Source organism: Pongo abelii, chromosome 7 (genome assembly GCF_028885655.2).
Source record: "Pongo abelii isolate AG06213 chromosome 7, NHGRI_mPonAbe1-v2.0_pri, whole genome shotgun sequence".
Lineage (NCBI taxonomy): Eukaryota > Metazoa > Chordata > Mammalia > Primates > Hominidae > Pongo > Pongo abelii.
The window spans coordinates 10,387,647-10,448,594 of NC_071992.2; the positions used below are offsets into that span (position 1 = coordinate 10,387,647).

The 60,948-nt window shown below is 45.1% G+C and overlaps 1 protein-coding gene and 1 pseudogene across 1 annotated transcript; both read right to left on the reverse strand.

Annotated features, from left to right (window-relative positions):
- Positions 1 to 38,451: 38,451 nt before the first annotated feature.
- On the reverse strand, positions 38,452 to 47,067 carry LOC134761906 (collagen alpha-1(XXII) chain-like; annotated as a pseudogene).
- Positions 47,068 to 48,966: 1,899 nt separating this feature from the next.
- Positions 48,967 to 59,747, reverse strand: LOC129060878 (zinc finger protein 705A). Its single transcript, XM_063726481.1, is given in 7 exon segments — positions 48,967 to 49,878; positions 49,880 to 49,917; positions 49,920 to 50,277; positions 51,329 to 51,411; positions 51,941 to 52,035; positions 52,783 to 52,937; positions 59,619 to 59,747. Coding segments are annotated over 7 exon segments (1,044 nt in total). The 3' UTR covers positions 48,967 to 49,692.
- Between the last annotated feature and the right edge of the window lie 1,201 nt (positions 59,748 to 60,948).

Sequence of the window (60,948 nt, forward strand, 5' to 3'; positions counted from 1 at the left end):
GTCTGAAACCGCTGACTGTAGCATGTCATGACTATTTCTCTTTTCTGGTAAACCTCAATTTGGGGAATGTCATCAATTAGTCTCTCGGTGATTGCGTGATTTCACGAAAGTCTTTCACATTCTACTTTGTGCACTGAGTATCTCTTCAAACTTCAGTGCATGTTTCTACCACTTGATGCTTTATTATATGGGAATCTAACTTTCACAAGAGCATTTCAGGCAAAGACTTGTCTTGTTCCCCACTGGCAGGCAATTTCACTCGGATACACAATCAACAGGCTGAGCATGGAAAGGTTATCGCTGGAAGGTCTGTTTGATTCCACGGATCTCTCCTTTCTTATTGAGGAAAAACAAATACGCTGTGCTAATTACTGTACTTCATTGACTATTCTCCAGTCAGAAAGCGCACTTCCGACTTCTTGTCCTTCAATCGCTGAAGGGATGATGGTATCTGCCAAAAGCACACACTTGAAAGTACATCCCAGCACAAACACACACACACACACACACACACACACACACAAACACGGACACAAACACACAAGCGCGCACACACACACGGCTTCATAGGTAAAGATTTCTTCCCTGACATTGTTTTACCTAAAATAAGGCAAGTGTGTGGCCACTGTCCCAACCCGGTTACACTCGTATTCTACGTGCCTATCAGCCTGAGGAGTAATTGGATTCAGGTGTTCTGGAAAGCATGATGTGGGCTGTGTCTGTTGAATTCCCAGCAATGCAAGGGGACACACCCTGTGACTCCTTCCTTAATTGAGTGCTGATATTTGATTGGTTTATCGCGCACCTGATGGGTGGGTGGGGTGTTCGCGGTTGGTGGGGGTGAGGTATATAAGGGCTGATGCGGCCAGACAGCTCCTCATTTGAACACCCTCTCGGCAGAGATAGCGTCTTTCTGCAACCCGCGGTCCCAGCAGAAAAACCTTGTGATCCTTGTTCCAGGCGACATGGAGGACGACTCACTCTGCTTGGGAGGGGAGTGGCAGTTGAACCGCTTTTCAAAACTCACATGTTCTGGGCCAGGTGCAGCTTTTGCTGAAATCCAGCGGACTTCTCTCCCTGAGAAGTCACCACTCTCATCTGAGACCCGTGTCGACCTCTGTGATGATTTGGCTCCTGTGGCAAGACAGCTTGCTCCCAGGGAGCAGCTTCCTCTGAGTAGCAGGAGACCTGCTGCGGTGGGGGCTGGGCTCCAGAATATGGGAAATACCTGCTACGTGAATGCTTCCCTGCAGTGCCTGACATACACACCGCCCCTTGCCAACTACATGCTGTCCCGGGAGCACTCTCAAACTTGTCATGGTCACAAGGGCTGCATGCTCTGTACTATGCAAGCTCACATCACACGGGCCCTCCACCGTCCTGGCCATGTCATCCAGCCCTCACGGGCATTGGCTGCTGGCTTCCATAGAGGCAAGCAGGAAGACGCCCATGAATTTCTGATGTTCACTGTGGATGCCATGAAAAAGGCATGCCTTCCCGGGCACAAGCTGGTAGATCATCACTCTAAGGACACCACCCTCATGCACCAAATATTTGGAGGGTACTGGAGATCTCAAATCAAGTGTCTCCACTGCCAGGGCATTTCAGACACCTTTGACCCTTACCTGGACATCGCCCTGGATATCCAGGCAGCTCAGAGTGTGAAGCAAGCTTTGGAACAGTTGGTGAAGCCCGAAGAACTCAATGGAGAGAATGCCTATCATTGTGGTCTTTGTCTCCAGAAGGCGCCGGCCTCCAAGACGTTAACTTTGCACACTTCTGCCAAGGTCCTCATCCTTGCATTGAAGAGATTCTCCCATGTCACAGGCAACAAACTTGCCAAGAGTGTGCAATATCCTGAGTGCCTTGACATGCAGCCATACATGTCTCAGCAGAACGCAGGACCTCTTGTCTATGTCCTCTATGCTGTGCTGGTCCACGCCGGGTGGAGCTGTCACAACGGACATTACTTCTCTTATGTCAAAGCTCAAGAAGGCCAGTGGTATAAAATGGATGATGCCGAGGTCACTGCCTCTGGCATCACTTCTGTCCTGAGTCAACAGGCCTATGTCCTCTTTTACATCCAGAAGAGTGAATGGGAAAGACACAGTGAGAGCGTGTCAAGAGGCAGGGAAGCAAGAGCCCTTGGCGCTGAAGACACAGACAGGCGAGCAACGCAAGGAGAGCTCAAGAGAGACCCCTGCCTCCAGGTACCCGAGTTGGACGAGCACTTGGTGGAAACGGCCACTCAGGAAAGCACCTTAGACCACTGGAAATTCCTCCAAGAGCAAAACAAAACCAAGCCTGACTTCAACGTCAGAAAAGTCGAAGGTACCCTGCCTCCCAACGTACTTGTGATTCATCAATCGAAATACAAGTGTGGGATGAAAAACCACCATCCTGAACAGCAAAGCTCCCTGCTAAACCTCTCCTCAACGAACCCGACAGATCACGAGTCCATGAACACTGGCACACTCGCTTCTCTGCAAGGGAGGACCAGGAGATCCAAAGGGAAGAACAAACACAGCAAGAGGGCTCTGCTTCTGTGCCAGTGAGCTCAGTGGATGTGCCGACCCACACATAGGGGTGCGCAAACACACACACACACACACACACCCACAAGCACGCACGCAAACACACACACACCCACACAAACACGAACACTGCCAATCCTAAGTAAAGTAATGAGGAGCCCAAGTTTCTGTCTGTACAACACGGACAACGCAGACAACCTCTGGAGGGACTGTCTGTGTGTTTGTGTTCACGGTAGATGACATTCAGTGTGTATTTCTGAATATGACCTGTTGACGTGTAGGTTTGCGTGTGAGGTTATTGCAGGGGACTGGGTTGACTATTTTCTCCTGGGGTGTGTTTCACTCGTCAGTTGTTGGTCGGCATGAGAAGGTGAAATTTTGTTAATGTGGGACATCCGTGGATCCTTCTCGCCACCTTGAGTCGTGGAAACTGGAATGCATTTGGAAGATAGGAACGGTGCTCTTCTTTCTTACCCTGACTCGCCGTTTTTACACTGGTTTTTGAATGGACCTCAGGCGCCCTAGGACTTGTGCACTTGGTGGAACCCACAGAACGCCGGAAACAGACAGACCGACTTGCCTGTTTCACGGTGTCCAATTCCAATGAGTAGAAACGGAAAATTTTCCCACTGGCATGTAAGTCATTAGGAAGTAAGTCGTATTGGTAGTCAAGGAAATCACACACAGGAGTGTGTGTCTTCAACGAAACTAAATTCAGAAAGCCCTGAAATCAATCTCATTTGGTGTGTTTACAGACGGCATCTGGGGAGATTCCGGGTCATTCGTCCAGCAGCGAAAGGTGCATCTCTGAAGCCCAGTCCCTGTCCTGCAATCAGACTTATTTATCCGACGTGGTGTTTCAGTGGAAATGATTGTGGGAAATGACCCCTTCCTTTTCTGTATTTGCTGATTAGGTTTCATGGTCCCTGTCTCGTTAGGTGCAGTGATCAGAATTGACCAACCCCTGAGGAAGGTTGTCCAGTGCACAACCCAGGGCTCGGTAGAACCGCAGAATCTTGGGTGCAACCCTGCTCAAGCACCCAAATGTGCACACGAACAGGGTTTCTGTGTGACGTGTGTGAAAACTACAGTGTGATGCGAATGACTCGCAGACAGTTTATCCATTGGGCTCCCCTCAAAATCAGTTATGAGCATGAAAGGACACCGATGCCCAGGTCCCGGCTCCAGGAATAAGACCCTCCAGGGTCTAGTGTGAAGCCACGGCATCTGGATTGCTCAGGCTTCTGGGGATCATTCTCCTGAGAATGGTGGCTCCTTTCTCCCTGTGGAGCATCTTTCAAAACAATGCTCCTTTCTTTCCCCAGGACACTCGACATCAGGCGCAGGAAGCCTTCTGATTGAGCACACCTGGCCCATGAAAAGACAAGGGAAAGAAACGGGGCCGAAGGTCACAGTCCTCTCATTCCACCATCCTTCTTTAAATCATCCTAATTTCATGGGCCCTGAGGCCAGGGCTGTTTCTTTACACCTCGAGGCCTTGGCGCCGGGACTCAATTCTGCCCTGTTGCTTACTGTCTGAGACATTTTGGGAAAATCCCTAGAGCCAGGATCTCCATTCCTGGTAAGCCAGAGAGCCTGAAGACACACCCAAATTCTGACCCTCTTAGCTCAGGGAACATGTCCACCTTCGTCAGCATTAAAATTTTTGCACCAGATGTGCTAACTGCAATTCCACCATACAATGCCTAACTGGAAATGGAGGCAACATCTCAGATCCTGAACAATTGATGCGAGAATCCGTGAGACACACGGCTTATTTGGGCCTTTTGCCACTGAAACAAGGGCCAGTATTAACAACGTTATACAATCCTCTGATTCACTCCCTGCTTTTCAATCTCTGCGATGCTTTCTTCTTGAGACAGGGCCTCACTCCCGTCACCCGGGCTTTTCTACGGTATAATTTTCCTTGTTTGCTTTTGTCAAATTGGGAACTTTTTATTTCATCTCTATCAAATGTTGATCCATTATCACATACGTATGAAAATATTACCAACCATACTGTGAGATATGTTGCTTTTATTTTCATCATTTCTTTCATAAACCAAAGGTTTTAGTTGGGATACCTTCTGATATCTCAAGACTTTTGTTTCATGTTTTCTTAAACTGCCGTCGGACGTCTGAAACCGCTGACTGTAGCATGTCATGACTATTTCTCTTTTCTGGTAAACCTCAATTTGGGGAATGTCATCAATTAGTCTCTCGGTGATTGCGTGATTTCACGAAAGTCTTTCACATTCTACTTTGTGCACTGAGTATCTCTTCAAACTTCAGTGCATGTTTCTACCACTTGATGCTTTATTATATGGGAATCTAACTTTCACAAGAGCATTTCAGGCAAAGACTTGTCTTGTTCCCCACTGGCAGGCAATTTCACTCGGATACACAATCAACAGGCTGAGCATGGAAAGGTTATCGCTGGAAGGTCTGTTTGATTCCACGGATCTCTCCTTTCTTATTGAGGAAAAACAAATACGCTGTGCTAATTACTGTACTTCATTGACTATTCTCCAGTCAGAAAGCGCACTTCCGACTTCTTGTCCTTCAATCGCTGAAGGGATGATGGTATCTGCCAAAAGCACACACTTGAAAGTACATCCCAGCACAAACACACACACAGACACACACACACACACACACAAACACGGACACACACACACAAGCGCGCACACACACACGGCTTCATAGGTAAAGATTTCTTCCCTGACATTGTTTTACCTAAAATAAGGCAAGTGTGTGGCCACTGTCCCAACCCGGTTACACTCGTATTCTACGTGCCTATCAGCCTGAGGAGTAATTGGATTCAGGTGTTCTGGAAAGCATGATGTAGGCTGTGTCTGTTGAATTCCCAGCAATGCAAGGGGACACACCCTGTGACTCCTTCCTTAATTGAGTGCTGATATTTGATTGGTTTATCGCGCACCTGATGGGTGGGTGGGGTGTTCGCGGTTGGTGGGGGTGAGGTATATAAGGGCTGATGCGGCCAGACAGCTCCTCATTTGAACACCCTCTCGGCAGAGATAGCGTCTTTCTGCAACCCGCGGTCCCAGCAGAAAAACCTTGTGATCCTTGTTCCAGGCGACATGGAGGACGACTCACTCTGCTTGGGAGGGGAGTGGCAGTTGAACCGCTTTTCAAAACTCACATGTTCTGGGCCAGGTGCAGCTTTTGCTGAAATCCAGCGGACTTCTCTCCCTGAGAAGTCACCACTCTCATCTGAGACCCGTGTCGACCTCTGTGATGATTTGGCTCCTGTGGCAAGACAGCTTGCTCCCAGGGAGCAGCTTCCTCTGAGTAGCAGGAGACCTGCTGCGGTGGGGGCTGGGCTCCAGAATATGGGAAATACCTGCTACGTGAATGCTTCCCTGCAGTGCCTGACATACACACCGCCCCTTGCCAACTACATGCTGTCCCGGGAGCACTCTCAAACTTGTCATGGTCACAAGGGCTGCATGCTCTGTACTATGCAAGCTCACATCACACGGGCCCTCCACCGTCCTGGCCATGTCATCCAGCCCTCACGGGCATTGGCTGCTGGCTTCCATAGAGGCAAGCAGGAAGACGCCCATGAATTTCTGATGTTCACTGTGGATGCCATGAAAAAGGCGTGCCTTCCCGGGCACAAGCTGGTAGATCATCACTCTAAGGACACCACCCTCATGCACCAAATATTTGGAGGGTACTGGAGATCTCAAATCAAGTGTCTCCACTGCCAGGGCATTTCAGACACCTTTGACCCTTACCTGGACATCGCCCTGGATATCCAGGCAGCTCAGAGTGTGAAGCAAGCTTTGGAACAGTTGGTGAAGCCCGAAGAACTCAATGGAGAGAATGCCTATCATTGTGGTCTTTGTCTCCAGAAGGCGCCGGCCTCCAAGACGTTAACTTTGCACACTTCTGCCAAGGTCCTCATCCTTGTATTGAAGAGATTCTCCCATGTCACAGGCAACAAACTTGCCAAGAGTGTGCAATATCCTGAGTGCCTTGACATGCAGCCATACATGTCTCAGCAGAACGCAGGACCTCTTGTCTATGTCCTCTATGCTGTGCTGGTCCACGCCGGGTGGAGCTGTCACAACGGACATTACTTCTCTTATGTCAAAGCTCAAGAAGGCCAGTGGTATAAAATGGATGATGCCGAGGTCACTGCCTCTGGCATCACTTCTGTCCTGAGTCAACAGGCCTATGTCCTCTTTTACATCCAGAAGAGTGAATGGGAAAGACACAGTGAGAGCGTGTCAAGAGGCAGGGAAGCAAGAGCCCTTGGCGCTGAAGACACAGACAGGCGAGCAACGCAAGGAGAGCTCAAGAGAGACCCCTGCCTCCAGGTACCCGAGTTGGACGAGCACTTGGTGGAAACGGCCACTCAGGAAAGCACCTTAGACCACTGGAAATTCCTCCAAGAGCAAAACAAAACCAAGCCTGACTTCAACGTCAGAAAAGTCGAAGGTACCCTGCCTCCCAACGTACTTGTGATTCATCAATCGAAATACAAGTGTGGGATGAAAAACCACCATCCTGAACAGCAAAGCTCCCTGCTAAACCTCTCCTCAACGAACCCGACAGATCACGAGTCCATGAACACTGGCACACTCGCTTCTCTGCAAGGGAGGACCAGGAGATCCAAAGGGAAGAACAAACACAGCAAGAGGGCTCTGCTTCTGTGCCAGTGAGCTCAGTGGATGTGCCGACCCACACATAGGGGTGCGCAAACACACACACACACACACACACCCACAAGCACGCACGCAAACACACACACACCCACACAAACACGAACACTGCCAATCCTAAGTAAAGTAATGAGGAGCCCAAGTTTCTGTCTGTACAACACGGACAACGCAGACAACCTCTGGAGGGACTGTCTGTGTGTTTGTGTTCACGGTAGATGACATTCAGTGTGTATTTCTGAATATGACCTGTTGACGTGTAGGTTTGCGTGTGAGGTTATTGCAGGGGACTGGGTTGACTATTTTCTCCTGGGGTGTGTTTCACTCGTCAGTTGTTGGTCGGCATGAGAAGGTGAAATTTTGTTAATGTGGGACATCCGTGGATCCTTCTCGCCACCTTGAGTCGTGGAAACTGGAATGCATTTGGAAGATAGGAACGGTGCTCTTCTTTCTTACCCTGACTCGCCGTTTTTACACTGGTTTTTGAATGGACCTCAGGCGCCCTAGGACTTGTGCACTTGGTGGAACCCACAGAACGCCGGAAACAGACAGACCGACTTGCCTGTTTCACGGTGTCCAATTCCAATGAGTAGAAACGGAAAATTTTCCCACTGGCATGTAAGTCATTAGGAAGTAAGTCGTATTGGTAGTCAAGGAAATCACACACAGGAGTGTGTGTCTTCAACGAAACTAAATTCAGAAAGCCCTGAAATCAATCTCATTTGGTGTGTTTACAGACGGCATCTGGGGAGATTCCGGGTCATTCGTCCAGCTGCGAAAGGTGCATCTCTGAAGCCCAGTCCCTGTCCTGCAATCAGACTTATTTATCCGACGTGGTGTTTCAGTGGAAATGATTGTGGGAAATGACCACTTCCTTTTCTGTATTTGCTGATTAGGTTTCATGGTCCCTGTCTCGTTAGGTGCAGTGATCAGAATTGACCAACCCCTGAGGAAGGTTGTCCAGTGCACAACCCAGGGCTCGGTAGAACCGCAGAATCTTGGGTGCAACCCTGCTCAAGCACCCAAATGTGCACACGAACAGGGTTTCTGTGTGACGTGTGTGAAAACTACAGTGTGATGCGAATGACTCGCAGACAGTTTATCCATTGGGCTCCCCTCAAAATCAGTTATGAGCATGAAAGGACACCGATGCCCAGGTCCCGGCTCCAGGAATAAGACCCTCCAGGGTCTAGTGTGAAGCCACGGCATCTGGATTGCTCAGGCTTCTGGGGATCATTCTCCTAAGAATGGTGGCTCCTTTCTCCCTGTGGAGCATCTTTCAAAACAGTGCTCCTTTCTTCCCCCAGGACACTCGACATCAGGCGCAGGAAGCCTTCTGATTGAGCACACCTGGCCCATGAAAAGACAAGGGAAAGAAACGGGGCCGAAGGTCACAGTCCTCTCATTCCACCATCCTTCTTTAAATCATCCTAATTTCATGGGCCCTGAGGCCAGGGCTGTTTCTTTACACCTCGAGGCCTTGGCGCCGGGACTCAATTCTGCCCTGTTGCTTACTGTCTGAGACATTTTGGGAAAATCCCTAGAGCCAGGATCTCCATTCCTGGTAAGCCAGAGAGCCTGAAGACACACCCAAATTCTGACCCTCTTAGCTCAGGGAACATGTCCACCTTCGTCAGCATTAAAATTTTTGCACCAGATGTGCTAACTGCAATTCCACCATACAATGCCTAACTGGAAATGGAGGCAACATCTCAGATCCTGAACAATTGATGCGAGAATCCGTGAGACACACGGCTTATTTGGGCCTTTTGCCACTGAAACAAGGGCCAGTATTAACAACGTTATACAATCCTCTGATTCACTCCCTGCTTTTCAATCTCTGCGATGCTTTCTTCTTGAGACAGGGCCTCACTCCCGTCACCCGGGCTTTTCTACGGTATAATTTTCCTTGCTTGCTTTTGTCAAATTGGGAACTTTTTATTTCATCTCTATCAAATGTTGATCCATTATCACATACGTATGAAAATATTACCAACCATACTGTGAGATATGTTGCTTTTATTTTCATCATTTCTTTCATAAACCAAAGGTTTTAGTTGGGATACCTTCTGATATCTCAAGACTTTTGTTTCATGTTTTCTTAAACTGCCGTCGGACGTCTGAAACCGCTGACTGTAGCATGTCATGACTATTTCTCTTTTCTGGTAAACCTCAATTTGGGGAATGTCATCAATTAGTCTCTCGGTGATTGCGTGATTTCACGAAAGTCTTTCACATTCTACTTTGTGCACTGAGTATCTCTTCAAACTTCAGTGCATGTTTCTACCACTTGATGCTTTATTATATGGGAATCTAACTTTCACAAGAGCATTTCAGGCAAAGACTTGTCTTGTTCCCCACTGGCAGGCAATTTCACTCGGATACACAATCAACAGGCTGAGCATGGAAAGGTTATCGCTGGAAGGTCTGTTTGATTCCACGGATCTCTCCTTTCTTATTGAGGAAAAACAAATACGCTGTGCTAATTACTGTACTTCATTGACTATTCTCCAGTCAGAAAGCGCACTTCCGACTTCTTGTCCTTCAATCGCTGAAGGGATGATGGTATCTGCCAAAAGCACACACTTGAAAGTACATCCCAGCACAAACACACACACAGACACACACACACACACACACAAACACGGACACAAACACACAAGCGCGCACACACACACGGCTTCATAGGTAAAGATTTCTTCCCTGACATTGTTTTACCTAAAATAAGGCAAGTGTGTGGCCACTGTCCCAACCCGGTTACACTCGTATTCTACGTGCCTATCAGCCTGAGGAGTAATTGGATTCAGGTGTTCTGGAAAGCATGATGTGGGCTGTGTCTGTTGAATTCCCAGCAATGCAAGGGGACACACCCTGTGACTCCTTCCTTAATTGAGTGCTGATATTTGATTGGTTTATCGCGCACCTGATGGGTGGGTGGGGTGTTCGCGGTTGGTGGGGGTGAGGTATATAAGGGCTGATGCGGCCAGACAGCTCCTCATTTGAACACCCTCTCGGCAGAGATAGCGTCTTTCTGCAACCCGCGGTCCCAGCAGAAAAACCTTGTGATCCTTGTTCCAGGCGACATGGAGGACGACTCACTCTGCTTGGGAGGGGAGTGGCAGTTGAACCGCTTTTCAAAACTCACATGTTCTGGGCCAGGTGCAGCTTTTGCTGAAATCCAGCGGACTTCTCTCCCTGAGAAGTCACCACTCTCATCTGAGACCCGTGTCGACCTCTGTGATGATTTGGCTCCTGTGGCAAGACAGCTTGCTCCCAGGGAGCAGCTTCCTCTGAGTAGCAGGAGACCTGCTGCGGTGGGGGCTGGGCTCCAGAATATGGGAAATACCTGCTACGTGAATGCTTCCCTGCAGTGCCTGACATACACACCGCCCCTTGCCAACTACATGCTGTCCCGGGAGCACTCTCAAACTTGTCATGGTCACAAGGGCTGCATGCTCTGTACTATGCAAGCTCACATCACACGGGCCCTCCACCGTCCTGGCCATGTCATCCAGCCCTCACGGGCATTGGCTGCTGGCTTCCATAGAGGCAAGCAGGAAGACGCCCATGAATTTCTGATGTTCACTGTGGATGCCATGAAAAAGGCATGCCTTCCCGGGCACAAGCTGGTAGATCATCACTCTAAGGACACCACCCTCATGCACCAAATATTTGGAGGGTACTGGAGATCTCAAATCAAGTGTCTCCACTGCCAGGGCATTTCAGACACCTTTGACCCTTACCTGGACATCGCCCTGGATATCCAGGCAGCTCAGAGTGTGAAGCAAGCTTTGGAACAGTTGGTGAAGCCCGAAGAACTCAATGGAGAGAATGCCTATCATTGTGGTCTTTGTCTCCAGAAGGCGCCGGCCTCCAAGACGTTAACTTTGCACACTTCTGCCAAGGTCCTCATCCTTGCATTGAAGAGATTCTCCCATGTCACAGGCAACAAACTTGCCAAGAGTGTGCAATATCCTGAGTGCCTTGACATGCAGCCATACATGTCTCAGCAGAACGCAGGACCTCTTGTCTATGTCCTCTATGCTGTGCTGGTCCACGCCGGGTGGAGCTGTCACAACGGACATTACTTCTCTTATGTCAAAGCTCAAGAAGGCCAGTGGTATAAAATGGATGATGCCGAGGTCACTGCCTCTGGCATCACTTCTGTCCTGAGTCAACAGGCCTATGTCCTCTTTTACATCCAGAAGAGTGAATGGGAAAGACACAGTGAGAGCGTGTCAAGAGGCAGGGAAGCAAGAGCCCTTGGCGCTGAAGACACAGACAGGCGAGCAACGCAAGGAGAGCTCAAGAGAGACCCCTGCCTCCAGGTACCCGAGTTGGACGAGCACTTGGTGGAAACGGCCACTCAGGAAAGCACCTTAGACCACTGGAAATTCCTCCAAGAGCAAAACAAAACCAAGCCTGACTTCAACGTCAGAAAAGTCGAAGGTACCCTGCCTCCCAACGTACTTGTGATTCATCAATCGAAATACAAGTGTGGGATGAAAAACCACCATCCTGAACAGCAAAGCTCCCTGCTAAACCTCTCCTCAACGAACCCGACAGATCACGAGTCCATGAACACTGGCACACTCGCTTCTCTGCAAGGGAGGACCAGGAGATCCAAAGGGAAGAACAAACACAGCAAGAGGGCTCTGCTTCTGTGCCAGTGAGCTCAGTGGATGTGCCGACCCACACATAGGGGTGCGCAAACACACACACACACACACACACCCACAAGCACGCACGCAAACACACACACACCCACACAAACACGAACACTGCCAATCCTAAGTAAAGTAATGAGGAGCCCAAGTTTCTGTCTGTACAACACGGACAACGCAGACAACCTCTGGAGGGACTGTCTGTGTGTTTGTGTTCACGGTAGATGACATTCAGTGTGTATTTCTGAATATGACCTGTTGACGTGTAGGTTTGCGTGTGAGGTTATTGCAGGGGACTGGGTTGACTATTTTCTCCTGGGGTGTGTTTCACTCGTCAGTTGTTGGTCGGCATGAGAAGGTGAAATTTTGTTAATGTGGGACATCCGTGGATCCTTCTCGCCACCTTGAGTCGTGGAAACTGGAATGCATTTGGAAGATAGGAACGGTGCTCTTCTTTCTTACCCTGACTCGCCGTTTTTACACTGGTTTTTGAATGGACCTCAGGCGCCCTAGGACTTGTGCACTTGGTGGAACCCACAGAACGCCGGAAACAGACAGACCGACTTGCCTGTTTCACGGTGTCCAATTCCAATGAGTAGAAACGGAAAATTTTCCCACTGGCATGTAAGTCATTAGGAAGTAAGTCGTATTGGTAGTCAAGGAAATCACACACAGGAGTGTGTGTCTTCAACGAAACTAAATTCAGAAAGCCCTGAAATCAATCTCATTTGGTGTGTTTACAGACGGCATCTGGGGAGATTCCGGGTCATTCGTCCAGCAGCGAAAGGTGCATCTCTGAAGCCCAGTCCCTGTCCTGCAATCAGACTTATTTATCCGACGTGGTGTTTCAGTGGAAATGATTGTGGGAAATGACCCCTTCCTTTTCTGTATTTGCTGATTAGGTTTCATGGTCCCTGTCTCGTTAGGTGCAGTGATCAGAATTGACCAACCCCTGAGGAAGGTTGTCCAGTGCACAACCCAGGGCTCGGTAGAACCGCAGAATCTTGGGTGCAACCCTGCTCAAGCACCCAAATGTGCACACGAACAGGGTTTCTGTGTGACGTGTGTGAAAACTACAGTGTGATGCGATTGACTCGCAGACAGTTTATCCATTGGGCTCCCCTCAAAATCAGTTATGAGCATGAAAGGACACCGATGCCCAGGTCCCGGCTCCAGGAATAAGACCCTCCAGGGTCTAGTGTGAAGCCACGGCATCTGGATTTCTCAGGCTTCTGGGGATCATTCTCCTGAGAATGGTGGCTCCTTTCTCCCTGTGGAGCATCTTTCAAAACAGTGCTCCTTTCTTCCCCCAGGACACTCGACATCAGGCGCAGGAAGCCTTCTGATTGAGCACACCTGGCCCATGAAAAGACAAGGGAAAGAAACGGGGCCGAAGGTCACAGTCCTCTCATTCCACCATCCTTCTTTAAATCATCCTAATTTCATGGGCCCTGAGGCCAGGGCTGTTTCTTTACACCTCGAGGCCTTGGCGCCGGGACTCAATTCTGCCCTGTTGCTTACTGTCTGAGACATTTTGGGAAAATCCCTAGAGCCAGGATCTCCATTCCTGGTAAGCCAGAGAGCCTGAAGACACACCCAAATTCTGACCCTCTTAGCTCAGGGAACATGTCCACCTTCGTCAGCATTAAAATTTTTGCACCAGATGTGCTAACTGCAATTCCACCATACAATGCCTAACTGGAAATGGAGGCAACATCTCAGATCCTGAACAATTGATGCGAGAATCCGTGAGACACACGGCTTATTTGGGCCTTTTGCCACTGAAACAAGGGCCAGTATTAACAACGTTATACAATCCTCTGATTCACTCCCTGCTTTTCAATCTCTGCGATGCTTTCTTCTTGAGACAGGGCCTCACTCCCGTCACCCGGGCTTTTCTACGGTATAATTTTCCTTGTTTGCTTTTGTCAAATTGGGAACTTTTTATTTCATCTCTATCAAATGTTGATCCATTATCACATACGTATGAAAATATTACCAACCATACTGTGAGATATGTTGCTTTTATTTTCATCATTTCTTTCATAAACCAAAGGTTTTAGTTGGGATACCTTCTGATATCTCAAGACTTTTGTTTCATGTTTTCTTAAACTGCCGTCGGACGTCTGAAACCGCTGACTGTAGCATGTCATGACTATTTCTCTTTTCTGGTAAACCTCAATTTGGGGAATGTCATCAATTAGTCTCTCGGTGATTGCGTGATTTCACGAAAGTCTTTCACATTCTACTTTGTGCACTGAGTATCTCTTCAAACTTCAGTGCATGTTTCTACCACTTGATGCTTTATTATATGGGAATCTAACTTTCACAAGAGCATTTCAGGCAAAGACTTGTCTTGTTCCCCACTGGCAGGCAATTTCACTCGGATACACAATCAACAGGCTGAGCATGGAAAGGTTATCGCTGGAAGGTCTGTTTGATTCCACGGATCTCTCCTTTCTTATTGAGGAAAAACAAATACGCTGTGCTAATTACTGTACTTCATTGACTATTCTCCAGTCAGAAAGCGCACTTCCGACTTCTTGTCCTTCAATCGCTGAAGGGATGATGGTATCTGCCAAAAGCACACACTTGAAAGTACATCCCAGCACAAACACACACACACACACACACACACACACACACAAACACGGACACAAACACACAAGCGCGCACACACACACGGCTTCATAGGTAAAGATTTCTTCCCTGACATTGTTTTACCTAAAATAAGGCAAGTGTGTGGCCACTGTCCCAACCCGGTTACACTCGTATTCTACGTGCCTATCAGCCTGAGGAGTAATTGGATTCAGGTGTTCTGGAAAGCATGATGTGGGCTGTGTCTGTTGAATTCCCAGCAATGCAAGGGGACACACCCTGTGACTCCTTCCTTAATTGAGTGCTGATATTTGATTGGTTTATCGCGCACCTGATGGGTGGGTGGGGTGTTCGCGGTTGGTGGGGGTGAGGTATATAAGGGCTGATGCGGCCAGACAGCTCCTCATTTGAACACCCTCTCGGCAGAGATAGCGTCTTTCTGCAACCCGCGGTCCCAGCAGAAAAACCTTGTGATCCTTGTTCCAGGCGACATGGAGGACGACTCACTCTGCTTGGGAGGGGAGTGGCAGTTGAACCGCTTTTCAAAACTCACATGTTCTGGGCCAGGTGCAGCTTTTGCTGAAATCCAGCGGACTTCTCTCCCTGAGAAGTCACCACTCTCATCTGAGACCCGTGTCGACCTCTGTGATGATTTGGCTCCTGTGGCAAGACAGCTTGCTCCCAGGGAGCAGCTTCCTCTGAGTAGCAGGAGACCTGCTGCGGTGGGGGCTGGGCTCCAGAATATGGGAAATACCTGCTACGTGAATGCTTCCCTGCAGTGCCTGACATACACACCGCCCCTTGCCAACTACATGCTGTCCCGGGAGCACTCTCAAACTTGTCATGGTCACAAGGGCTGCATGCTCTGTACTATGCAAGCTCACATCACACGGGCCCTCCACCGTCCTGGCCATGTCATCCAGCCCTCACGGGCATTGGCTGCTGGCTTCCATAGAGGCAAGCAGGAAGACGCCCATGAATTTCTGATGTTCACTGTGGATGCCATGAAAAAGGCATGCCTTCCCGGGCACAAGCTGGTAGATCATCACTCTAAGGACACCACCCTCATGCACCAAATATTTGGAGGGTACTGGAGATCTCAAATCAAGTGTCTCCACTGCCAGGGCATTTCAGACACCTTTGACCCTTACCTGGACATCGCCCTGGATATCCAGGCAGCTCAGAGTGTGAAGCAAGCTTTGGAACAGTTGGTGAAGCCCGAAGAACTCAATGGAGAGAATGCCTATCATTGTGGTCTTTGTCTCCAGAAGGCGCCGGCCTCCAAGACGTTAACTTTGCACACTTCTGCCAAGGTCCTCATCCTTGCATTGAAGAGATTCTCCCATGTCACAGGCAACAAACTTGCCAAGAGTGTGCAATATCCTGAGTGCCTTGACATGCAGCCATACATGTCTCAGCAGAACGCAGGACCTCTTGTCTATGTCCTCTATGCTGTGCTGGTCCACGCCGGGTGGAGCTGTCACAACGGACATTACTTCTCTTATGTCAAAGCTCAAGAAGGCCAGTGGTATAAAATGGATGATGCCGAGGTCACTGCCTCTGGCATCACTTCTGTCCTGAGTCAACAGGCCTATGTCCTCTTTTACATCCAGAAGAGTGAATGGGAAAGACACAGTGAGAGCGTGTCAAGAGGCAGGGAAGCAAGAGCCCTTGGCGCTGAAGACACAGACAGGCGAGCAACGCAAGGAGAGCTCAAGAGAGACCCCTGCCTCCAGGTACCCGAGTTGGACGAGCACTTGGTGGAAACGGCCACTCAGGAAAGCACCTTAGACCACTGGAAATTCCTCCAAGAGCAAAACAAAACCAAGCCTGACTTCAACGTCAGAAAAGTCGAAGGTACCCTGCCTCCCAACGTACTTGTGATTCATCAATCGAAATACAAGTGTGGGATGAAAAACCACCATCCTGAACAGCAAAGCTCCCTGCTAAACCTCTCCTCAACGAACCCGACAGATCACGAGTCCATGAACACTGGCACACTCGCTTCTCTGCAAGGGAGGACCAGGAGATCCAAAGGGAAGAACAAACACAGCAAGAGGGCTCTGCTTCTGTGCCAGTGAGCTCAGTGGATGTGCCGACCCACACATAGGGGTGCGCAAACACACACACACACACACACACCCACAAGCACGCACGCAAACACACACACACCCACACAAACACGAACACTGCCAATCCTAAGTAAAGTAATGAGGAGCCCAAGTTTCTGTCTGTACAACACGGACAACGCAGACAACCTCTGGAGGGACTGTCTGTGTGTTTGTGTTCACGGTAGATGACATTCAGTGTGTATTTCTGAATATGACCTGTTGACGTGTAGGTTTGCGTGTGAGGTTATTGCAGGGGACTGGGTTGACTATTTTCTCCTGGGGTGTGTTTCACTCGTCAGTTGTTGGTCGGCATGAGAAGGTGAAATTTTGTTAATGTGGGACATCCGTGGATCCTTCTCGCCACCTTGAGTCGTGGAAACTGGAATGCATTTGGAAGATAGGAACGGTGCTCTTCTTTCTTACCCTGACTCGCCGTTTTTACACTGGTTTTTGAATGGACCTCAGGCGCCCTAGGACTTGTGCACTTGGTGGAACCCACAGAACGCCGGAAACAGACAGACCGACTTGCCTGTTTCACGGTGTCCAATTCCAATGAGTAGAAACGGAAAATTTTCCCACTGGCATGTAAGTCATTAGGAAGTAAGTCGTATTGGTAGTCAAGGAAATCACACACAGGAGTGTGTGTCTTCAACGAAACTAAATTCAGAAAGCCCTGAAATCAATCTCATTTGGTGTGTTTACAGACGGCATCTGGGGAGATTCCGGGTCATTCGTCCAGCAGCGAAAGGTGCATCTCTGAAGCCCAGTCCCTGTCCTGCAATCAGACTTATTTATCCGACGTGGTGTTTCAGTGGAAATGATTGTGGGAAATGACCCCTTCCTTTTCTGTATTTGCTGATTAGGTTTCATGGTCCCTGTCTCGTTAGGTGCAGTGATCAGAATTGACCAACCCCTGAGGAAGGTTGTCCAGTGCACAACCCAGGGCTCGGTAGAACCGCAGAATCTTGGGTGCAACCCTGCTCAAGCACCCAAATGTGCACACGAACAGGGTTTCTGTGTGACGTGTGTGAAAACTACAGTGTGATGCGAATGACTCGCAGACAGTTTATCCATTGGGCTCCCCTCAAAATCAGTTATGAGCATGAAAGGACACCGATGCCCAGGTCCCGGCTCCAGGAATAAGACCCTCCAGGGTCTAGTGTGAAGCCACGGCATCTGGATTGCTCAGGCTTCTGGGGATCATTCTCCTGAGAATGGTGGCTCCTTTCTCCCTGTGGAGCATCTTTCAAAACAATGCTCCTTTCTTTCCCCAGGACACTCGACATCAGGCGCAGGAAGCCTTCTGATTGAGCACACCTGGCCCATGAAAAGACAAGGGAAAGAAACGGGGCCGAAGGTCACAGTCCTCTCATTCCACCATCCTTCTTTAAATCATCCTAATTTCATGGGCCCTGAGGCCAGGGCTGTTTCTTTACACCTCGAGGCCTTGGCGCCGGGACTCAATTCTGCCCTGTTGCTTACTGTCTGAGACATTTTGGGAAAATCCCTAGAGCCAGGATCTCCATTCCTGGTAAGCCAGAGAGCCTGAAGACACACCCAAATTCTGACCCTCTTAGCTCAGGGAACATGTCCACCTTCGTCAGCATTAAAATTTTTGCACCAGATGTGCTAACTGCAATTCCACCATACAATGCCTAACTGGAAATGGAGGCAACATCTCAGATCCTGAACAATTGATGCGAGAATCCGTGAGACACACGGCTTATTTGGGCCTTTTGCCACTGAAACAAGGGCCAGTATTAACAACGTTATACAATCCTCTGATTCACTCCCTGCTTTTCAATCTCTGCGATGCTTTCTTCTTGAGACAGGGCCTCACTCCCGTCACCCGGGCTTTTCTACGGTATAATTTTCCTTGTTTGCTTTTGTCAAATTGGGAACTTTTTATTTCATCTCTATCAAATGTTGATCCATTATCACATACGTATGAAAATATTACCAACCATACTGTGAGATATGTTGCTTTTATTTTCATCATTTCTTTCATAAACCAAAGGTTTTAGTTGGGATACCTTCTGATATCTCAAGACTTTTGTTTCATGTTTTCTTAAACTGCCGTCGGACGTCTGAAACCGCTGACTGTAGCATGTCATGACTATTTCTCTTTTCTGGTAAACCTCAATTTGGGGAATGTCATCAATTAGTCTCTCGGTGATTGCGTGATTTCACGAAAGTCTTTCACATTCTACTTTGTGCACTGAGTATCTCTTCAAACTTCAGTGCATGTTTCTACCACTTGATGCTTTATTATATGGGAATCTAACTTTCACAAGAGCATTTCAGGCAAAGACTTGTCTTGTTCCCCACTGGCAGGCAATTTCACTCGGATACACAATCAACAGGCTGAGCATGGAAAGGTTATCGCTGGAAGGTCTGTTTGATTCCACGGATCTCTCCTTTCTTATTGAGGAAAAACAAATACGCTGTGCTAATTACTGTACTTCATTGACTATTCTCCAGTCAGAAAGCGCACTTCCGACTTCTTGTCCTTCAATCGCTGAAGGGATGATGGTATCTGCCAAAAGCACACACTTGAAAGTACATCCCAGCACAAACACACACACAGACACACACACACACACACACAAACACGGACACACACACACAAGCGCGCACACACACACGGCTTCATAGGTAAAGATTTCTTCCCTGACATTGTTTTACCTAAAATAAGGCAAGTGTGTGGCCACTGTCCCAACCCGGTTACACTCGTATTCTACGTGCCTATCAGCCTGAGGAGTAATTGGATTCAGGTGTTCTGGAAAGCATGATGTAGGCTGTGTCTGTTGAATTCCCAGCAATGCAAGGGGACACACCCTGTGACTCCTTCCTTAATTGAGTGCTGATATTTGATTGGTTTATCGCGCACCTGATGGGTGGGTGGGGTGTTCGCGGTTGGTGGGGGTGAGGTATATAAGGGCTGATGCGGCCAGACAGCTCCTCATTTGAACACCCTCTCGGCAGAGATAGCGTCTTTCTGCAACCCGCGGTCCCAGCAGAAAAACCTTGTGATCCTTGTTCCAGGCGACATGGAGGACGACTCACTCTGCTTGGGAGGGGAGTGGCAGTTGAACCGCTTTTCAAAACTCACATGTTCTGGGCCAGGTGCAGCTTTTGCTGAAATCCAGCGGACTTCTCTCCCTGAGAAGTCACCACTCTCATCTGAGACCCGTGTCGACCTCTGTGATGATTTGGCTCCTGTGGCAAGACAGCTTGCTCCCAGGGAGCAGCTTCCTCTGAGTAGCAGGAGACCTGCTGCGGTGGGGGCTGGGCTCCAGAATATGGGAAATACCTGCTACGTGAATGCTTCCCTGCAGTGCCTGACATACACACCGCCCCTTGCCAACTACATGCTGTCCCGGGAGCACTCTCAAACTTGTCATGGTCACAAGGGCTGCATGCTCTGTACTATGCAAGCTCACATCACACGGGCCCTCCACCGTCCTGGCCATGTCATCCAGCCCTCACGGGCATTGGCTGCTGGCTTCCATAGAGGCAAGCAGGAAGACGCCCATGAATTTCTGATGTTCACTGTGGATGCCATGAAAAAGGCGTGCCTTCCCGGGCACAAGCTGGTAGATCATCACTCTAAGGACACCACCCTCATGCACCAAATATTTGGAGGGTACTGGAGATCTCAAATCAAGTGTCTCCACTGCCAGGGCATTTCAGACACCTTTGACCCTTACCTGGACATCGCCCTGGATATCCAGGCAGCTCAGAGTGTGAAGCAAGCTTTGGAACAGTTGGTGAAGCCCGAAGAACTCAATGGAGAGAATGCCTATCATTGTGGTCTTTGTCTCCAGAAGGCGCCGGCCTCCAAGACGTTAACTTTGCACACTTCTGCCAAGGTCCTCATCCTTGTATTGAAGAGATTCTCCCATGTCACAGGCAACAAACTTGCCAAGAGTGTGCAATATCCTGAGTGCCTTGACATGCAGCCATACATGTCTCAGCAGAACGCAGGACCTCTTGTCTATGTCCTCTATGCTGTGCTGGTCCACGCCGGGTGGAGCTGTCACAACGGACATTACTTCTCTTATGTCAAAGCTCAAGAAGGCCAGTGGTATAAAATGGATGATGCCGAGGTCACTGCCTCTGGCATCACTTCTGTCCTGAGTCAACAGGCCTATGTCCTCTTTTACATCCAGAAGAGTGAATGGGAAAGACACAGTGAGAGCGTGTCAAGAGGCAGGGAAGCAAGAGCCCTTGGCGCTGAAGACACAGACAGGCGAGCAACGCAAGGAGAGCTCAAGAGAGACCCCTGCCTCCAGGTACCCGAGTTGGACGAGCACTTGGTGGAAACGGCCACTCAGGAAAGCACCTTAGACCACTGGAAATTCCTCCAAGAGCAAAACAAAACCAAGCCTGACTTCAACGTCAGAAAAGTCGAAGGTACCCTGCCTCCCAACGTACTTGTGATTCATCAATCGAAATACAAGTGTGGGATGAAAAACCACCATCCTGAACAGCAAAGCTCCCTGCTAAACCTCTCCTCAACGAACCCGACAGATCACGAGTCCATGAACACTGGCACACTCGCTTCTCTGCAAGGGAGGACCAGGAGATCCAAAGGGAAGAACAAACACAGCAAGAGGGCTCTGCTTCTGTGCCAGTGAGCTCAGTGGATGTGCCGACCCACACATAGGGGTGCGTAAACACACACACACACACACACACCCACAAGCACGCACGCAAACACACACACACCCACACAAACACGAACACTGCCAATCCTAAGTAAAGTAATGAGGAGCCCAAGTTTCTGTCTGTACAACACGGACAACGCAGACAACCTCTGGAGGGACTGTCTGTGTGTTTGTGTTCACGGTAGATGACATTCAGTGTGTATTTCTGAATATGACCTGTTGACGTGTAGGTTTGCGTGTGAGGTTATTGCAGGGGACTGGGTTGACTATTTTCTCCTGGGGTGTGTTTCACTCGTCAGTTGTTGGTCGGCATGAGAAGGTGAAATTTTGTTAATGTGGGACATCCGTGGATCCTTCTCGCCACCTTGAGTCGTGGAAACTGGAATGCATTTGGAAGATAGGAACGGTGCTCTTCTTTCTTACCCTGACTCGCCGTTTTTACACTGGTTTTTGAATGGACCTCAGGCGCCCTAGGACTTGTGCACTTGGTGGAACCCACAGAACGCCGGAAACAGACAGACCGACTTGCCTGTTTCACGGTGTCCAATTCCAATGAGTAGAAACGGAAAATTTTCCCACTGGCATGTAAGTCATTAGGAAGTAAGTCGTATTGGTAGTCAAGGAAATCACACACAGGAGTGTGTGTCTTCAACGAAACTAAATTCAGAAAGCCCTGAAATCAATCTCATTTGGTGTGTTTACAGACGGCATCTGGGGAGATTCCGGGTCATTCGTCCAGCTGCGAAAGGTGCATCTCTGAAGCCCAGTCCCTGTCCTGCAATCAGACTTATTTATCCGACGTGGTGTTTCAGTGGAAATGATTGTGGGAAATGACCACTTCCTTTTCTGTATTTGCTGATTAGGTTTCATGGTCCCTGTCTCGTTAGGTGCAGTGATCAGAATTGACCAACCCCTGAGGAAGGTTGTCCAGTGCACAACCCAGGGCTCGGTAGAACCGCAGAATCTTGGGTGCAACCCTGCTCAAGCACCCAAATGTGCACACGAACAGGGTTTCTGTGTGACGTGTGTGAAAACTACAGTGTGATGCGAATGACTCGCAGACAGTTTATCCATTGGGCTCCCCTCAAAATCAGTTATGAGCATGAAAGGACACCGATGCCCAGGTCCCGGCTCCAGGAATAAGACCCTCCAGGGTCTAGTGTGAAGCCACGGCATCTGGATTGCTCAGGCTTCTGGGGATCATTCTCCTGAGAATGGTGGCTCCTTTCTCCCTGTGGAGCATCTTTCAAAACAGTGCTCCTTTCTTCCCCCAGGACACTCGACATCAGGCGCAGGAAGCCTTCTGATTGAGCACACCTGGCCCATGAAAAGACAAGGGAAAGAAACGGGGCCGAAGGTCACAGTCCTCTCATTCCACCATCCTTCTTTAAATCATCCTAATTTCATGGGCCCTGAGGCCAGGGCTGTTTCTTTACACCTCGAGGCCTTGGCGCCGGGACTCAATTCTGCCCTGTTGCTTACTGTCTGAGACATTTTGGGAAAATCCCTAGAGCCAGGATCTCCATTCCTGGTAAGCCAGAGAGCCTGAAGACACACCCAAATTCTGACCCTCTTAGCTCAGGGAACATGTCCACCTTCGTCAGCATTAAAATTTTTGCACCAGATGTGCTAACTGCAATTCCACCATACAATGCCTAACTGGAAATGGAGGCAACATCTCAGATCCTGAACAATTGATGCGAGAATCCGTGAGACACACGGCTTATTTGGGCCTTTTGCCACTGAAACAAGGGCCAGTATTAACAACGTTATACAATCCTCTGATTCACTCCCTGCTTTTCAATCTCTGCGATGCTTTCTTCTTGAGACAGGGCCTCACTCCCGTCACCCGGGCTTTTCTACGGTATAATTTTCCTTGCTTGCTTTTGTCAAATTGGGAACTTTTTATTTCATCTCTATCAAATGTTGATCCATTATCACATACGTATGAAAATATTACCAACCATACTGTGAGATATGTTGCTTTTATTTTCATCATTTCTTTCATAAACCAAAGGTTTTAGTTGGGATACCTTCTGATATCTCAAGACTTTTGTTTCATGTTTTCTTAAACTGCCGTCGGACGTCTGAAACCGCTGACTGTAGCATGTCATGACTATTTCTCTTTTCTGGTAAACCTCAATTTGGGGAATGTCATCAATTAGTCTCTCGGTGATTGCGTGATTTCACGAAAGTCTTTCACATTCTACTTTGTGCACTGAGTATCTCTTCAAACTTCAGTGCATGTTTCTACCACTTGATGCTTTATTATATGGGAATCTAACTTTCACAAGAGCATTTCAGGCAAAGACTTGTCTTGTTCCCCACTGGCAGGCAATTTCACTCGGATACACAATCAACAGGCTGAGCATGGAAAGGTTATCGCTGGAAGGTCTGTTTGATTCCACGGATCTCTCCTTTCTTATTGAGGAAAAACAAATACGCTGTGCTAATTACTGTACTTCATTGACTATTCTCCAGTCAGAAAGCGCACTTCCGACTTCTTGTCCTTCAATCGCTGAAGGGATGATGGTATCTGCCAAAAGCACACACTTGAAAGTACATCCCAGCACAAACACACACACAGACACACACACACACACACACAAACACGGACACAAACACACAAGCGCGCACACACACACGGCTTCATAGGTAAAGATTTCTTCCCTGACATTGTTTTACCTAAAATAAGGCAAGTGTGTGGCCACTGTCCCAACCCGGTTACACTCGTATTCTACGTGCCTATCAGCCTGAGGAGTAATTGGATTCAGGTGTTCTGGAAAGCATGATGTGGGCTGTGTCTGTTGAATTCCCAGCAATGCAAGGGGACACACCCTGTGACTCCTTCCTTAATTGAGTGCTGATATTTGATTGGTTTATCGCGCACCTGATGGGTGGGTGGGGTGTTCGCGGTTGGTGGGGGTGAGGTATATAAGGGCTGATGCGGCCAGACAGCTCCTCATTTGAACACCCTCTCGGCAGAGATAGCGTCTTTCTGCAACCCGCGGTCCCAGCAGAAAAACCTTGTGATCCTTGTTCCAGGCGACATGGAGGACGACTCACTCTGCTTGGGAGGGGAGTGGCAGTTGAACCGCTTTTCAAAACTCACATGTTCTGGGCCAGGTGCAGCTTTTGCTGAAATCCAGCGGACTTCTCTCCCTGAGAAGTCACCACTCTCATCTGAGACCCGTGTCGACCTCTGTGATGATTTGGCTCCTGTGGCAAGACAGCTTGCTCCCAGGGAGCAGCTTCCTCTGAGTAGCAGGAGACCTGCTGCGGTGGGGGCTGGGCTCCAGAATATGGGAAATACCTGCTACGTGAATGCTTCCCTGCAGTGCCTGACATACACACCGCCCCTTGCCAACTACATGCTGTCCCGGGAGCACTCTCAAACTTGTCATGGTCACAAGGGCTGCATGCTCTGTACTATGCAAGCTCACATCACACGGGCCCTCCACCGTCCTGGCCATGTCATCCAGCCCTCACGGGCATTGGCTGCTGGCTTCCATAGAGGCAAGCAGGAAGACGCCCATGAATTTCTGATGTTCACTGTGGATGCCATGAAAAAGGCATGCCTTCCCGGGCACAAGCTGGTAGATCATCACTCTAAGGACACCACCCTCATGCACCAAATATTTGGAGGGTACTGGAGATCTCAAATCAAGTGTCTCCACTGCCAGGGCATTTCAGACACCTTTGACCCTTACCTGGACATCGCCCTGGATATCCAGGCAGCTCAGAGTGTGAAGCAAGCTTTGGAACAGTTGGTGAAGCCCGAAGAACTCAATGGAGAGAATGCCTATCATTGTGGTCTTTGTCTCCAGAAGGCGCCGGCCTCCAAGACGTTAACTTTGCACACTTCTGCCAAGGTCCTCATCCTTGCATTGAAGAGATTCTCCCATGTCACAGGCAACAAACTTGCCAAGAGTGTGCAATATCCTGAGTGCCTTGACATGCAGCCATACATGTCTCAGCAGAACGCAGGACCTCTTGTCTATGTCCTCTATGCTGTGCTGGTCCACGCCGGGTGGAGCTGTCACAACGGACATTACTTCTCTTATGTCAAAGCTCAAGAAGGCCAGTGGTATAAAATGGATGATGCCGAGGTCACTGCCTCTGGCATCACTTCTGTCCTGAGTCAACAGGCCTATGTCCTCTTTTACATCCAGAAGAGTGAATGGGAAAGACACAGTGAGAGCGTGTCAAGAGGCAGGGAAGCAAGAGCCCTTGGCGCTGAAGACACAGACAGGCGAGCAACGCAAGGAGAGCTCAAGAAAGACCCCTGCCTCCAGGTACCCGAGTTGGACGAGCACTTGGTGGAAACGGCCACTCAGGAAAGCACCTTAGACCACTGGAAATTCCTCCAAGAGCAAAACAAAACCAAGCCTGACTTCAACGTCAGAAAAGTCGAAGGTACCCTGCCTCCCAACGTACTTGTGATTCATCAATCGAAATACAAGTGTGGGATGAAAAACCACCATCCTGAACAGCAAAGCTCCCTGCTAAACCTCTCCTCAACGAACCCGACAGATCACGAGTCCATGAACACTGGCACACTCGCTTCTCTGCAAGGGAGGACCAGGAGATCCAAAGGGAAGAACAAACACAGCAAGAGGGCTCTGCTTCTGTGCCAGTGAGCTCAGTGGATGTGCCGACCCACACATAGGGGTGCGCAAACACACACACACACACACACACACCCACAAGCACGCACGCAAACACACACACACCCACACAAACACGAACACCGCCAATCCTAAGTAAAGTAATGAGGAGCCCAAGTTTCTGTCTGTACAACACGGACAACGCAGACAACCTCTGGAGGGACTGTCTGTGTGTTTGTGTTCACGGTAGATGACATTCAGTGTGTATTTCTGAAAATGACCTGTTGACGTGTAGGTTTGCGTGTGAGGTTATTGCAGGGGACTGGGTTGACTATTTTCTCCTGGGGTGTGTTTCACTCGTCAGTTGTTGGTCGGCATGAGAAGGTGAAATTTTGTTAATGTGGGACATCCGTGGATCCTTCTCGCCACCTTGAGTCGTGGAAACTGGAATGCATTTGGAAGATAGGAACGGTGCTCTTCTTTCTTACCCTGACTCGCCGTTTTTACACTGGTTTTTGAATGGACCTCAGGCGCCCTAGGACTTGTGCACTTGGTGGAACCCACAGAACGCCGGAAACAGACAGACCGACTTGCCTGTTTCACGGTGTCCAATTCCAATGAGTAGAAACGGAAAATTTTCCCACTGGCATGTAAGTCATTAGGAAGTAAGTCGTATTGGTAGTCAAGGAAATCACACACAGGAGTGTGTGTCTTCAACGAAACTAAATTCAGAAAGCCCTGAAATCAATCTCATTTGGTGTGTTTACAGACGGCATCTGGGGAGATTCCGGGTCATTCGTCCAGCTGCGAAAGGTGCATCTCTGAAGCCCAGTCCCTGTCCTGCAATCAGACTTATTTATCCGACGTGGTGTTTCAGTGGAAATGATTGTGGGAAATGACCCCTTCCTTTTCTGTATTTGCTGATTAGGTTTCATGGTCCCTGTCTCGTTAGGTGCAGTGATCAGAATTGACCAACCCCTGAGGAAGGTTGTCCAGTGCACAACCCAGGGCTCGGTAGAACCGCAGAATCTTGGGTGCAACCCTGCTCAAGCACCCAAATGTGCACACGAACAGGGTTTCTGTGTGACGTGTGTGAAAACTACAGTGTGATGCGAATGCCTCGCAGACAGTTTATCCATTGGGCTCCCCTCAAAATCAGTTATGAGCATGAAAGGACACCGATGCCCAGGTCCCGGCTCCAGGAATAAGACCCTCCAGGGTCTAGTGTGAAGCCACGGCATCTGGATTGCTCAGGCTTCTGGGGATCATTCTCCTGAGAATGGTGGCTCCTTTCTCCCTGTGGAGCATCTTTCAAAACAGTGCTCCTTTCTTCCCCCAGGACACTCGACATCAGGCGCAGGAAGCCTTCTGATTGAGCACACCTGGCCCATGAAAAGACAAGGGAAAGAAACGGGGCCGAAGGTCACAGTCCTCTCATTCCACCATCCTTCTTTAAATCATCCTAATTTCATGGGCCCTGAGGCCAGGGCTGTTTCTTTACACCTCGAGGCCTTGGCGCCGGGACTCAATTCTGCCCTGTTGCTTACTGTCTGAGACATTTTGGGAAAATCCCTAGAGCCAGGATCTCCATTCCTGGTAAGCCAGAGAGCCTGAAGACACACCCAAATTCTGACCCTCTTAGCTCAGGGAACATGTCCACCTTCGTCAGCATTAAAATTTTTGCACCAGATGTGCTAACTGCAATTCCACCATACAATGCCTAACTGGAAATGGAGGCAACATCTCAGATCCTGAACAATTGATGCGAGAATCCGTGAGACACACGGCTTATTTGGGCCTTTTGCCACTGAAACAAGGGCCAGTATTAACAACGTTATACAATCCTCTGATTCACTCCCTGCTTTTCAATCTCTGCGATGCTTTCTTCTTGAGACAGGGCCTCACTCCCGTCACCCGGGCTTTTCTACGGTATAATTTTCCTTGTTTGCTTTTGTCAAATTGGGAACTTTTTATTTCATCTCTATCAAATGTTGATCCATTATCACATACGTATGAAAATATTACCACCCATACTGTGAGATATGTTGCTTTTATTTTCATCATTTCTTTCATAAACCAAAGGTTTTAGTTGGGATACCTTCTGATATCTCAAGACTTTTGTTTCATGTTTTCTTAAACTGCCGTCGGACGTCTGAAACCGCTGACTGTAGCATGTCATGACTATTTCTCTTTTCTGGTAAACCTCAATTTGGGGAATGTCATCAATTAGTCTCTCGGTGATTGCGTGATTTCACGAAAGTCTTTCACATTCTACTTTGTGCACTGAGTATCTCTTCAAACTTCAGTGCATGTTTCTACCACTTGATGCTTTATTATATGGGAATCTAACTTTCACAAGAGCATTTCAGGCAAAGACTTGTCTTGTTCCCCACTGGCAGGCAATTTCACTCGGATACACAATCAACAGGCTGAGCATGGAAAGGTTATCGCTGGAAGGTCTGTTTGATTCCACGGATCTCTCCTTTCTTATTGAGGAAAAACAAATACGCTGTGCTAATTACTGTACTTCATTGACTATTCTCCAGTCAGAAAGCGCACTTCCGACTTCTTGTCCTTCAATCGCTGAAGGGATGATGGTATCTGCCAAAAGCACACACTTGAAAGTACATCCCAGCACAAACACACACACACACACACACACACACACACAAACACGGACACACACACACAAGCGCGCACACACACACGGCTTCATAGGTAAAGATTTCTTCCCTGACATTGTTTTACCTAAAATAAGGCAAGTGTGTGGCCACTGTCCCAACCCGGTTACACTCGTATTCTACGTGCCTATCAGCCTGAGGAGTAATTGGATTCAGGTGTTCTGGAAAGCATGATGTGGGCTGTGTCTGTTGAATTCCCAGCAATGCAAGGGGACACACCCTGTGACTCCTTCCTTAATTGAGTGCTGATATTTGATTGGTTTATCGCGCACCTGATGGGTGGGTGGGGTGTTCGCGGTTGGTGGGGGTGAGGTATATAAGGGCTGATGCGGCCAGACAGCTCCTCATTTGAACACCCTCTCGGCAGAGATAGCGTCTTTCTGCAACCCGCGGTCCCAGCAGAAAAACCTTGTGATCCTTGTTCCAGGCGACATGGAGGACGACTCACTCTGCTTGGGAGGGGAGTGGCAGTTGAACCGCTTTTCAAAACTCACATGTTCTGGGCCAGGTGCAGCTTTTGCTGAAATCCAGCGGACTTCTCTCCCTGAGAAGTCACCACTCTCATCTGAGACCCGTGTCGACCTCTGTGATGATTTGGCTCCTGTGGCAAGACAGCTTGCTCCCAGGGAGCAGCTTCCTCTGAGTAGCAGGAGACCTGCTGCGGTGGGGGCTGGGCTCCAGAATATGGGAAATACCTGCTACGTGAATGCTTCCCTGCAGTGCCTGACATACACACCGCCCCTTGCCAACTACATGCTGTCCCGGGAGCACTCTCAAACTTGTCATGGTCACAAGGGCTGCATGCTCTGTACTATGCAAGCTCACATCACACGGGCCCTCCACCGTCCTGGCCATGTCATCCAGCCCTCACGGGCATTGGCTGCTGGCTTCCATAGAGGCAAGCAGGAAGACGCCCATGAATTTCTGATGTTCACTGTGGATGCCATGAAAAAGGCATGCCTTCCCGGGCACAAGCTGGTAGATCATCACTCTAAGGACACCACCCTCATGCACCAAATATTTGGAGGGTACTGGAGATCTCAAATCAAGTGTCTCCACTGCCAGGGCATTTCAGACACCTTTGACCCTTACCTGGACATCGCCCTGGATATCCAGGCAGCTCAGAGTGTGAAGCAAGCTTTGGAACAGTTGGTGAAGCCCGAAGAACTCAATGGAGAGAATGCCTATCATTGTGGTCTTTGTCTCCAGAAGGCGCCGGCCTCCAAGACGTTAACTTTGCACACTTCTGCCAAGGTCCTCATCCTTGCATTGAAGAGATTCTCCCATGTCACAGGCAACAAACTTGCCAAGAGTGTGCAATATCCTGAGTGCCTTGACATGCAGCCATACATGTCTCAGCAGAACGCAGGACCTCTTGTCTATGTCCTCTATGCTGTGCTGGTCCACGCCGGGTGGAGCTGTCACAACGGACATTACTTCTCTTATGTCAAAGCTCAAGAAGGCCAGTGGTATAAAATGGATGATGCCGAGGTCACTGCCTCTGGCATCACTTCTGTCCTGAGTCAACAGGCCTATGTCCTCTTTTACATCCAGAAGAGTGAATGGGAAAGACACAGTGAGAGCGTGTCAAGAGGCAGGGAAGCAAGAGCCCTTGGCGCTGAAGACACAGACAGGCGAGCAACGCAAGGAGAGCTCAAGAGAGACCCCTGCCTCCAGGTACCCGAGTTGGACGAGCACTTGGTGGAAACGGCCACTCAGGAAAGCACCTTAGACCACTGGAAATTCCTCCAAGAGCAAAACAAAACCAAGCCTGACTTCAACGTCAGAAAAGTCGAAGGTACCCTGCCTCCCAACGTACTTGTGATTCATCAATCGAAATACAAGTGTGGGATGAAAAACCACCATCCTGAACAGCAAAGCTCCCTGCTAAACCTCTCCTCAACGAACCCGACAGATCACGAGTCCATGAACACTGGCACACTCGCTTCTCTGCAAGGGAGGACCAGGAGATCCAAAGGGAAGAACAAACACAGCAAGAGGGCTCTGCTTCTGTGCCAGTGAGCTCAGTGGATGTGCCGACCCACACATAGGGGTGCGCAAACACACACACACACACACACACACCCACAAGCACGCACGCAAACACACACACACCCACACAAACACGAACACCGCCAATCCTAAGTAAAGTAATGAGGAGCCCAAGTTTCTGTCTGTACAACACGGACAACGCAGACAACCTCTGGAGGGACTGTCTGTGTGTTTGTGTTCACGGTAGATGACATTCAGTGTGTATTTCTGAAAATGACCTGTTGACGTGTAGGTTTGCGTGTGAGGTTATTGCAGGGGACTGGGTTGACTATTTTCTCCTGGGGTGTGTTTCACTCGTCAGTTGTTGGTCGGCATGAGAAGGTGAAATTTTGTTAATGTGGGACATCCGTGGATCCTTCTCGCCACCTTGAGTCGTGGAAACTGGAATGCATTTGGAAGATAGGAACGGTGCTCTTCTTTCTTACCCTGACTCGCCGTTTTTACACTGGTTTTTGAATGGACCTCAGGCGCCCTAGGACTTGTGCACTTGGTGGAACCCACAGAACGCCGGAAACAGACAGACCGACTTGCCTGTTTCACGGTGTCCAATTCCAATGAGTAGAAACGGAAAATTTTCCCACTGGCATGTAAGTCATTAGGAAGTAAGTCGTATTGGTAGTCAAGGAAATCACACACAGGAGTGTGTGTCTTCAACGAAACTAAATTCAGAAAGCCCTGAAATCAATCTCATTTGGTGTGTTTACAGACGGCATCTGGGGAGATTCCGGGTCATTCGTCCAGCTGCGAAAGGTGCATCTCTGAAGCCCAGTCCCTGTCCTGCAATCAGACTTATTTATCCGACGTGGTGTTTCAGTGGAAATGATTGTGGGAAATGACCCCTTCCTTTTCTGTATTTGCTGATTAGGTTTCATGGTCCCTGTCTCGTTAGGTGCAGTGATCAGAATTGACCAACCCCTGAGGAAGGTTGTCCAGTGCACAACCCAGGGCTCGGTAGAACCGCAGAATCTTGGGTGCAACCCTGCTCAAGCACCCAAATGTGCACACGAACAGGGTTTCTGTGTGACGTGTGTGAAAACTACAGTGTGATGCGAATGCCTCGCAGACAGTTTATCCATTGGGCTCCCCTCAAAATCAGTTATGAGCATGAAAGGACACCGATGCCCAGGTCCCGGCTCCAGGAATAAGACCCTCCAGGGTCTAGTGTGAAGCCACGGCATCTGGATTGCTCAGGCTTCTGGGGATCATTCTCCTGAGAATGGTGGCTCCTTTCTCCCTGTGGAGCATCTTTCAAAACAGTGCTCCTTTCTTCCCCCAGGACACTCGACATCAGGCGCAGGAAGCCTTCTGATTGAGCACACCTGGCCCATGAAAAGACAAGGGAAAGAAACGGGGCCGAAGGTCACAGTCCTCTCATTCCACCATCCTTCTTTAAATCATCCTAATTTCATGGGCCCTGAGGCCAGGGCTGTTTCTTTACACCTCGAGGCCTTGGCGCCGGGACTCAATTCTGCCCTGTTGCTTACTGTCTGAGACATTTTGGGAAAATCCCTAGAGCCAGGATCTCCATTCCTGGTAAGCCAGAGAGCCTGAAGACACACCCAAATTCTGACCCTCTTAGCTCAGGGAACATGTCCACCTTCGTCAGCATTAAAATTTTTGCACCAGATGTGCTAACTGCAATTCCACCATACAATGCCTAACTGGAAATGGAGGCAACATCTCAGATCCTGAACAATTGATGCGAGAATCCGTGAGACACACGGCTTATTTGGGCCTTTTGCCACTGAAACAAGGGCCAGTATTAACAACGTTATACAATCCTCTGATTCACTCCCTGCTTTTCAATCTCTGCGATGCTTTCTTCTTGAGACAGGGCCTCACTCCCGTCACCCGGGCTTTTCTACGGTATAATTTTCCTTGTTTGCTTTTGTCAAATTGGGAACTTTTTATTTCATCTCTATCAAATGTTGATCCATTATCACATACGTATGAAAATATTACCACCCATACTGTGAGATATGTTGCTTTTATTTTCATCATTTCTTTCATAAACCAAAGGTTTTAGTTGGGATACCTTCTGATATCTCAAGACTTTTGTTTCATGTTTTCTTAAACTGCCGTCGGACGTCTGAAACCGCTGACTGTAGCATGTCATGACTATTTCTCTTTTCTGGTAAACCTCAATTTGGGGAATGTCATCAATTAGTCTCTCGGTGATTGCGTGATTTCACGAAAGTCTTTCACATTCTACTTTGTGCACTGAGTATCTCTTCAAACTTCAGTGCATGTTTCTACCACTTGATGCTTTATTATATGGGAATCTAACTTTCACAAGAGCATTTCAGGCAAAGACTTGTCTTGTTCCCCACTGGCAGGCAATTTCACTCGGATACACAATCAACAGGCTGAGCATGGAAAGGTTATCGCTGGAAGGTCTGTTTGATTCCACGGATCTCTCCTTTCTTATTGAGGAAAAACAAATACGCTGTGCTAATTACTGTACTTCATTGACTATTCTCCAGTCAGAAAGCGCACTTCCGACTTCTTGTCCTTCAATCGCTGAAGGGATGATGGTATCTGCCAAAAGCACACACTTGAAAGTACATCCCAGCACAAACACACACACACACACACACACACACACACAAACACGGACACACACACACAAGCGCGCACACACACACGGCTTCATAGGTAAAGATTTCTTCCCTGACATTGTTTTACCTAAAATAAGGCAAGTGTGTGGCCACTGTCCCAACCCGGTTACACTCGTATTCTACGTGCCTATCAGCCTGAGGAGTAATTGGATTCAGGTGTTCTGGAAAGCATGATGTGGGCTGTGTCTGTTGAATTCCCAGCAATGCAAGGGGACACACCCTGTGACTCCTTCCTTAATTGAGTGCTGATATTTGATTGGTTTATCGCGCACCTGATGGGTGGGTGGGGTGTTCGCGGTTGGTGGGGGTGAGGTATATAAGGGCTGATGCGGCCAGACAGCTCCTCATTTGAACACCCTCTCGGCAGAGATAGCGTCTTTCTGCAACCCGCGGTCCCAGCAGAAAAACCTTGTGATCCTTGTTCCAGGCGACATGGAGGACGACTCACTCTGCTTGGGAGGGGAGTGGCAGTTGAACCGCTTTTCAAAACTCACATGTTCTGGGCCAGGTGCAGCTTTTGCTGAAATCCAGCGGACTTCTCTCCCTGAGAAGTCACCACTCTCATCTGAGACCCGTGTCGACCTCTGTGATGATTTGGCTCCTGTGGCAAGACAGCTTGCTCCCAGGGAGCAGCTTCCTCTGAGTAGCAGGAGACCTGCTGCGGTGGGGGCTGGGCTCCAGAATATGGGAAATACCTGCTACGTGAATGCTTCCCTGCAGTGCCTGACATACACACCGCCCCTTGCCAACTACATGCTGTCCCGGGAGCACTCTCAAACTTGTCATGGTCACAAGGGCTGCATGCTCTGTACTATGCAAGCTCACATCACACGGGCCCTCCACCGTCCTGGCCATGTCATCCAGCCCTCACGGGCATTGGCTGCTGGCTTCCATAGAGGCAAGCAGGAAGACGCCCATGAATTTCTGATGTTCACTGTGGATGCCATGAAAAAGGCATGCCTTCCCGGGCACAAGCTGGTAGATCATCACTCTAAGGACACCACCCTCATGCACCAAATATTTGGAGGGTACTGGAGATCTCAAATCAAGTGTCTCCACTGCCAGGGCATTTCAGACACCTTTGACCCTTACCTGGACATCGCCCTGGATATCCAGGCAGCTCAGAGTGTGAAGCAAGCTTTGGAACAGTTGGTGAAGCCCGAAGAACTCAATGGAGAGAATGCCTATCATTGTGGTCTTTGTCTCCAGAAGGCGCCGGCCTCCAAGACGTTAACTTTGCACACTTCTGCCAAGGTCCTCATCCTTGTATTGAAGAGATTCTCCCATGTCACAGGCAACAAACTTGCCAAGAGTGTGCAATATCCTGAGTGCCTTGACATGCAGCCATACATGTCTCAGCAGAACGCAGGACCTCTTGTCTATGTCCTCTATGCTGTGCTGGTCCACGCCGGGTGGAGCTGTCACAACGGACATTACTTCTCTTATGTCAAAGCTCAAGAAGGCCAGTGGTATAAAATGGATGATGCCGAGGTCACTGCCTCTGGCATCACTTCTGTCCTGAGTCAACAGGCCTATGTCCTCTTTTACATCCAGAAGAGTGAATGGGAAAGACACAGTGAGAGTGTGTCAAGAGGCAGGGAACCAAGAGCCCTTGGCACTGCAGAGAATTGAATTGTGTGTGAAGTAAAATGTGATGAGTAAATCTTGCAGCAGATTATTTATTTGTCTCTCTTTGTAATCAGTGATTGAGCTTTAATAAATATCAGTGCCTTGTGCCTACCCCCCAGAAGTAAGAATTTCCAGTGTCTTGTGTGTAACCATGGCATCTGGATTGCTCATTATTCTGAAGATAATTCTCCTTTCCCCCAATGTTTCGGAAATACTATAGGTGGTGGAATCTGATAACAGATTAGTCCCTTGCTCTCTCTTTTCTCTTCACTCAGGTAAACTGAGTATGTTGCACATACCTGGCCTATGAAAAAATAAGGGGAAAGAATAGTTCCAAAGATCATACTATGCTCACTCCTCCATCGCCTCTGACACTATCCTGATTTCATGAGCCCTGTGTTAGACGTTACACCTCTAGGCCTTGCCTCATGGCCTAAATATATCCCCATTTCTTACATCTTATAAATTTTGACCAAACCCTCAGAGCCTAAATCTTCATTCCTCATAGGCCAAAGTTAGTTACTCCAGAATTCTGTCCCTCTGAGACTGCGGTACATCTCAGCTTCCATTAACATGAAATTTTGCACCAAATATTGATACTGCATTTCCACCTCACTATGAGTATCTGGAAGTTCAGAGATTTCAGACACTATACAGTTTCTGACCAGGCTCATTTGGTTTGACAATTCTTTTACTCTATAAATCAGTTGTCAGAGCACTTAGGATTCATATTATTTAGTCTTTTAATCTGTCTGTTATTATTTTCAATGTATTTACTAGACTTTAATATTTCTGATAAACTTTGATGCAAAAATTCTCAATATAATAGTGGCAAACCAAATCCAGCAACATATCAAAAAGCTTATCCACCAAGATCAAGTCAGCTTCATCCCTTTGGTGCAAGGCTGGTTCAACATATGCAAATCAATAAATGTAATTTACCACTAAGAAGAACTAAAGACAAAAACCCCATGATTATTTCAGTAGACTCAGAAAAGGTGTTTGATAGAATTCAACATTCCTTTATGTTAAAAACCTCATGAAACTAGGTATTGAGGGAACATACCTCAAAATAATAAGAGCCATTTATGACAAACCCACAGCCAATATCATATTGAATAGGCAAAAGCTGGAAGCATTCGTTTTGAAATTCAGCTCAAGGCAAGTATGCCCTCTCTCACCACTCCTACTCAATATAGTACTGGAAGTTCTGGCCAAGGCAATCAGGCAAGAGAAAGAAATAAAGCATATTTGAATAGTAAAAGAAGTTGAACTGTCTTTGTTTGCAGATGACATGGTCCTATATCCATAAAATCCCATCATCTCAGCCCAAAAGATTCTTAAGCTTATAAGCAACTTCAGTAAAGTCTCAAGATACAAAACCAGTGTGCGAAAATCACAAGCATCCTTATACACCAACAATAGACAAGAAGAGAGCCAAATCACAAATGAATTCCCATTTACAATTGCTACAAAGAGTATAAAATACATAGGAATATAGCTAACAAGGCAAGTGAAGGACCTCATTAAGGAGAGCTACAAACCACTACTCAAGGAAATAAGAGAGGACACAAACAAATGGAAACACATTCCATGCTCATGGGTAAGAAGAATCAATATCATGAAAATGCCATACTCCTAAAGTAATTCATACATTCAATGCTATTCCCATAAACTACCATGGACATTCTTTAAAAAATTAGAAAAAACTACTTCAAAATTCATATGGAATGTAAAAACAGCCCATATACCCAGGACAATCCTAAGCAAAAATAACAAAGTTAGAGGCATCATGCTACCTGACTTCAAACTATATTACAAAGTTACAGTAACCCAACAGCATGGCAGTGGTACAAAACAGACATATAGATCAATGGAATGGAATGGAGATATCAGAAATAAGATTGCACATCTACAACCATTTTATTTTTAATGAAAACAAGCAATGCGGAAAGGATTCTCTATTTAATAATAAATGGTGCTTGAAAAACTGGCTAGACATATGCAGAAAACTGAAACTGTACTCCTTCCTTATACCTTATACAAAAATGAACTGAAAATGGATTAAAGACTTAAATGTAAAACCCAAAACTATAAAAAATCCAACCCCATATAAAAGTGGGCAATAGCTGGGTGCAGTGGCTCATGCCTGTAATCCCAGCAGTTTGGGAGGGTGAAGTGGGCAGATAACTTGAGGCCAGGAGTTCAAGATCAGCCTGGCCAAGCTGGTGAAACCACGTCTCTACTGAAAATACAATAAATTAGCCAGATGTAGTGGTGTGCACCTGTAATACCAACTACTCAGGAGCCTGAGAGAGAAGAATAGCCTGAATCTGGGAGGCAGAGGTTGCAGTGACCCAAGATTGTGCCACTGAACTCCATCCTGAGTGACAGAGCAACACTCAGTCTTAAAAAATAAAAATTTAAAAATTTAAAAAGTGAGCAAAAGACATGAATGGACACTTCTCAAAAGAAGACATTTATGCAGCCAAAAAACATGAAAAAAAAACCCAACACTACAGATCATTAGAGAAATACAAATCAAAACCACAGTGAGATACCATCTCATGCCAGTCAGAATGATGATTATTAAAAAGCCAAAAACAACAGATGCTGGTGAGACTGTGGGGAAATAGGAACACTTTTACACTGTTGGTGTAAATGTAAGTTAGTTCAACCACGGTGGAAGACTGTGGTAATTTTTTAAAGACCTAGAATCAGAAATACCATTTGACCCAGCATTCCCATTACTGGGTATATACCCAAAGGAATATAAATTCTTGTATTATAAAGATACATGCATGCATATGCTCATTGTAGCCCTATTCACAATAGCAAAGACATGGAATCAACCCAAATGCCCATCAATGATAGACTGGATTCAGAAACTGTGATACATATACACCATGGAATACTACACAGCCATAAAAAGGAATGAGATCATGTATTTTGCAGGGACATGGATGAAGCTGGAAGCCATTATTCTCAGCAAACTAATGCAGGAACAGAAAACCAAATACACGTGTTCTCACTTATAAGTGGGAGATGAACAATGAGAGAACATAGACACAGAGAGGGGAAAAACACACACTGGAGCCTGTCTGGGGGTGAGTAGGGAGGGAGTGCATCAGGATAAATAGCTAATGCATGTGGGCTGAATACCTAGGTGATGGGTTGATAGGTACAGCATACCACCATGGCACACATTTATCTATGTAACAAACCTGCATATCTTGCACATATAACCCAGAACTTAAAATGAAATAAAATAAAATTTTAAAAAACTTTATTTTGTCTAACCTTCCAAAATGCAGGGATTACAGGCATGAGCCACTGTGCCTGGCCCTGTTTTATCATATCTGAACAAGATTTAAGACATCAGTTTGAAAAGAACCCCTCTATGACAGCAACGTGATTTCTGCCAAACCTGAAGCAAGAACAAACATCAAATTCATGGTGAAGCTGGAGTACAGAACATGGTGAAATAAATTATTCTTTATGAAGGGTCTATGGGAAAAATGATCTGAAGAATCAGTCATTTACAAATGGATATCTTATTCTAAGAAGAGATAATACAATGTTGAAGATGAAGTCAACAGAGGAGGGACATCCATGCCAATTTTTGAGAAAAAAAATATTTCTATGCCCTGATTGAGGAGGATTGACAATTCACAAGAGATATTATAGCCAACACCACAGACATCTCAATTGGTTCAGCTTACACAATACTGACTATAACGTGAAAGTTGAGAAACTTTACATTTGATGAGTCCCAAATACCCTTGTGCCTAGATCAGCAGTGGACAAAAGCAGAGCTATTAGTGATTATTTTGAGCAAGTGGAATCAAGATCCTGAAGCATTACTTTGAAGAATTATAACAGGGAGTGAAACTGGCTTTATCAATAAGATCCTGAAGACAAAGCACAATTCAAGCAATGGCTACCAAGTGGTAGAAGTGGTCCAGTCAAAGCAAAAGCAAACTTCTCAAAAGCAAAAGCCATGGAGGTTTTGTGGATGCTCAAGGCATTTTTCTTGTTGACTTTCTGTAGGATCAAAGCACCATAACATCTGCTTACTAGGAGAGTTCTTAGAGAAAATTAGCAAATACTTTTGCAGAAAAGCGCCCTGTAAAGCTTCACTAGAGAGTCCCTCTGCACCACAACAACACTTCTCTTCCTTCCTCTCATCAAACATGGGTAATTTTGCAAGAGTTTTCATGGGAAATTATTAGGCATCAACATTACAGTCCTGATTTGGTTTCTTCTGACCTTTTTTTCCCTAGTCTTAAAATAACTGTAAAGGGCACCCATTTTTCTTTAGTTAATAATAGAAGACTTCATTGACAGGGTTAAATTCCCATTACCCTCAGTTCTTTAGCAATGGACTGAATGGCTGGGATCATCCCTTAATTGAGTGTCTTGACCTCAGTAGAGCTTATATTGAGAAATAAAGTTTATATTTATATTTTTATTTTTAATTCAATTTTTCACTGACATTTTTAAATCCCTTCACAATTCACGTTTGTCTCAAAGGTATTTAAATTTAGAAATCATAACAAGTGTGAAATAAAGAAAATTATATAGAGAGAGGGAGAACAGAATCTATAAATATGCATGTTTGTGTACATACATCCATATACATACATATGTGTGTGCATGCAGTAATTTTATTCTCCTAAAGCAATGCCTCTGCCTTCCACCCTCACTGCACATGTCCTAGTCCTGTGACGTCCCTGGAACTGAGCGCCTGATTTCCTTCTCTGCTTCCCACATGAACAGGGAATACAAATGGAAACCACGCTCTGTGGTTGCTGTTTTGAAAATCCATGTTCCCCACAGGCTGAGTTTGGCATCTTACATTCCAGTTCCCATTGTAAAAAAGCAAGCAACAAACAAAAACTACAAAAGAAAAAATGAAATATTTGAAAGTCTAGAGCCACAGAGGTTCCGGATCCACCCACCACCCACGGTGACCTCCACAGCCCTCCAGGCCTGAGGGCAGTTATGCCTGAACAGCCTGCCTCCTCACCATCCACGCAGGAAAGTGACCTTAAACTTCAATAGCTATTACTCTGTTCCACAAGGAACCAGGTCAACATTCAAATTCAGTGGCCTGACAACTCTAAGCTTTGGCCGGAAAGTATTGGAAACATTTAACGTGCAGTGGATGAAGCAGCCCGTCTCCACTGCACACAACACACTCGCAGGGAATCAAAGGAGGAGACTCAGGATCCGCTGGGTGGAAGTGAGGACAGACCCAGAAACACAGGAGGTGGGGGGGGAGGGGTCAAACCAGGAAGGCTCAGTCCCTGACCTCCTCCTAGGCCCTGCCTCTCTAGAATTCAGTTTTTTCTTACCCGGAAGCGGATTTCACTGATGGAAAAGAAGTTCAGTATTTCTGGTCCAGCCCAGTAAGCTGCTCCCATTGCCCAGCCTTCCATATCCCTGCAGACGTCACAATCCCTGCACCCACTAACCTGACAAGGGAGCTATGCATCACCTGGAGACGGTCCTAGGCCTGAACCCCTATGATGGGGTCCAGGGTCTGTGTCCACTTCTGGTTAAAATTGCTGTAAGGCTGGTCTCTGTCTTGGCCTTCCCTGTTTCCTCTCTGTTCACTTCTCCCCTCCTCACCCCATGTGAAGCTTTTACTCAGGAAATGGATTCTCTCCCCTCTTGGAACATCAAGGACAGCACCAGGACACCGCACCATCCCCTTGACCCTGGAATTCTGTAGACCTCAGTCTTATCCTGAGGACCCCTCCCTCCCTACCTCATTTTTTCCATACTTCTGGGGCCTGAGCCTGCTAAACCTCAGGCTTCCTCTTCACAGTCACAGACTGAGGGAGCCCCCTTCATTCTTGGGCTCTGGCCACAGCTCACCTGCTGCAGGACACTCAGCAGCTTTCAGTAGTTCATCCCGACATCCAGTTGGAAGTGGGTTTTCCTGGAAGGAAAGCAGGAACCCAGAATTACACTGAATTCTAACACCAGGGCCCAGATTCCGCTTCTGCATGGAACACTAAGCTGCAAACACTACATAGGCACTTAATGCTCAGCTGTCCTTCTAACATCAGTTCCAGTTGTGTCCTTCCTCCTTGGAATATCTCAGAAAATGTATCTCCAACTAGAGTTGTTTGAAAGCATCATCCTATGTGATTCCAGACCATCAGGGGGTGCAATGGGTCCTTACCCGTATTTACACTCCGCTTGGAAGACTTAGAAAATCCTGAGGCTGTTCAGAGGGTTAGATTCCCATCTCTGTGTTTCAGTAAAACTTCAGTCTTCCCCGGACAAGTAAGGAGACAGAAAATGTCTAGTCTGTGGCACATCTTTTGCAAGCAATGGCGGCTCCCAGGAATCAAAACTATCAACGAATATATTTGTGAGACTCTGGTCAAAAGAAGAGTCATCCTGCAACTTCAGGTAGGATGGAGTGGTTCTGTGTCTCCTGAGGTGATTTTGAAAAGATCTTGACTCTCAGAAGGATCAAGGAGGACATTTCTGGCATTTCAAGACCAGGAAGAGTGACTGATGGACCTCCAGTGTTACTTGGAAAACGTTTTGTTGGACAGCTTTGTAATAAGAGGATCTTGCTTTGGCTTTCAGGCCTTCACATAGGTTGTTTAGATCATGGAAGTGCTTCTGCATTTCTGCATAGGCTCAGGATGCCTTCTCAAGTCGTCCCTGCAATTATGAGACAGTTGCTGTCTCCAGAGGTCACTTAGAATAATATAAGAGGCTTCACCCTCAAAGGGACACCAGACAATATGGCCACAATTCAGCCAAGGTTATCTGTATTTACATACCTGTAAAGTAACACTCCTAGTTATCTCCATTAACTTGGACATCTTTCATGAATAGGGAAACTCTAGTGATTGTTATATAACAGCTGCCACAAAAATTAACCAATAAACAGAAATGACAAATGAAAAATAATTAATAATCATGATAATGAACACAATGACCTAAATAGTGCGAATTTTAATACTAGTGACAATATGAACATAAGGACACAAAAATTAATGTGGAGATTCTCCTAAATATATGAAAACTTCACAAATTGGGTCCTCTTTGTGAAATTTGGAGTCGGAGTCAAAGAATTTCTCTATGAAATGTGTTCCATGATGGCAAACATCAAAAACAGCAGGTGAAAGAAAAGCAAGCCACAGGAGACCATGGGCTAATATGAACACTTGTGTGCAAACCTCTCTCATCAAGAACTACCAGCCAGAGGTGAAGGGACCCTCGTTTGTGTCCTGCCTACCACTGGGCACACAAAAGCTTTCAGTAGTGCAACCAGATGGCTGGTTTGCCCTGGCTCCCTGCAAAGCAGACACGTCTCTGATCCCCACCAGTCCATCAGTCCTGGAACTCAGAATCCTACATGCAGTAAACATGAAACTCCAACTCCATAGCTGACTTTACCTCCTTACTGTCCTTCTGCCATCTGGTGTTTCAGATGCTCTCCAGATCTGGACTTCTTGGCTCCCCTACCTTTACCAAGTGAACTCTGGATGTATCATTCTCAGTCTTCTCCTGCCATTCCAAGGTGAAACTCACCAATACAGGCATACCCTGGATGGGCTTCCTTGGAATATTTGGAAAACAGTGAGCTTGCTCAGGGGTGGCATGTGCTCTAGGAGTAGAGTTACAGTCTTCCATGGAAACCTGAGAGGACTTAGAATATTCCCAAAGGCCTAAGAAGTCCAATCTGTCCTGGAAACATCAGGAATGATATACTCGGTCTTCCTGAGGCTCCAAAATTTTTCTAAATAAACTCAGAGGTTACAGAACCATTTTTCTCTTGGGAACTGAAGTGGAGTTATTCGCCTTCTGCCAGCATCTCACTTTTTTTTCTCTAAGTTAGCTTTTGAGCCCAGAAGTAGATATTCCTTGTATTTGATTTACACAGGGAGCTTCCTAGAAAGCCCTTGCCTCTGGATATTTTCTGCATTCACTCAGGTATTCACAAAATGCTGCAGTTCTACTGAAAATCCCTGAGATGACCATTTGATCACCTGAGTAACTTTAGACTGTGTCTTCTATGGAAGCCCTGGAGCCTCCCTTCTGGTATTTCATCCATTGCTGGCACCAAGTACCCAGGGTGAAACCCTCCATCAGATATTGTTGGCAATTCCAGTATGGAGATGACACTAACGTGATGGGGCTCAAGAATCAGATGGTAGAAGACCAGCTGGGAGGTGAAGTCTCAGTAGGCTAGGGGCTTAATGTTCAATGCACACCAGACTTCTGAGACTCAGGAGGCAGGTGTGGATCTGTCTGCCCAGTGCCTCTCATCTACAGCCTGGACCAGCTATTTCTTGGGGTGAACTACTGAAGGCTTTTGTATGACCTGGGTCAGGCAAGACTCTGGCCAGACCCTTTGCCATAGTCCATTTGTAATGTATTTCCACGTGGCACAGGTATCTCCACTTTTGCCCATGCTCTCATGTGGCTCAGAATTATTCTCCCTACTGCCACTCTTCTTTGCCATCACAGAAGATATTTCAAGATGTAGCCCTAAGCTTCTCCTTCTAATCAATAACATGAGGGCTCTTATGGGAACATTGTCACAGGCTTACAGGAATATGTTCTTAAATATCTGCTTTTTTATTACTCTCTTCATTAAATTGACATTTAAATCATCAACATTATGATTGTTATTACTGTTATTATTATACTGGTACAGTTCTTTATCATGGATATATTTGTGTTAGCTTTTATGCAATGTTGAATAATTTTTTTATGTTCCTGAAGACTGTTGAATTTGCTGAAGATGATTAAAAGACAACCTTAAAACATAAATACCACAGTAACCCCAGGACTCCTAGTGTACTGCCTGGTGTCCTGTAGAAGAATGGGCTTCCTGAATTATTCTTTTATTTTTCAGGCAAGTACCTATTCATACCAGCATAGGAGACTGATGAAGGGCACCCTCATCTTGCCATGGGCTCAGAAAGAATTCATACATATGCTTTATGTGATAGCAACTCTACATGTAGGCCTGTGAGCCCTAGAATGCACTTTCTTTCACCAAGTAGTCCACCTATAAGTTTTCTAAGTCAAATCCCTCCTCCATGCTTGGATAGGTCATGAATGGCTTTCTGTTACCCACCTAAGATGAAGGGATATTGCTAAATCAGGTTTGTGGCCAAGAAACTTTTGCCTGGAGTGGCAGGAGAGGGCCTACCTCTTCACCAGAGTGTCTGCAACATTTTCTTTTTTCTTCCTATTTATTTATTTATTTATTTATTTATTTATTTATTTTGAGACAGAATCTTGCTCTGTCGCTCAGGCTGGAGTCCAGAGTTGCAATCTTGGCTCTCTGCAACCTCCGACTCCCAGGTTCAAGGGATTCTTCTGCCTCAGCCGCCTGAGTAGCTGGGATTACAGGTGTGTGTCACCACGCCCAGCTAATTTTTGTATTTTTAGTAGAGGGGGCTTCACCATGTTAGTCAGACTGGTCTCAAACTCCTGACCTCATGATCTGCCTTCCCTGGCCTCCCAAAGTGCTGGGATTACAGGCGTAAGCCACCGCATCTGGCCTCGGCAACATTTTCTAAGTCAGTATAGAAGCTCTTTGAACCGCCTTTTCAGTCAAAGAACTCATGAAAAAAGTCATCCAAGAACTTGTGACCTTCTGGAAATTGTCAAAATCTCTACAGGTGTCCAGAGTCATCTAGATCTGTATTGCAAGCCACTGACTGGGTTCCATCATTATTCAAGCAAATGCAAAATATGCCATGCCCAACAAAAAAAATCCAGGAGCCATGGTATTTAGCTGTTTCCATCTCTCTTGCCTCCTGCAGGTGGGAGAGTACTGAGTATCATGCCCTCCTATAGCCTCTGGAGGACATGCCAGTGCCTACAGGTACCAGTAGAGAGGGGCCATGAAAAAGCAGATGACAGCCAGGTGTCTGGGAATGACATTGTCCTGGGGCTTATTGCTTGTCATGAACTCTGCCACTGGGCAACATGTGCGGGTCTGGACCCGTGCCTTCTCTGGATCCCTGCCCCATCAGCCAGCTGTCTTATCTCCTGAAACCTGGTAGGTGTTGGTCAGCATGGTGTTCCAGGACTAGGGTTATATTAACATTCCCTTTTATGCTGAAACCCCAGAAGTTAACACAGGAGTCCCCAGGTGTGCACATACCAACCTCCAGATTGTTTTTCTTCTCGTTCTAGATGTTCATCCTTGCTTTTTGGGACTTGAAATAACCCTAGACAGCCAAATATTTATGCTTATTATCCATTTATGGAAAACTTATATGTCCCAAGTCCATAGGGTTAGTATTATTATCAGTATTAAAACCATTAGTACTAGTATCATGATGATCGTCATTACTGTTAATATCTATCAATATTTTTATTACTGCCATTGTTAATATGGATTTTTCATTATTGTACAGCAATGAATATGGTTTATCCATTCACAAATTGTGTTCAGTTACCAAAGATGACTACAAGGCATGTTCTACAGACATATACACACACAGCTGTCCTGGAGACCCAGCTTTGCCACCAATTGCTCTTTCATAAGATGAGATCCCCCAATACCCACCAGTTTTTCGGGACTCGACCTGAGCTGGCTCAGCTAGACCTGGAAAAGTTTCCTATGCCCAAATGTACTTGGAAAAATTTAAAAGTCTCTTCAGAGGCCCAGTGATAGCTTTTGGCAGCTTCTAAGACCAGGGAGAGTTTCTTGGCCATTCAGCGCCATTCAAATATTCTAAGTAAACTCAAGGATCCAGAAACCCCACTTGCAGTCATGAAATACCAGTGAACAGCCTCTGTGAGTCTCTTCAAGTTTTTCAAAGATGACTGCCTGGGAAGGCTGGCCAGGAAGTCACCCAAGCCCAACCTTCTGCAGGATGTTCTACATCAGCCAGGGACCCAGTTAATTGCCATTGAACAGAAGGGAGGAACAGAGACAGCATGCCTGAGCTTCTGGAAACATTCTAAGGGCCCTTGTTGGCCCAGAAAAGACTGGTGCTACCATATGAGGCACAGACTTGGCAACCTACCTACTCCAGGAACCACAGAAGGTTTAAATGTTCCCAGGAAATCCCAGGAAGGGCAGCCATGGCCCTTTAGAGCCATCAGATTTTATTCTAAGTCTACATGGGAGACAGTGCGCTTAGCTTCATAAAAACACCAGTGGAGGTGCTATCACTTGCCCCAGTATCCAGTCTTTTCTACCTCATCTCAGAACCAGGCAGCCACTATTTCCCAAAGCTGCTGTGCAATGAATGGGGAATATTCTAGGTGTTCTCCTGTGCCCACAAAATTCTGTGGTTGCGCTGAAAGGCAGGAGTCATCCTCCGGAATGCTCTTCAGAAATCTGACAACACTGGTCAAGATTAAAGAAGCTCAATTCAACGTCATACAAAACCAATCACAAAAAAAAAAAAAAAAAAAAAAGAAAAAAGCATAGTGAGACAAAATGATGAACACACCTGCTAATAATCATGAATGACAATAATAACAACAATGATGATCTTAGTGATAATGCCACCAACACTGTTAATGGCAATAACAATAAACCTGAGGTAATGAGTGTTAGGATCCCGATTCACCAATGTGAAGGATGGCGCCAATTTCTGGCCTCACAGAAATAAAGGAAAAGTAAACACCTGGAGGAGGAGGAGGTGAACCTGGAGCTCCCGCCGGCCTCTGGGCGCTTCTTGGTGGAAGGAGAGGGACTTGGTCCTGAGCCTGCCCCGGATCCACCCACACCAGAAACCCGGAGTCCCAGTTCCTGGATGGGCTCAGTCTCACCCAGGCCAGACCCCCCCGGAGGCCAGGAGGCCCGGAGCCCCGGAGCCCCGGAGCCCCGGAGCCCGGGTCCTCCAGCCCTCGCTGCCGCCGCTTCTCGCGGAGCCGGGCCCCCCTACCCCGCGCCACTTCAGCCTCTGCGGGGCTCTGGGAGGGCAGCGCCGAGGATGCTCCGGGCCCAGAGGGAGCATCTGGGCCCAGCGGGGGTATCCGGCCTCAGGCGGATACTGACGCCCTGAGGGCGGGGAATAGGGTGGCCTGCGCAGGGCCCGCCGTGTCGGGCCTTGCAAAAAGAGCGGCCTCTCCAAGGCCCCTACCGGAACCTCCCCTGAGGCCCCAGCCCCAAAGCCAGGGCGATGGCGCCTCCCTGACCATGGGTAAAGAAAACTCAGGTCCTTCCTGGAGACTCGGCCTGCCGCGGGAGGCAGATTGCGCATGCGCCCTGCATGGCCGGAAAGATGGGTTTCATTGCCCTCTGCCGGCCATGAGGTGACAGCACAGGACGTTTGGCCTTAGTGGTGGACCTGAGTCTGAATCACTGAAATTCAGGTGTAGATTATTCAGTACCTTTCTTTTGGAAGATCAAATGGAAATTGAGTACGATATCTTGTGCTTTAATTAAAGAAGATGGAAATAAAAAAGCAAATTCAAAAATCAGTATACAAAAGTCGATTGATTCCCTCTATGTGGAGGGAAGACGAGCTTGAATAAGAGAAACATTCTGTGTTATGCTTTAATAATGGCTGGAGATCTGCCACCATGCATTTGTCAAATCCCGTAGAATTTCACAGCACAAATAGTACATCTTAATGTGGTTCAGGAGTACATGTAATGTCAGCCACAGTTTGTGGGTAAATTACACATTTAATTAAATAGATTAAACAATAAATAATGATATGAGCTCTGCCTGGACATATTCCTTGCGTCTCCAACCAGTTTGCCAAGGGCTTGAATTTCTTGCTCATTATCCTCACACTTGGCATAAACCCTGGCTGCAGAGTAAAATCAATCACTTGTGGAGATTTTTTAATATAATGACGTGTCAATTTCAACCATGGATAAGGCCATTTAGCCTTAGTAAGTCCTATCGTATTAAAATTGTGCCAGTTTGGCAAAATTTCAAGTCATCCCACTTGATATTCAGGAAACATTTTCTCATGAGTTTTAGGTTCAGTACTGAGGCTCCTTGATGGACAACACATTTTCCAATTCTGAGGACAAGGCAGAGGAGGCCCCCTCTGTGAGAACTTTCATTTTGCTTCGGGAAAAGTACATTGAATCAAATATAGGAAAGGCTTGCAAGGTGGCTGACTGGTTTGGCTGTTTTATCATGCTGGTATTTTATCTTCTGGACTGCAGTAAAAGGAGCACAGCTGTGTCAGTCTCTGTGTAATAACTCAGGACTTACCTGAATAAAATGTGGTGTGTCATGAGATGAACTGCTACCTCCAGTTAGAGAGACTCCAGGGACAAAATTTCAAGAGCCTTCTGAGGGATAGAAGAGAAGAGCTGCCTTATTCTCTGATCCCAGGTAACTGCTCAGAGACAGAGGCAAGGGCTGGGGACACCCAAATGCATATACTAGGTGTCTTTGATACAGCCTCCATTTCCCTGCTAAATCTATGCAATGACCCACTGAGAAATCTGGCAAGTGGGGCTGAAGATCGCTGGTGTGTCAACTCGAGGGTTGGAAGGAAAGAAGTGGTTTTAGTGGACGTTGAAATAAAGGGAGGTGAGCTGTGAGGAAAGAGCTGTTGAAGACTGGGGAGACTCAGAAGTTGGGGTAGAATCTCAAACAATAATCTCAGCCAAGGAGTGCAGATGCAAATCGATTTGTTAGGGCTCCATAAATGAAACAAGGACTTCTCCAACATACTAAGTTTTTTCAACAACCGATTGTATTCTTTCAATATTTGTAAGTATTGATCTTTTGGAAAAGTTTAATGAAATTTCTTATATAATTCTGCATTCAATTTATTCCCTGATCACTTTGCTATTATACATTTACATGCCACATTTTTATGAATAGACATTTTCTCAAATTTCTGAAGTATTTTGCTAAAGTATGTGTTAAGAGTTTTTTCTAGAGGTCCACCTTCTTGACTCACTTTTCTGATGAGAAATCTATCAGGTTTCTCCACAGTGATTTTCAAGTTTGATAGCTCCTCAATGTGAGAAACTTAATGTCAACTAAGAAATGAATTACCACTAAAGAATTTTCTCCTTTCAAGATGCTAACCATGTTTTGTCCAGTGTGAAATCTCCCATGTGCCACAAGTGTTGCTTTATGAAGAAAGGATTTCTCATGATTTTTCATTGCATAACTTCTCCAGTAAGATGTATTTGGTATTCCAGGAGAATTCTTTGCCCTTGGAAAGACTTTCCCTTGTTATTTAGCTTATAAAGGCTTTCCTCTCTTGTTTTCCATTTTAGCAGCATTTTATCACTGTGTTTTCTTGTGAACCTCAAGCCTGGTTCTTGGCTGAATGTTTATTCACAGAAAATACAAACAAAGTGTTCATCCAAGTAAAGTTTTCTTATGTTATTTGACAATAAATTGCAAATAAAAACATTTTCACACTGAATGCAGAGTTAGAGATTCTCTACCTGAAAGTCTCACTTGTTTTAAGTTAAAGCTGTTGCTGAAGACTTTTAGTTTATTATGTTGACAGTTTCAGCTCTCTCATGTCATTTATGATTAGATCATTAACAAGTCTTTGGTACATACATGTCATACAATTTCTCTTCCATATGAATTTATTGATGTGGACTGAAGAATAAAGGTAACTGAAGTATCTTCTCTGTTGATTACAGTATTTCTTCAAAATGTGAGTCCTTTGGTATGTTTAGATGCTACAACTACAGCTGAAGTCTCTTCCACATTCCTTACCTTCGTCATTCCTAACACCATGTCATCTAAAGTCAGAATATGTTCTGAAGAAGTTTATAACTTTCTCTCCAGGGTGAATTTTCTGATGCTATTTAAGATTAGGACATTGACTGTAGGCTTTCCCACATAAATGGCATTCATATGGCTTTTCTCCAGTGCATGTTTTCTCATGTCATCTAAGGTTGGAAGACAGACTGAAGGCCTTCCCGCATAGAAGACAAGCATGTGGTTTCTCTCCAGTGTGAATTATTTTGTTTCCTCTAAACCCAGAGCTTTGACTAAAGGCTTTCCCACTTTTATCACATTCATAACACTTTTTTCCAAGGTGAGTTCTCTCATGTCTTCGAAGGTTAAAAGGGTTGAATAAAGGCTTCCTGACATTGATGACACTTTACAGTCTCTCTCCCGTGTGAGTTTTCTCATGTCTTCTAAGGTGAGAACACTGAGTGAAGGCTTTTCCACATAGATCACATGCATATGGCCTCTCTCCAGTGTGAGTCATCTTGTGCCGTCTAAGGTGAAAGCAATTAGTATAGGCCTTTTCACATAGATTGCATTGATATGATTTACCTTTAGTATGAATTTGTTTATGTGGTTTAGGGGACAACTGATTACTAAGGAATTTTCCAGACTGTTTGCTGACATAGGGTTTCTTTCCACTATGAGTTAACAAACACTGAGTTATTGTGGAACTGTGAGTGCAATCTTCTCCCGAATCATTACATTCAAAAGGATCCTCCAGAATGAGAGAGTTCTCCTTTGGGGGCAAAGATTAAAAGCTCTTAATGGTTTACCCACAGATATCTATATATTCATTTCACTACCTTTGAATCCTAGACCAACCATTCAGTGGTAGACTCCAGTTGAAATCTTTCCAATGTTACTTGTGTGAAAGGAAATGAAATTTGGGACCCCAAACTCATTTAACCAAAGGGAAAAATCAAGCTGGGAACTGGGTCACACAAACCTGCCTCCCTCTTCCGGTTCCTAAATAATATGGCTACAAGATTAAAAGCTACACACCTCCCCCATATTTTGCCCACAAGGAAATTCCTCATGAGCTGTTGAAATTAAACCATGGCAATGCAGACTGATAGCTTGTCTTTACAGGTGCAGTCATCCCCAATTCACCAGACACAAATACATATCTGATTGTTTCCCTGCCCAATTTTGCCTATGTTGTCTTATGTAAAATGCAGCTTTTCTGCATTATTAATCTGCTTCATTTGTTTATGTCATCTTATGTTCAAAAATCCAGATTCACTGAGCCAGAAAAATGCATGAATGACTATTTTTTCTACCCACCTTTTACATGAAAATTGTGTACTTCTCAATATCCTACCCTTTGCCCTTTAAATTTGGAGCCTTCAAAATCATCTTTGGAGAAAGGCATACACCTGTTTCCTGGGTGCATGTCCTTAACTTTGGCAAATAAATCTCCTAAAATGATTGAGACTTGTCTTGTCATTTTTCTCGATTGACATTTGCATACACATTATCTCCTGCAGATACAGATATGTTCTGTAAGATCCCAACTGCAGACTTATTGCATTAATTGTGATGATATCAATATCTTTCAATGTCTGGGTATGAGAAATGTATATGCACTTGTTCTGTTTTAGAGATCTCATGTTATGGTTTAGAACACAGGTCAATTTATTCACTTAATTCAAAGTATCCAATTTTTTTTGCTTAGAAAGCATTTAATGCCAGCCTAATTACACTCAGGTGATTGTGCTTCATTACTAATTTTACCCATTACCATGTCTTTAACTTAGATGACTGGTGTACACAGCTATAAAACTTACCATTGTCATACTGGTGGATGCGTCTTTTCTGATGATAGGATGCATGGATGTCACGTGTCTTTTCTTAAGGGCACTTTCCCTGTCTGAAATAATTGAAAAATAAATTGTTACATTTGTATTATGGTGATAAAATTGTTTGAAAAGCCCCAAGGCCCATTTACTTTTTTAAAAAAATTGACACTTAGATGTGGCAAGAGTGTCAAATGAAGAAACTGCTTGAATAGAAGAAATAGATTGTACAGTGTCAGCAATTAGAAAAGATTTTTAAAATTAAAATGTGGAAAGAGTTAAAATGGAGATGAGATATGGGACAGGTAAATAGAGGGATAGTCTTCACAGGGGTATCAGGAAAAGAGTCAGCAAGTGAAAGTTTAACCCCAACAAGTACATGAATTATCCTTTTCCCAAAAGTAAAAGAAAAGGCAAGAGGACACAAGAGTAGCATCTGACACAGGAACAAAATGATAGTAACATCTAAGGAATTCTGCTCCAGTAGCCTAACCTACATTTTAGAAATTATCATTCATTTAATAAAACCACTCATTAATATTCAACTGATATTATTCATTGAAAACACCTCCTCCTATTAGAGCACAGGACCCTGTTGCTTACCTGGATTCTGGTCTGGAAGAAATTCTCTTCCTTCCTGCCACAGCTCTTTTCCTTGCTCCAGCTGTAAAGTTATACAGGATTTGCTTACCTGGTACCTTGTTAGTGGAAAGAATACATGTGTTTTGAGTTCACTGTCAATAAATGAGCATTATCACCAAGTGCAAGGCAGGTTATCAAGGAAGAATAAAAACAGTGAAGGTCAGCTCAGGCCACAGGACCTAGAACACAGAAAACTCCCCAGGAGTTTTCTGAACCAACGTGAGACTAGAAAACACATCCAAAGCAAAGGTCCATCAGGAAAAGAAAATTCAAAACAGTCAGGACCTACGAATGCTGAGTCCATGCCTGAGTTCCAAGACACAATGCATAATACACAATCTTCTCAGAAAGAGAGTAATTAAATCTCTGCACAGTGTGTTTATTATTATTCTCACGCTGAACAAAAAAACATTCGATTTACAAAAATAATTGGTGTTCTATATGGAAAAGATATTGCTATTGTTTTCACTAATTGGTCTCAGCCTAAGCATACACTAAAGCAGAAGAGTTATTTAGAAAATATTTAATTTAATACATTGAAAATATTCATTAAGTTCCCAGGTCTGTTATGAGTATTAGAGACTGAGTACCAAAAAAACCATGAAATCCTTGTCAAGATTGCATTCTAATTGAGTGACAAACTAAATAAAATAAAATAAAAAGAAAGATATTTATTTCAGATAGATTTAGAGAGTTCAAATTTTTTCAGATGAGATCTGTGAGAGAATCAGAGAAGAGATTAGAGTGAGATATGGGGAAGCTGTTCTAACACTTATTGAATGAATGAGCGAATGTGTGTCTACATATGTACGTGAATGTTGAGGGAATCACCAAGGGACACCAGGTGACTGATATTTTCCAGCATCACATCTCTGTACAACTTTCTCTTGGATGTGTCCTTCATGGCCCACTCTTCCTGGGTGAAGTCAATAGCTACATCTTCAAAAGTCACTTTCTTCTAAAACATCACAGACATTTTAGTTTAGACAGAGAAATCCCTTTCAATGTCCGGAAGAGGAAGGCTGCGATGACATAGCTAGCAGCTGCGTATGCAGAATACTCAGTGTTTTGGGTTCCAGCCAGTTCATTCTCAGTACTAAGCTGGTATCTGCCTTTCATATTCACTCACAGAGATATACCCACTCTGAATCCATTAAACTTTACTATAAAGAAATATCGCATGAGGTGTGGCATAATATAACCCAGATATTTTTCAATAATGTGTTCATCACCTCTACATAACTGATTATAAAATTTTCACTTGAACATTCATAAATAAAATGAAATGTACCATGAATTTCAAGTAAATTACAGATTTGTCACAAGGCAAATAACCATGATTTACTACTTTTTAAACATGACTGTGATGAAATAAATTATTTCTCTAGATGAACCACAGGTTTCTCACCAATCAAATGGTTAAAAGACCTATTATGTGTTTTGAATAATCTAACGAACTAATAGAAAAAGTGTTTCCTATCTCGCAAATATTTATTAAATATAAGTCATTGGTCCCTTATTCATTAAAAAGTTAGAAAGTAATGAACCAGATTCCAGCATTCCTCAGAACCGAACAAGCTTTATGCAGAATATAGGATTCAATTCATACATATAGTCTCTCTAATGTTATATAATTCAGGTGTTCATGACAAGGCTTAAAGACAGCCCAGCAGCACAAGACAAGACCGCTGAGGTTGCTATACTGAGGAAATCTTAGTCTGATGATTCCTGTGATATGAAGCCTCCTGTTCTCAACTTTCTCTCGGCAATCCAAACATCAGTTATCATTGTTTCTCTTTTAAATTTACCTTGTCACTTCACTTGTTCAAGGATTAAAAAAGCCTCTTTATTGATTTTTTTCTAACCAGCCCTTATAAAGCATTTCCACAGAACCCTAAATTGTACTCTATCTCCTATATTCCTTCTTCTGAGTGTGCAACCATAATTAAATAATTATATTTCTTATACATTACTTTCAGTTACCAGAAGGCAAAAAGGTTAATTACCAAAAGGTAAAATGAATGGGGATAAGAATAATAATGACTTCTTTAGTTATCCTTTCACAAGGTTTTTAAAAGCACAATTATATTTTATCAAACTTTTCTTTTCCCTCAACACTGCATAGCTCTGTCCCAAGTCCTATCACACTGGATTTATTGAACTCAGCTGCTAGAACATCAGACTCATTGTTGGGCAGTGATGTTCTGCTCTTCACTCATCTCTATTGCCTGCATTCATCACAATCCTAAGTCTATTTCAGCCAGCAGTACAGTTAATGGGTTAATTATTTCCCATGAGATTATAGGATAGATAGAAGAAAAAGAAATATATAAATGAAACCTCTCATATCTTTTTTTGTAAATAGCCTTAAAAGGGGCTGGAATAAAGTAGTGTAATATTAGAAATTATATTGATAATTTAGGAGTCTTTGACACATGATACCCAACATAGAGTCCTGAGAAAACTTAACTGGAGGCCAGATACCTGAAAGCCTCCTAACTGCATTTGGAACACCCAGGCTGGGTGGATTTTACACAGTGAAAACAAACAAAAAAAAAGAATAAAAATGAAACACCTATGCAAATTGGAGAAAACTGCCCATTTGCCAGCAATATGGGTATAATTTCAGTAGAAAGAGGCATCCCCTACTCACTAGTGAATGCATTGTCAGGAACTCAGTTTCTCTCTGTCTTCTTCTGGATTTCCACTTGCAGACACTTTAGGCACTAAGAAAAGGGGAGGTTGGAGAAAGCACATGTGAGAAACCCCTCTTGTGCACCATTTTCAGATCAACCTGTGATGAAAAGCCAGACTTTCACTGAAGTGTGACATCACCTGCACCACAGCCTAACCAACAGACACAAACACGCAGAGGCCTCTCCTCTTTTCCCGTGGTCAAAATTAGGAAGCCTATGACTATGGTTCCTAATAAAGGAGGATCACAGATATCTTGTGAATGAGAATGTCAAAAGCACTGGGTTTTGTATGTTAATTGGCACAAGCCCAGATATTCAATTCCCTCACTGATTTTAAAACACAGGGATCCCTGACTCCATCCACAGGTGGAATATGATTTCCACCTATAGATAAACACTGGGATTTCTCAGATTTTATTATCCTAAGTTTATGCCCTAGCAATGTTTCTCCAACACCCACCACAGCCTTCTGAAGCCTTACTCCTCTTTTACTTTCACTCAACTCTGACTTTTGTCTTTCTCTTTGGAACTTGGAAATAATCAAGTAAGAATCTGTTTTATGGTCAAGTGCGGTGGCTCACGCCTGTAATCCCAACAATTTCGGAGGCCAAGGCAGGAGGATCACCTGAGGTCAAGGGTTTGAGACTAGCCTGGCCAACATGGTGAAACCCCGTCTATACTAAAAATACAAAAATTAGCTGGGTATGGTGGTGCTTGCCTGTAATCCCAGCTACTCAGGAGGCTGAAGCAGGAGAATCGCTTGAACCCGGGAGGCAGAGATTACAGTGAGCCGAGATCCCACCACTGCACTCCAGCGAGGGTGACAGAGCAAGACTCTGTCTCAAAAACAATAATCTGTTTTAGGATGGGGATAATCAATTCAGGGATTTATTTCACTTAGAGGGTCAACACTCCCATCCTGCTAATCTAGCCCTTAAAATCTCCTGCATGAGAAATTAGCAGGAGTACCCTGAGTCATGGTGTTTCTGTCCTGTGTACACAGTCACAATCCTCTAGGATACTCAGAAAATACAAAATGACTTAGGGGTGGGAGAAATTTAGCAGCTCAATCTGATATTTTACTAACGTGGTATCTAAAATTCTTGCAATCATGGTTTATATTAGTCTTTGTTAGTTGCAATATCTTTGATTATCATGATACATATTTGCTGAGAAATACTGATGTCCATGTATATATTCATACATAGATATGTAGGTATATAGGTGCATATGTTTATATGAACGTAAGTGTTTGAGACAGGAGGAAACATGCATGTATTATTTCCCTGCTAAAAATATAAAAATAATTAAATATATTTTATGTACAAATGATAATTTTGTGTCATAAACAAAAAATTTACTGACCCATTTCTACATGAAGTCCAGGAAAAATAAAAAGGGTAACTTTGTATTAATTGTGACATTGTGCTTACAGATGTACACATATTTCCTTATTTAACCCTCATCATAACCCTGCTGATTATAGTTTATTTACCAGTTTAATAAATGATCAACAGAGTTTGAAAAATATGACAAAATTAAAAAATTAGAAAATGTCCCAGCAATACTTTTAATGATATTCTGCCTGTCGCTGCCTCTTCTTGCTTTTTGACAAAATTACTCGCCTAACCAAGGTTTTCTATGATGCTGCGGACTCCAGCATTTAAACCCTGGTTCCCAAACATCACTGTGTCTGTTTTTACTGCCACATTTAATGCACATTTACAGACTTCAACAAGCACTTTTCAATATCAACTTTTTTCTTATTCCTTGGACTATTTTCTACATCTGTTCATCAAGACTCCAGTAACATATGACTCCATCTGCCTGTCCCTTCCATGAATGTACCTGACAGCACATGTATTATGTAGTCTAAAATTCAAGCAGAACCATAATTCAAGCAGAATTTTGAAGTCTGTAATTCCTTCAAAAAAATAAGATATTAGAGAATGCCTACAAAGCTTCAGTGAAACCAGCTGTGACCCTTAATATTATTACCATTTAAACCCTTCCTCGAATATCAAAATAAGATTTGGGCTTTAGAAAATATTTGTGTGTAATTATAACCCAAACATGAACTAAAAGTAATTTAACTGGTCATATACAGACTGTGCCAGGGACAAAAAAGGACAAATATTATAGGAAAGTTAAAGCATACTTATTTCATAAAGGACTCTTGTGTGGAATCTATAAAAACTATTTCAAGATGTAGACATTAAATATATTTTAAAACACATATATCCACAAGCAATCTTTAGGAGAAACTTTTAAAAACTGATGTTATGGGTCTAAAATTTTCATTAATTCATGGAAAAAATGTATTGACAAACTTTTCACCAGAGCAGGAATAACAACTTATGTATTTGGTGACTTCAAGATGAGAGCCTGCACAGCTTAGTATCTCCCTCCAGATGTCTCTCTCTCTTTTTTTTTTTTTTTTTTTTGGCGGAGTTTCACTCTTGTTGCCCAGGCTGGAGTGCGGTGGCGTGATCTCGGCTCACCGCAACCTCCACCTCCCGGGTTCAAGCAATTCTCTAGCCTCAGCCTCCTGAGTAGCTTGGATGACAGGCATGCGCCATCGTGCTCGGCTAATTTTGTATTTTTAGTCGAGACAGGGTTTCTCCATTTTGGTCGGGCTGGTCTGGAACTCCTGACCTCAGGTGATCCGCCAGCCTCCGCATCTCAAAGTGTTGGGATTACAGGCGTGAGCCACCGTGCCCGGCCCATATCTCTTTAAAAGTCATGAGAAAGGAGCCAGTCTGCATCGTCTATATTACCTTAATATTTTAAGGGCACCCGTAACAATTAAGAGGCTGACTTTTGACTTCCTAGCCCTTTCATGGCTATTTAGACACACCTTAGTGAAGTATGAGGAATGTAGTATTAGGTATCAAGTTCCTGGACAACAAAACCATGTTCTCCAACAGATCTTCCGTAAAAATAGCTGATGTCTATATTCTTTTGCCTGTCCTTTCCCTTCCTTTTAATTCAGAACTGCAGTCTCTAAAAGTGCTATTATTTAGTAGATTCTCTCAATTCTCAACACCAGTGCTATACAATGTTGAGTGACATCTCAGGTGCTAGGGAAACAGCAGCTGACATTCTCGCAATGCACAAATAGAAAAGCAAAGATCACCACAGAGTAAAAGAGAATAGGTTTTTTTTTAAGTATGAAACCAAAACGAATCTATATCAGATTACACTATAAATGGAAAATCCTATTATCTTGATGGGATTGCAAGCCTCTCATGGCTTCCAACATCCAATCTATTCAAAGCAGTTCAGGAATGATGAAAGTGGAATGGAATTTAAAATTATTCTAAGGTTTTATGTGTGAAAGCACCATGCCCTGAAACAAAATGTTTATTTTTAAAGTGCATAATGAACACTGCATATGAAGTTTGTGTAAAAGGAGAGAGGAAAAATCTCACATTTTACAAAAAGGAATATGCAACATATTTACATAAAATAAAATAAAAATTAAATTAAAATAAACCAATGGAAGACAGAATCTCCATCTGAAAATCAAGGGAGAAATCTATTTTAAATAAACTTGGCACAATTTTTAAAGTAAGTTATGAAAAATAATAATACCTGAATATAGTATGTAAAAGTACCAATACAATAAAGCTAAAATAATACCCATGGAAAAAATTATTTTCTGTACATTATTTTAAAAAAAAATCTAAGTACTTACCTCAAGAAAGTAAATGAATGAAATTTAAAAATTGCCTGAGAAAATCTATGAAAGGAAATGAATATACAGAAGCAGAATATAATTTAACTATAAACCACACAAATAGAGTTTAGAAATAAGTGGTAGCCAACATGCCCAACAGGATTTTCTGTGATGAAAGAAATTCTCTATATCTGCATTGTCCAATGCAGTAACTACCACACATATGTAGTTACAGAATTTCTAGTTTGGCCATGAATTTGGCTATTACTACTAAGGATATGCCATTTAGTTATTTAATTATAATTAATTTAAACTTTATAGTCACATGTGACTAGTAGTTACAATATTGGCCAATGCAGATCTAGAATCTTGGAGGAGGCAGTTAAAATAATGATATATGGTCAAAACAAAAATGGAAAAGGCACACAAATAGTGAACACACAATATGAGAATGTGAGGTAACAATTTGCACAATAAAATTTAATAATGAGATGCTGCCTTAATGGGACTAACGTCTAATGATATACAAGGCTTCTCTTGTTACAGGTAGAAGAGCATGAGCAGGGCAGGAGAGAGCTCTTCCCCTACCCACTAGAAATGTCAAGTGATGGCCTGTCAATTGTCACATTGCCTCTCTAAAAATGATAATTAGGCAGCACCAGAGAGAGGCCATTTCCTGATGGTCTACACCTGTTAACATCGAAAATGTTAATTAAATGCAGACCCCAGGAAGAAGCAACTTCTTGGGCATGCATGTTAAGAGACAAAAATGGCAAAGTATAATCTTCCGGGGGCACACTCCACCGGAAAAGGAAAGAAAGCTTCAGATGGACATGCATATAACTCCCTAAGCACACCGTGCATGCTCAATTTCAAAGGGTAAGGAAAGCACTGTGCATGCTGGAAACTCTCCCTAAAGGAAGAATCGTGGGAAAGAGGAAAACCCATCACAGGATCAAGGTTAAATGTTCTTTTCTTTATTGGACCTTCAGGCATCTGCTCGGGTCTCTTCCAAGAGAATTTTCCTTTCCTTCCTGTTCTAAAGCCTTTTTAAATAAACTTCCACTCCTGCTCTGAAACTTACCTCAGTCTCTTTTTCCGCTGTATGCCCCTCAGTCAAATTCTTTCTTCTGAGGAGGCAAGGAATGAAGTTGCTTATGGACACATGCAGATATGCTGCCAGTAACTGGAATCTCTTCTACTGGTAACAGTATCAGTGTAAGGGAATGAGGCCAGATCACATCTCAGTGCTTGGAGAACTCACCAGAAATAAAAAGTTGGAGGATTCAGTGAACTTATCTACCTTCCAAGGCAAGTCCCACAAGCAAGAAGCAAGATTCTCTTTCCCCAAGGTCTTAAACTCTTCAGATGCTCCTTCTCTGGGAAAATGCATCCTCTGATTGGCTTCCCCTTATATATGAAAAAAATAATTAATAAAACTAATAACCGCTACATTCCAAGAGACATGCCCTGATTGCACAGACACTGAACCTAATCAAAAACTTCATTCTGGAGACACACCTTGTTCAATTTGATTGGATTTTTGAGACAACTACTAAAAACCCCCACATAAAGTTGGAAACCAAAGAGTTAAGTCTATTTTGAAGAAAAATACGAAGATTTATTCATTTTTTTATTCATAAGTGCTTTTGAGTGTATTATATGTACTAGAAAGCATTCGCGGTCAAGGGATACAGCAAGAAACCAGACAAACTAGAGTCTTATGGGGACTTTATATTCTAAAATTCTTTGGCGTTAAACTGGACTTGAAAAAAAATGGAAGGTGAATGGATATAAAAATTTCAATGTTCATGATGATGTTAAAAAATAAAATATATTGCAGAAATGAAATCAGGAAGTGATAGGGGTCATGTAGTATTTGTAAGACCACTGGTATTGTCTGAAATTCAAGCAGCCTGCAGAAATTTGGGTAACTAAAAGGAAAGCAGATGCTAATAGAAGACAATGAAGAAAGGGCCTCAAAGACATTTCAGAGACCTTGGCTGGTGGCAGCCCCTCCCCTCAAAGGCCTGGAGGTCTAGAAGGGAAGAATGGTATAGTGGGCTGGGCCTAGGGCTACACACCCGGGGACACTGCTTTAGAGGGTGCAAGCCATAAGCCTTGGCAATTTCCAAGGGGTATGAAACCTGCAGGTGCACAAAGTACAGGAATACACTGCTGATAAAGATATACCTGAGACTGGACAATTTACAAAAGAAAGAGTTTTAATTGGACTTACAGTTCCACATGGCTGGGGGGAGGCAGAAGGCAAAAGGCATGTCATACATCACAGCAGGCAAATGAGAGAATGACAGCCAAGAAAATCTGGTTTCCCTTTATCAAATCATCAGAACTCGTGAGACTTATTCACTACCATGAGAACAGTATGGGAGAAACTGGCCCCATGATTCAGTTATCGCCACTGGGTCCCCCCCACAACATGTGGGAATTATGGGAGTACAATTTGAGGTGAGATTTGGGTGGGGACACAGAGCCAAACCATATCAGAAGCCTTCACCTGGATTTCTAAAGATGTATGAAAAAGCCTGTATGTCCAGTGGAAGTCTGCTGGGGTGAAGACTTCATTGCGAATG